Source organism: the organism of the source record quoted next, unplaced genomic scaffold, assembly GCF_019419815.1.
Source record: "Pyrus x bretschneideri cultivar Hongxiangsu unplaced genomic scaffold, Pyrus_bretschneideri_v1 Contig17, whole genome shotgun sequence".
Classification (NCBI taxonomy): Eukaryota; Viridiplantae; Streptophyta; class Magnoliopsida; order Rosales; family Rosaceae; genus Pyrus; species Pyrus x bretschneideri.
In genome coordinates this window covers 2423150-2495238 of record NW_025999468.1, presented here as the reverse complement: position 1 = coordinate 2495238, position 72089 = coordinate 2423150, and the positions used below count along the sequence as shown (strand labels likewise).

General features: G+C 36.8%; 7 protein-coding genes and 1 long non-coding RNA gene across 11 annotated transcripts; 2 read left to right on the top strand and 6 right to left on the bottom strand.

The window, feature by feature from the left end:
• Positions 1–6755: 6755 nt before the first annotated feature.
• Positions 6756–9238, bottom strand: LOC103933806 (F-box protein FBW2). Of its 4 annotated transcripts, none has more exons than XM_009343488.3 (3): positions 9081–9238; positions 7948–8264; positions 6756–7587 (listed from the first exon to the last, which is right to left on the bottom strand). In XM_009343488.3, the coding sequence occupies exons 2-3, from the start codon at positions 8253–8255 to the stop codon at positions 6912–6914; spliced, it is 984 nt and encodes a 327-aa protein (XP_009341763.2). In that variant the 5' UTR covers positions 8256–8264; positions 9081–9238; the 3' UTR covers positions 6756–6911. The 4 variants fall into 4 exon arrangements, with proteins under 4 accessions (XP_009341763.2, XP_048437290.1, XP_048437292.1 ...); XM_048581333.1 differs by having other exon boundaries at positions 7948–8260; XM_048581335.1 differs by lacking the exon at positions 9081–9238 and adding an exon at positions 8690–9046.
• Positions 9239–27638: 18400 nt separating this feature from the next.
• On the bottom strand, positions 27639–28799 carry LOC103933804 (protein EXORDIUM-like 2). The gene has a single exon (XM_009343486.3). It carries the CDS (start codon positions 28755–28757, stop codon positions 27825–27827), a length of 933 nt encoding a protein of 310 aa, XP_009341761.2. The 5' UTR covers positions 28758–28799; the 3' UTR covers positions 27639–27824.
• A 4669-nt stretch (positions 28800–33468) lies between these two features.
• Positions 33469–34638, bottom strand: LOC103933805 (protein PHOSPHATE-INDUCED 1). Its single transcript, XM_009343487.3, has one exon. It carries the CDS (start codon positions 34553–34555, stop codon positions 33617–33619), a length of 939 nt encoding a protein of 312 aa, XP_009341762.3. The 5' UTR covers positions 34556–34638; the 3' UTR covers positions 33469–33616.
• A 434-nt stretch (positions 34639–35072) lies between these two features.
• Positions 35073–36806, top strand: LOC125476055. The gene is made up of 2 exons (XR_007257422.1): positions 35073–35631; positions 36525–36806. It is a non-coding gene; the product is annotated as an uncharacterized LOC125476055 (long non-coding RNA).
• Positions 36807–43275: 6469 nt separating this feature from the next.
• Positions 43276–44431, bottom strand: LOC103933801 (protein PHOSPHATE-INDUCED 1). Its single transcript, XM_009343484.3, has one exon. The coding sequence runs from the start codon at positions 44333–44335 to the stop codon at positions 43400–43402; it is 936 nt and encodes a 311-aa protein (XP_009341759.3). The 5' UTR covers positions 44336–44431; the 3' UTR covers positions 43276–43399.
• A 1830-nt stretch (positions 44432–46261) lies between these two features.
• Positions 46262–47413, top strand: LOC103933802 (protein PHOSPHATE-INDUCED 1). The gene has a single exon (XM_009343485.3). It carries the CDS (start codon positions 46277–46279, stop codon positions 47276–47278), a length of 1002 nt encoding a protein of 333 aa, XP_009341760.2. The 5' UTR covers positions 46262–46276; the 3' UTR covers positions 47279–47413.
• Positions 47414–58857: 11444 nt separating this feature from the next.
• Positions 58858–60114, bottom strand: LOC103933800 (protein PHOSPHATE-INDUCED 1). Its single transcript, XM_009343483.3, has one exon. It carries the CDS (start codon positions 60007–60009, stop codon positions 59008–59010), a length of 1002 nt encoding a protein of 333 aa, XP_009341758.2. The 5' UTR covers positions 60010–60114; the 3' UTR covers positions 58858–59007.
• An 8181-nt stretch (positions 60115–68295) lies between these two features.
• On the bottom strand, positions 68296–70125 carry LOC103933799 ((R)-mandelonitrile beta-glucosyltransferase-like). Its single transcript, XM_009343482.3, has 2 exons — positions 69547–70125; positions 68296–69386 (listed from the first exon to the last, which is right to left on the bottom strand). Exons 1-2 carry the CDS (start codon positions 70055–70057, stop codon positions 68446–68448), a joined length of 1452 nt encoding a protein of 483 aa, XP_009341757.1. The 5' UTR covers positions 70058–70125; the 3' UTR covers positions 68296–68445.
• Between the last annotated feature and the right edge of the window lie 1964 nt (positions 70126–72089).

Genomic DNA, 72089 nt, shown 5'->3' with positions numbered 1-72089 from the left:
AATTAATATAAATATATAATTGATTAAGTCCAAAACAAAAATAAATATGTCATTGATATATGGCTTAATAGTAAAGTTTTATTGACTTTTGGCTAAATTACCTAAAAAAAATGCGTCAATAATTCAAGTCAAGGATGGAGTTAAAAATTTTCATCAAAGCAGAGTATAAGTTCTCTTTTTTGGTTACCATGTGTGACCAAGTCACTAATTTTGTCTTAGATCGTCTCCAATGGAAGGCCAAATGGCACAATATAGCCCGTTTTTGACGAAAACTCATCTCCAATAGTAGGCTAAATGGAACCTTTAAAACGATTCTCAAGTTGTTCGGCGAGCTAAATGTAGCCCACTTGAGAGCAAGTCCAACCCGGCACCAAGTGACTGGCACCAAGTGAAGAAAATGGCCCGGCACGCAGTGAATGAGCTCCAGCTCGCAAAAGTGACTGGCACCCAGCCCGTGCCAGTCAAGAGCCCAGCCCAAAATGGACAGACCCAGAGGCCGGTCCGTTTCTTGGCGCGTGCACAACACGCGCTCCGCCTCGCGAGTATCCGACAGCGTCTGCAGGCAGTGGGGCCCGCGTGCAGGGCAAGTGGACTCAGTCTGTCAAAGGGCTACGTGGCCCTCCTCAGAGCCGTTGGATTTCCAACGGCTAGTTTTTGTAGGCCGTTGGATTTCCAACGGTAAAAAAAATTTAAATTTCACTTTTAAATTGGACCGTCCGATCACAGATCAACGGTCCACGTGTTTTTCACCAAAAATTAAAAAAAAAAAAAAAAAAAAAAAAAAAAAAAGGCCCAACGGTCAGAAATTTGACCGTTGGCCACGTGGCAGCGTGTTGGCTGTTGGATTTAATTATTTTTCAAATCCAACGGTCCAGATTAATTTTTTTTCTATAAATACCTAACCCTCATCTTCCACCTTACACCACATTTCAATATTTTCTACACTTTCGCATTTATTTGTACTACTTTATTTAATTTCTTATGTAATTTCTCATCTCCACCTCCACCTTGGTCAAGATTGACCAATTCTTCTTGTTGTGCCAACAACCTTTTCTGCTGCTCTTGCAACTGTTTATACGCTCTTCTTGAAGAAGACATTGTAAGAACTCAAGATTTGAAAACGATAAAGAAGAATTCTGAGCTAAAAAAAAGGATTGAGTTTAGTGTGAGGATGGATGTAGGGATGTAGGGATGTAGGGTTTATATGGACAAAAAAAAAGAAGATGAGGTTCTGGACAATGCCACGTGGCACTACGTGATTGGTTGAAAATCTTAGCGGAAATCTATTCAAAAAATAGTACGTTCGGATAATGACACGTGGCGTGACGAGATTGATTAAAAATCTTATCGAAATCTTGCCTAAATTATTGTAAACAGGAAGTGACACGTGGGTTATCGGGATTGGTTGAAAATCTTAGCGGAAATCTATTCAAAAAATAGTACGTTCGGATAATAACACGTGGCGTGACGAGATTGGTTAAAAATCCTATCCGAAATTAAAACTATTTTTTTTTATTATTTTATAAAAAAATTATTTAATATTTTAAATGGACTGGGTGCCAGCGCATTTTGTAGGGGTGGAGATCGTTTGTGCCAGCGCATTTTTAGACTAGGTGTCAGCACATTTTTTTTGGGGTGGAGATGCTTTGGCCTATTACTGTTCATTGGGTCTATTACTGTTTAATTAAGTGGATAAATGGGCTGGGTGCTGGCGCAAAGTGGATAGGGGTGGAGTTGCTCTGAAGGCATGGCTACCACTGTTCATGGAGGCTGCCATCTGTTGCTACCGAAGACTGGGTTGCAATGATTCGGTGTGGCGCAACCCACCATAAAATCATGCAATTCAATAAAAATCTTAAAAGTTGCAGTTTTATTTTTTAGACAATTCAATCTTATGTGAAATCTCGCTAATTGGTTTTCAATATTAGACGTCATGTCTGAAATATTGGTTTTCAATCTTCATGATATAGCACACATCGTGCCATTCTTTCTTAGAATTACATTAGTAATTTAATTCTACACTTTGAAGATATGTAGACAGTTTGATTTAAATTCAATCGCACTTCTCAATCAACCTCATTCTTCCCTTCACCGAAGATCATGGGTCATTCAAACTGAGTCACGTCCCAACAACGAAGATGCGCAATTTTAATTCCAACAAGTATTACTTATGCTCAAAACTCAAATACGAATTTTCAGTCTCAATATTGAAGATGTTTTGCCTAATATTTGAACTCACACATAAAAGTTGAGTATTTGTATTGAGATGCTCTAAGTGCGGCTCCGTCCTTGATTCAAATTAACAATTAAGAAAAACATTGTGTCCATGCATTTTTCATTCACAATCTAGACATATAACTTATTCAATTCAATTCAATTCAATTCCTCTCTCATCATATGTACATATTTAAAATCTAGAGTACTTGTTGATATGTATAATAACCAACATGCATGGATGCATGCCCCGTGGGAATTTCTTGGGAGTATAAAGTTTAAGATCAAACTTTTGTACTTTTAAGATTTTGAAAGATTTGGTCCAACACACAACTCAAAAGTAAAGCAAACGTGTCTTGATATTGAGAGACATTTCTTGGAGGCAAAGTTGATGAGACATACACAACATGTAAATGTTTCAGTGTGACATTTTGTCGAAAATTCGAAAATGGGAAAGGACTGCTTGAGTTGCGGAGAAAGGATCTGGCTCTAGGAGAACCCCGATTTCAAGGGAGTCCTCAGTGTAGTTGCTCAAGATTTTCAAAAAAAAAAAAAAGTTTAAAGTGAATCAACTCAATACAATTATGAGTTTATCTTATTACGTAACATAATACATTGCTAAGGAAAGAGATAACGATTCACATCGAATTTAAATGGTGAGGGGTCCAATAGACAACCCAAGTGATAAATTCACCTAAATTATGCAATGAAAAATTATTGAGTGACTGTGACAGGCTTGCGTCATTTGACTGGTTGTTTACCCACAAGCTAAAATTAAGAGAGTTTTAACGAAAAGCACACGATACTGTTCATTTTAAAGAAAAATCATATTTTTACACTAAAAAGTCAATCCTTGTACTATTCACTTTACCTTTTATTTTGTTCTTATCATTAAAACTCAAAATTTTCAAATCATTTTTATTAGTTTCTCCTAAAATTAAAGGACAACACAAGAGGGAATTATCAATCCCTGTATTATCTCTAATGACTAATCTTACAACCAAGAAGCCAACTTCCAAAAGTCCAAAACCACATACTTTTGTGAGGTTCAAAATTTGCGTGGGCCTATGAGCCACGTTGATTTCCAAGTAGTTGGTATTGGATATCTACCATCGGTTTGGTATTTAATACAAAATTGATTCATGTATAATTTAGCAATATATATACACACACACAAGAATATGTTATAAGTCAATCCTAGTATTATTCACTTTACTTTTTATTTTATCCTTATCATTAAAACTGAAAGTTTTTAAATTATTTTTATTAGTTTTCCTTAAAATTAAAGAACAACACAAGAGGGAGCTATCTATCTCTGTATTATCTCTAATGACTAATCTTACAACCAAGAAGCCAACTTCCAAAAGTCCAAAATCACATACTTTTGTGATGTTCAAAATTTGGGTGGGCCTATGAGCTATGTTGATTTCCAAGTAGTTGGTATTGGATGTCTACCATCGGTCTGGTATTTAGCAATATATATATATATATATACAAACACACACGCACACAAGAATATGTTATAAGTTATATTCATGTGTGATTTCAATGCTACATAGTTCTTATTGTCACGACTGTTTTAGTTGTTAGATTTGATTTTTAGAATGGTTAAACATTCTATTTTTCAGTTTTAATTATTCATTTTTCATGCCATTTGATATTATGTATTGTTTGAAGAAAAATTGTGCTTTTTAAAATGTATTTTTTAACAAATTAAATTTCGTTGAAGGACCGATATATGAAGTACCCTTGTCCTTTATCTTAAGTTTCGTTGAAAAAATCTTCTACCGGTATAGAGTTTCTTAAACTGTCACAGTAGTAGTAGGTAAGAGTGAGACCTAATATCACCTTAAATATGTTATGAAGTGTTGATGAAATGTTGGTATAACAAATATTAGCCCATCATGACCAACGATCTAATTATCGTCACTGGGTTGGAGAAAGTCTCATATTCAACTTACTTAAGTGGAGGGGTGATATGTATATATATATATATATATATATATATATATATATATTTGTGATAAGATGATATTTAATTGCGGTTAGTCCATTGCGATGACGCATTTTTAATGTATGTATGTTGCTTGTTGTAAAAATATTTTATTAAATATCATATATTTTGAGAACTATTATTAGTACTTTAAAATTTATAGTACACTCCAATAAAGTATTGTTTTTTTTTTAAATAAAATTTAGAGTTCACAATTAAAATTTTAAAATGTCAATAATAATTCTCTACTTTTATTGAAAATAAATAAAAAATAATAATAACACATCATGTTTTATGGAAGGGCCAAACTGAAAAACTGAAAAATCCACCAAACTAAACCATTTGCCTTGGTGGGGTTTTTTTTTTTTTTTTCTTTTTTTCCCAATCGGTTTATAAAACCAAACGGAAATAACGGTTTAGTATGTGATTTCAATTTTGACAAACCGCTGGTTAACTGAACAAACCGATTATAATAAAATACGTAATTAATAAAATTTAAATATTATATAATTTTAGTATTTGACAAATATATAGTGTGTGCTACAAAACTCATTTACTGTAGCATACAAAATCTTTTGACTAAATATCATATAATTTTTGTTGTTGTTCTTTTCAAGGTACTTTATAATTTAAAGTTATGAGATTGAAAGTTTGAGATTTTGAGTTATGAGATTAAGTATTTAGAAGTTATGAATTTGTAGTTTGATGATAAATTATTATAAATTAAAAGGTTTATAACTTTTTCTTATAATTATTTCAAATAACTCAAAAAAAATTGTTTGGAAATACGTGCATGTTAAATCGCAAACCTAGCGAAACTGCAACACAACATTAGTGAACCGATCACATCTTCTAAGCCATTACTTAGTTGTGGTTTGGTCATGACTTGAACTTAAAACCGAACCAACCCATCCCATGTCAACGCCACACATAAGATGTTATAATTTGAAGTTTTGGTGGCCTTCAATAATCATTATAAGAAATGCTACAATCAACCGCACAGAATTAACTAAATCATATCATTATAATATTTATTTATTATAAACTGTATGATATTACTAACTTTAGAAGATTAAATTATATAAAAAGCAAAGAGACAGTTGTCCTGTCACTACAACTTTCACAATCATATTGTTTAAGAATCATTATTCATTTGCAAATATCCGAAATATCCTCTCCATTTTTTGGGGTTTTTTTATTTATTTTAATAAATGATATTATTTACAAAGAAGAAAAGGTGTGCTTAGCCTCATAATAGGTTAGCAATAATTAGGTTTGAATCTCGCCTTAATAAACGATATTATTTACATTAAGGGGAGGGGTGGGTTTAGCCTTACAATAGACTAGCAAGTAGCAATAATATAGTTCAAATTCGTCTTTGACGATAATCGAATATAAGGCCTCTCAATTATAAGTAAAGAAAAATATTATTAGACCGTAGTACTAAATGACATGAATGATGAGTCGACGTCCATATGTACGGTGTACCATATACCTCTCCTTGTAGCAGTAGGGTGTAAGAAACTTACATATAACATGTTGCATACATTCTCTCTGTCTTTCTTATCACATAACTAATCATGTAAACAAAATAATTTTGGGAACTTTAACGAAAAGGTTCTGATACTGTTCACTTTAACGAAAAACTACTGTTTTACACTAAAAAGTCAATCCTGATACTATTCACTTTACCCTTTATTTTGTCTTTATCGTTAAAACTCAAAGTTTTCAAACCATTTTCATTAGTTTTCCTAATAATTTTTGCACACTTATTTTTTTAGAAAGTTTTAACGAAAAGCTAGAGGTACTGTTTACTTTAACAAAAAACCATATTTTTACACTAAAAAGTCAATCCTGATACTATTCACTTTACCCTTTATTTTGTCCTTATCGTTAAAACTCAAAATTTTCAAATATTTTTCATTGGTTTCTTATTTTTTTATCCTACACCTCAAGTAATTAATTTATTAAATCACAAAACGATGTGATGTGCAAACGGAAAAAAGGTGTACAAAAATCACTTTATGTGTTGCAAGTGAATATAAAAATAGAAAGAGGAGTGTACAACATAAAAAAAAGTAATTATTCTACAATAGGCCCCATCAAGTACTTTAGCCTCACCACAATGAGTGAGTGAGAGAAAGAGAGATCCTTTGAAATTCATACGGGGGTAACTTATTTTATCCAAAATAGGTTTGAACTTTATGCAGACATCCATCTCATTCAGTAAAGTAAAATTCGAACTTGGAAAATGCAGGCCAGGCAGTAAATTTAACCTTTTTTTTTCCTGTCAAAGATGAATTTTGTTAAGTTAGTCATTGATGAAATTTGAACACATACTATCATGTAAAGATTCAACTTCTTTCCACCGTTATGATAAAAGATCATTTGCAAATCTACCCTTTTGTTTAGGTGAAGAAGAAATATCTACTTTTTCTACTCTTTCTTTTTCAACTGAACCAAGTCCAAATTGGTTGCCATTTTATGCAATTATTGGCAACACAGATTCTCACAAAGTCATCAACTAACAAGGCAATGGCCAAACAAATGAGACTCAACAAACCATGCTTTTCATTTTCCATTGAAAGATATACATATCCATAAAAGATATAATAAGTTCCAAACAGAAGCATCAAGGAAGTGCTTGAAAAAAGAGAAGCAAACAGTTTGACAAATAAAGAAAAAAACACAAACTTTAATTTTACTAAGGAGATGGAGGCCAACCAACTCCTCCTGCATCTTCATGGTGATCAATTCCTTCATAGAACCTCAGCTCAAGCTGCTCCAGCCTGCCTTCATCATCCCACATCTCGGCATAACTCTCGTCGTCGTCGTCGTCGTCATAGTAATCCTCCAATTCACCAGCGACAAATTCCCACGCCAAATACTCAGAAGCATCGGAGAAATCCGAGCAATCTTCCCACTCATTCCTCTCAAAGTAGTCCAGAACAAGAGGCCCCAAAACCTTCAATTTTGGGTACTTCTCTTTCAGGAACTTGTCCTCAAGTTTAACATCCCAGCACCCTCTCAAATCCAGGAACTCGAGCTCGCGGCAGCTCGAGAGTATTTGGAGAGCACTGCCTGTGCTGATAAGATGGTATGCCATCTCAAGGTGCTTGAGCCTTGGCATTGTGGTGGCAATGGCATGAGCCTCGTCATCCAGCAAAGGCTTGCCTGCTGTATCCAATGGGTGCATGTTCCGACACAATGCTACGAGCATTTTACAGTTCTTTCCGATGGCCTCTAAAGCACGAAAACCAATTTTGCCACAGTAGCTAAGATCCAGGAAAGTGATATTAGAGAGCCTTCCAGCAGTCTTTTCTACTATAGAATCACTAATTTCACTTCTTGGCAGTCTCAAGGTCTGAAGGGAACCAGTACTTGCAAAACCAAGAAAAACAGGACTCAAATCACAAGACATTAATTCGTCAACTGTATCATAAAAAAACTACTATTCCTTCATTCACAAAAAAAAAAAAAAAAAAAAAAACAACCCTTCATTAACAGAAGACATTGAATATACGGCTGATAATTAACAGTGATTTGCAAGTATATAAGAAGATAATCATGATTGAAGGTTCCAATTGTACTAAATCCAGTCTATTGGGTTTACAGTTTGCACAAAATGTTCAATTATCTGAAACAAAATGACAGAGCATCCGCATATACACTAATGTGTGATCATAAAATCTTAATGAAAACAAAATTTTGTGGTGATAAAAATTTGCTAGTATGCTTACTGCTCAGCAATATGGGAGAAGATCCTGTCATTTTGGAGGCTGGAAACTGTGAGCTTTCGGAGCGATCCACAGCTTCTAGCAATCAGCATTTCAAGCATTCGATCGAGGTGGTGAGGCTGGCATCTGTTACTCCAGTCCTCAATGTCAATCTCTTGCCAGCAGTAAGGCCCCAACACTGCCTTGTTCCAGGATTGGCAAACCCTCGGGATCACGGTCAGTATCTCCTGGAGAGTGAGATTGCTAAAAATCAGACCCAATGCATCTGGAATCAAATCGTCCCAATGCCGAAAATCGCTTCCCCCTTCCATCTAGTCTGCCTTCAGAAAAATGATAATAAAAAAAATCAATAAGTTTTCCGAGTCAATCCATACCATTAAAGTTGAAAAAAAAAAAAAAAAAAAAACGATCTTTGCACATAAATCTCATGTAAAAGTAAAAAATTTCTTGAATTTCATGACAAAATCAAGATTCATACACAATGCGTGGGTAGATGTAAATTCATGATATTTTTCCACTAATAAATACTGCTGGAAATCAAAATGTTCATCTATGCCGATAAACAAGAAAATTCGGAACAAGAATTACAAAAACAAAAAAATAAGACAGAAAAAGAACAAACATCAAAATTTACGGACCGCAGTAGTTGTATGAGAACATAAACAGAAAAACAGCAGCGAGAAATGACATATTAGTTCTCATCAAAATTAAGAACAAAATGTTGTGGTAGATCCGGCAACATTACCATGTAAACAAAACGAGGATTCTGTCAAAATCCAGAGGTTAGAACTTAGAAGACAGAACATCAACAGATCTAGAGGAGGGACGAAACCCAAATGAGAATTGAAGAAATGAGGTAAAAATTCGAAATTTAAGTTCTGAATTTTGCATTTTTTAATGATTTTGTAACCGCGGAAGCAAAGAAACAACAACTGCTGCTTTAAGATGTAGTGTGAACTCCCTGCTTTTGCAAACGAGTTCGACAGAATGTGAAAAGATTAAATCTTTGATCTTTTTGCTGGATTTTGTTCTTGTCGAAGAAAATTGGACATAAATTATATGGGAAAACATAACAACAACTGATTAAACGCCCTGAAGAGGTGGGATTTGTTATTTGGATCATCCAAACCACTCACCGGTTTATCCGCAGAGACTCAGCAAAGAAGAGAGAGGCTACAAGATGAAACCCATCTGCCACCAACCAGCAGAATCCAGAACAAAAGAGGTAAAAACAAAAACAAAGGTGAAAAAGTCATCAAATACGTATGAAATGAGATAAAAAAAACTAAAGGGTTTAATTTAAATTAATTAATGGATATATACACTCCAACTCTCTCTCCTCCACTTGGAAACCAGAAATTAATAAATAACTGAAAAATAGATACAGAAAACTATCAAAATTAAATAAATACGAGGAGTTTTTAATGGCAGATACCCTTTCTGATTTTTTAGTCATTTAGCCATCTAACGCATCCTCTAAAAAAGTTTGAAAATTTAATTACATCCATGTGTATGGATATTTGCCCATTAAAAACTGATCGTATTTATTTAACTTCAGTATCTATTTTTCAATTTTTATTTAATTTTTGCTTTTCGAGTGGGAGAGAGGTTTTTTTTCTTTTATACGAGTTGAAATCTCCGACAATATATTTATCAAGTTCATAAAATACCTTATTTTGAATTTATACGTGTTCTATTTTGTTAATAAATTTAGTAGATTTTCTCGAAGAAGTAAAAAAAAAGAGAGTTGGAGTTGGATAATGCATTAATTGGTAATTTAAATTAAATGCTTTAGTTTTCATACCTCATACGTATTTGTTTACTTTTTCACTCTTTTCTTTTGTTTTTGTTATTTTGGATTTTGCTTGTTGGGGACATATCGGTTTTCATTTTGTAGCCGTCTATATCTCTCTTCCTTGCTGAGGCTCTGGAAATAAACCGGTGAATAGTTTGCATGATCCAAATCCTTGAATTTAACAAATCCCACCTCTCCAGTGCATTTAATCAGTCCAATGTTGTTGTTATGTTTTACCATACAATTTCTGTCTAATTGTTATGTTTTTTTTTTTAAAGTCGAAATTTATAAATTGACATTTACCAATTCTCTTGTTTGAATTCATCAATATAGAAATTTAGAATTTCGGCGTGGAAAAAAATTGGAAGTGGGGACCTCCAATTCCTAAATTTGAATTTCATGTAAGGAGATGTTATTCTAAATTTCTATGAGTAGAGTCTCCATATTCAAATTCTATTGTTCTTTTAGGTTAACCAAATAAGAGACTTTACAAATTCAAAAATATAAAATTATATCATTTAAATTTCCGTCATTTTAAAATTTCTTAGTAATTTTAAATTTCTATCATCTTAACACTATGAAGTTACCATTTTGCACCGTGTCCAACTTGCTTGCAAAAGCGGGGAAGCTTACACTACATCACAAAGTTGCAAACTTTTTTTTTTTTTTGGTAAATAAAATATATTGATGAGAAAAAAAAAAAGAATACAAGCAGCAAAGAGTAGCTGAAAAAACAAACACGCAATAAAGAGCTACAACTAAAAGAAAAATAGACAGCAAAGCTAACAACGCTACATCAAAGCAGCAAAAAAACACTAACTATTCATAGTTATATTCCATTCCCGTAAAGTAGAGTTATTAGCAGTGGAATGGGTGATTTTCAAAGAACTCAATCGAAGTCTAATGGTGGATTTAATTGAGTTGAGAACCACCGCAACGGGTTGACATGAGTTCTTGAATCTACGGTTGTTCCGCTCCCTCCAAACATAATACATTGTAACAGCAAAACTTAACTTCAAAACTATCGAAGATAGAGATTTTCCCTTGCAACGGCTAGTAGCCCACATGACAAAAAGAGGCCAAGGAAGCCTTAGCTAAGGGACACCGCACTTGAATAGCATCGAAGACCAAATACCATCGGTAAAAGGACACTTAAAGAAGAGGTGGCACTGGGACTCTGTAGCACTAGAGCAGATTACACAAGTGATAGGAACTAACGGAGCAAAAGTTAAAATTCCATCCATAGTAGAAAACTTGCATTTAATAGCCAACCAAAGAATGAAGCTCATCTTGGGAATATTTTGATTATATTTGTTTTGATATATTTGCAAGGGTTTGGTGAAGGGGACTGGGATTCGGTGACTATTTCTAGGTTTGGTGTTTTTGGTGACGAAATATGGCTCTGGTGTGCTTTTGGTTGCATATTTGTAATTTTTGTGCTATGATTTCTTGTTCGAATTGACCACTCACTCATTTTCTTTAGTGTTGCTGTCTTAGTGGCCGCTGGCAAGACGTTTGTGGCGGCAACAGGCGGGAGCTACTCCTATTGGAGGATTGAGATTATGTTTTATTTGTTTGTTTGTTTATTGCGTTGGATTTTTGTATTTTAACTTTTTTCAAGTAAGTTTTGGGTTGTTCTACCTTTCTTTAGATTAGCATGTAACTTTAATTTTCTATTTAATGAATGTTACTTTTTCGAAAAGAAAAAATACGTTTGGATTTGGATGCTGTGGAAATGTGAATCTATGAAACGGTTGTGTGCACTGCTTAGCCTGAGGGCAGTGCCAGTGGGCAGTACAGTGACAGCAAGCAAAAGAAGTAGTACAATGCGCACTTACAATGGTAAAAGGTCAAGTGGGTCTTTGTACTTTTTTTCTTCCTCAATGCTTTTTGGCGCAACTTTCGCGTGGGAGAAAGAGAATCCCCCAATTCCATTTCAAGACCAAATTATTATTATTCATACAAAAAATTGTAACAGAAAAGTTGTAATATTCCTTCTAATTATTTTAACCAAAGTTTCTATTGGATTAGGGAAGATCAAAACAAAAATGTATGATGTAAGAAGGCAACATTGTTTTTGGTACACGGGAACGATATTGGGATATTTCATACGAAGTAACCTTCTTTTGTATATGCAAAACAAAAAACTGTTTTACAAAACGTTTACGAAGAGATCTTAAATGTGTCAAGTTATATTTTGCCAGTAAAAATAGAAACGAATCTTTAAAGATAAAAAGCGAGGTGGTAAATAAGTGGCAGAAACACATGAATGTGAGCAGTGCTACTAATCCCAATCCCATTCACATGTCCTACTTTGAACTCATCTACTAATCAAAATGCTCATGGTATATACCTATGCAAAGTGGGTTTAAAAAATAAGATAAGTGAACGAGAATAGATACTTTATTATGGCATATTTCCCTATAAGAAATGAATTTACAAGATTTGTTAAAAAAAAAAAAATAATAATAATTTACAAGAAAATAGTAGTATTTGTATTAATGTGTTTATCAAAGAACTGAAAAATAAGTGGGTCTCATTAATTATGGACATAACACACCTAAAAAACAAAGATGACATAAATATAGGAGAGTGGTCTATCCCATACATATTCTTTCTAATTGTGAACATTGTAAAACTTAACCACTAGGTTTTTTGTTTTTTGTTTTTTTTTAACAAACGATATAATCTACTTAAGAGATGGGAGGGTGGGCTAAGCCTCACAATGGGCATCAATAATGTGATTCGAATTCGCCTTTGGCGAGAATCAAACTATGACCTCTCACTTACAAGTGAATAGGCTATCACTAGACCATAATACTAAGTTGTAAGATCCCACATCGTCTAGGAGAGTGGGATCCTGTAAGCTGTATATGTATATTTCTATCTCTACCTAGCACGAGGCCTTTTGGGAACTCACTAGTTTCGGGTTACATCAGAACTCCGAAGTTAAGCGAGTTCGGGCGAGAGCAATCCTAGGATGGGTGATCCATTGGGAAGTTCTCGTGTGAGTTCCCAGAAACAAAACCATGAGAACGTGGTCAAGGCCCAAAGCAGATAATATCGTGCTACAGTGGAATCGAACCTGAGATGTGATGGGAGCCCGGATCGGGATGTGACAAAGTGGCTCCACACTAGCGTTGTTGATTATTTAAGTCTAACTAAAAAGATTATGATAATTAAGGACATTGACCCACCAACCCAAGAAATTATAACTACATTGACCCTTGTGGGGACGTGAGTCTGGTAAAACGCATATCATGGCCGAAAGAAAAAGAGAAGTGCCGCGTGCTCCTTAGATTCACCAAAATGGTCAGCTTATAATTCGTCCCAGTTGCATTTGATGGAACCCATTTCGTTGTTAAAACGTTAGCTCGATTGTCTTTCACCGATTGAAAGTTTTCCGATGGTTTCTTCTCATGCATGCTACCATTCTTGCATGGACGAGAAGAGTAAGATTTTGTCTGGAGACTAGGTGTAGTGTTAGGTAAACCTAAATGTATGTTGTATATTTTTATTTTTATTTGTATCTTGTCTTTAATGGTAATTGTATAATAGGAGTGGACAAGTTAATTCAAGGTAAAATTTTAAAGGGGCTTTTCGATCTAGGTCCAAAAACAAAGGTAGTTTTTTAACTAAGTCCAGTTATCCAATTACATATTTTTATACTAATTTTGCCCCTTTAGATAAAAATATTTAAATTCTTTAATTTTTGTATCATTTATTCAGTTTTTAATTTTGAATATTTAAATACTAACTAAAATATTATCTAGTAACCACCTAATGATGTTTACCTACAAAACCGATATAATTTAGTAACTACCTATTGTATAGGAAGAAAAATACTTTATATCAACAAAACATATGTAATCTACCTACAAAACAAAAATAAACTACCTATTGTATAGGAAGAAAAATGCTTTATACCTACAAAACAGATATAATCTACCAACAAAATAAAAATAAACTACCTATTGTATAGGAAGAAAAATGCTGAACCTCCATGGCAGAACATTAGAATAGAAATATGATATAATATACCTCTATTAAAGGAACAAATACTAAACAAAAAAAAGGAACAAATACTAAGTTTCAGTTTACCTTTATGATACGCACAAAAATATAATAGAGCAAATATAAATGCATGATACTGTATTATTGCTTGCAATTGATACTGTATTGCCGAACGAATATGTAAAAAAATTGTGAAAGCTATGTAAAAACTGAAATTGTCATGAAAGAATTTGGAGGGAGGAATACAAAATATCACCCATGAAATATGATAGAAGAAAGAGGATGATTGATTCCATGATCTAACAAAGGAAATTGTTTAGAAGAAGGAAAAAAAAGGAGGGATGAAACGGACTGAGGGTTGAGATTTTATTGCTATAACTAATCCTACAATTAAGGGATTAGTTAAATCACAAATAAAGATATAATTAAGAAATTTTGAATATTTACGACAATTTATAAGTCTAAGGGATAAATATGGTACAAATTATAAATAAGCTTACGTGGAATATCAATTATTGGACCTATTTCAATGCAATGGACTAATTATAGTAATGGCTCACAAAATTATATCTATATCAAATTATCCCAATTTTAAATTAGGTGTAAAGACACGAAATATGGCGTCTGATCAATTTGGCAATCAAATTTAATTTTTTTTTTATTATTTTAGCCATTTGGAGAGTGATTTTTGTATTTTTATTTTACTTTTTTACACATTTTTTTTCTCTTGTTTACGTTATTGTATTTTACTGTTTTTAATTTGTTTTAATTATCTAAACTACATATTAATAGAACTTCCTTTGTCAACAAAGAACCAATGAACTTACAATTATAACATTTAATACATAACTGAAAAAATGTGATCATTAAAGTAATTTCGTACAAACAACTTTTTGTTTTTTTTTAACCTCACAGTTATGTCACTCTATCACTATCCTCTAAACTCATTTTTTTTTTCTTTCTCTTTCTCTCTCCTTAACGGCCAACACTTTTTTTTTTTGATGCCTGCCATAACTCCTACCATCAAAAAATAAAAGACAATATTTGAAAAAAATAAAATAAAAATTATATTTCTCACACTGACTTTTGCTAGCATATTTATAAGAAAGTGCAAAAAAAAATAAAAAAATAAAAAAATTTAGTCTGACAATCACTTTTTATTGTGGTTTCAACGTGTGACAAAAGTTTAAAAAATGCAGTCTTGATTTTCTTCCACGCCTGGAAATTGTGGGAATAAGGTTAAACAAGGCCCAGCCCACACAATTACGGAGCCCATCTACCAAGATAATCATTCACTGCATTTACTAATTCTGAAAAGTTAAGGGTTTCTTTTGGTAATTTTGCATCAAGTTTGCATCGAGTTCCAAAAATGGATGTTTTGTTTTCTAGTTGTAGATGCTAGAGATGGACTTTTTGGTGAGCCTACCGACAAACTAGACTAACCCACTCCGGGTTAGGTGTTGGGTTTTGACCACCGTTTTAAAGGGGTTGGGTTGAAATTCTAGATATCGACCTTTTTTTTTTTCTTTCTAAGAGACAATTAGTGGCAAATCAAGGTTATTCATTTATTCTGGACTTAGAGAGGCTATAAAAAATTCTAAACATACATGTATATTAGGTTGATGTAAATATACAAATATATATATATATATATATATGAACATTTTCATGGCATCATAAAAAAATATAAGTTATGACACAAATCTTAGACCATTAGATCTTACACTTTTAATAGTCGAAATGTAAGTAAAAGATCTTAGGTACGAATCTCGTGGATGACGAATTTGATACCAAATTAGGTTGTCCATTATGTGGCTTAGCCGAAGTCCCCTCTCCTCTTAGTGTAAAATATATCGTTGTACTAAAAAAAAAAGTTGAAATGTAATTTTTTTTTTTTTTTTTAACAAACAGTAGTATCTACCCTAATAGGTTGGAAGGGGGGGAGTGGGCTAAGTCTTACAATAGGCTTGCCATAATAATATTATTCAAATACTCATTTGGTGAGAATTGAATTTAAGATATTTTACTTACAAGTGAAGAAAAATACAACTAGACTAATAATAAGTGACAGGTGAAATGTAATCATAAAGCATCTCCAAAGAAAGTCAAAAAGTCTGCATCAACATAAAAATAAAAAAAGATAGCATTAATCGAAATGTCAATTCCTATATGGCATGATGTGGATTGAAAGTAAAGGTTGTTATTGTCAAATTCGGCAACAACTTCAAATATATTTTAAGTAACTAATAAATGTTTTAAATCATTTTTCTTATTATTTTTTGTTCTAAAATACATATTACAATTATGAAAAGTACGTATAATTTAAATTTTGTTGCAGTCCTATTAGATTAGGAACGTGATTGTGTAAATTCTAACATATCTAGGATATCCTTATGGGATTCTACCATATCTCTTAGATTAGATATTATCCTATTAGATTGTAATCCTAAAAGGGTAAGGAATTAACCTTCCCTACTACTATAAATAAAGGTACAATGGGATGAAATAGAACACACCTCAGAATTACATATCTAACTTCTCTTTCTATTGCCACCGGCCCCTCTCCCTCTCTATCCTCTATACAGTTCAGTCAAATAGCCCTACAATACATTATCAGCAAGCTTTTGACACTGCGCTAAAGAGAATTTATTCTTCAATCAGGGGAGTATTACATTTTAATCATTCTTTTTATGATTAATTTATTATTTTATTGAATTGATCTATATGCTATTTATTCAATTTAATTTTTCTTTATTGAACGTGATACAACACATTAGAGATGTAATTCCAGCTTTCAGAGAAGGATCTTCTACAAATTCAAGGGCTAAGTTATTTTCTGCTAATTAGGTTCTTTTAAAATAAATTAAGATATTTGAAACGACTATGAAGCATGAAAACATTCCCCATGATACATGAACCCCCTATATTTATATTTTCCTTTCAATTATATATATTGTATATATGTTCATATATTTTGTCAATATACGCAATATGCAATTATGCTATGTGAAATTTGTGAGTCAAAGAATTGAAATAAATTAGAAGCAATTAGGGTTTTCCAAACCCTAGAATTCGAAAAAAAAAAAAAAATCTGGGATTTTAAGCCAAAGTTGTGTGCCATGCTGCGCCTAGCTGACCTAAAGCCAAGCCAAGCTGTGCACCAAACTAAACCACAAACAACAGCCTTCTTTTGGGCTTTGCTATGTACGAAACCCAAAGCCCACACGTTGGGCTTCTGCCATCTGACAAGCCAACTGTCGAATGGACTCGGCCCTCGCTCAAACTGCAAGGCTTCAGCTTGCTGTTCTCATATTGGACTAGGTTGCCTGAGTCCTTGGTGTTGGGCTTCACACCCGCGGCCTTTGACCCAAAAGCCAGCGTATGCTAGGCTTTTGCTCACCCCACTTCCAGCAGCTTTTATGTTGTTGGGCTCTTCCTAACACAATGCCCGCGTCCCAAACTGCAAGCCTGCAGCTTGTTTTGCACGCTGGGCTGCACATTTACTTCTCCCATGCCCACTACCAGCCAATACGTGCTGGGCCTTGTTCTCTCTCGACCTGCTGCCACATGCAGCCATGACCCGAGCCCAAAGGCCTGCAATTTTTGCTGTAGGGCCGTGACTCTGCAGCGAGCCGAAACGTGCTGGGCTGCGTACTTTTTTTTGTCTCGATGCCATACTTTGGCATCCCCCACTTCTTAACCATACCCAAATATTTTTGGGACATTTTTGGTTAATGTTAATTAAGCTATAATTTACTTGTCACTTGGTCCGTTGCCAATTAAAGCTAATAAGACCCGCATGTCATTATTTTTGCTTCTTCGATCAACCCCTAGTGGTCCCGATCTATTGAATTAATTAAAAGGGACCAGCAGTCCATTAATTTGACAAGACTTTTCGACATTAACGATTGAATAAATTATCTTTTTTTTTTTTTTTTAAACCATTGACTCACTTAAGTAGTTCTGAAGCACTCACACTTGAGTTCCTGAAGCAACCCAAATCCACTACACTTAGTTGTATATTGTATTCTGTGTTCTTACAGGTACCTCCTTTTATGAACCGGAAGATCATAACTAAACTCGAACCTGTAGTTTCGAATTTAGTGCATTTGAAACCCGAAGTTTTCATAAAACAACACACCCATGAAAAATCGATTTTTTCATGTAAACCATGTCTTAGAACCCGAATGTTCTAACTTTGATGCTTATGGATATTTTATTTTCATAGTGCCAATCACAATCTTGCTCCCTCTATTCAGTGGATTGTCGAAGCGTAACAAGTTCGATTTCACTGATTTGGACGTTTCTTGACCAAAACCACTTTATATAGGGTACAAGACGTGAATCTCCGCTTGACTATCAAGAAGTTGAGAAATCATAGTAGCCAACAATGGCATGGAATAGTTGAATAAGCCTCTGTCATGATCTTTACTCAAAGACTTATGCCTGAAGAATTGCAAAGGGAAATACCTCCCAAACAAGGATTCTATGGCTTTTTGGCTCGCTTCTATGGACCATTTAATCATGAAAGACATTGCTTCACCATGATTGCGTCCATGAATGAGTACAATTCTGAAGTTTATAAATTCGATTGAATTTTGACTAGAACATATTTTTCTTGTCCTTCTATGTTTCTAACTTGCTCCTGAAGCAGCAATGTAGAAAGCAGAAGTTTACCAAATTCTTGGATCTGATTACTACCACAAATGTGAGAGAAAGGTTTAGACTCAGCTTTGGCTAAAGTCTACTGATTGGTATAAACCCAGTTTAGCTGGAGTTTGCTGAATGGTTCGACTCAGTTTGATCAAAGCCTACCGAATGATGATGCCCTGCTTCGATAGGGATGCACCGAAGAGCATACTCTGCTTCGACAGAGATGCACCGAACGGTATTTCTCTACTTCGGCAGAGGCCTACCGAACAGACCCCTCCGGCTTCGACTTGAGCCTATCGAACCCAATTTTGGGTCTGTCTCTCTTAGTGATTTAAATATCGATATTATCGGTGATATTTCGCCGATAATATCGTTTTTTTGAGAGGGCGATATTTTCACACTTATCCACTTAATTATCGTCAATATATCGATATTTTGTCGATATTATCGCGATAATATCGGAGACGATATTTTCAACATTTTAATGCATATATTTGGGCAATTTATCTCTATATTATCGATAATATCATGAGATAAAACCTAAAAATACTTGAAAATTGCTGAAAAGCCTTAATCTTGAGCATAAAGGGATTCGAACCCCTCCTTTTGTCAACCACGCACTTGAGCCTTATCCAACTCGTTACAGATGTGTTTGTGATTACATATTCAGCTTGTAATATTTATATGGTCGTTAAGATGTTTGCAAGGCTTGCAAGCTAATATTTATTATCTAGGATAAATTTCTATATTTAAAAAAACACCAAGGGGATTCGAACCCCTCCCATTTTACTCCTTCAACACCTTGACCATTATATCACTTATGTTTTTGTGAAAATATGCTAATATATATATATATATATATATATGGTTTTGTTTTGAATTCTTTTTGCAAAAAACAAATTTGCGGTTTTGTTTTGAATTCTTTTTGCAAAAAACAAATTTGCATATGACAATGAATCTTTGACAATTTCTTTTCAAGTATCTACTTTTGAACTACTCACCACGTTCACTCACCTAACGAATTAGTTGTAGTCATATTCCTATATATATGGTTAGGTAGTTCTATTTCTATATATACAAATAAAATCAAATGGTCTCATGCCGTCCCTTATTCTCAACATCTCTCCAAAACAAAACATAATGCTCATGTTATTCTCAACATCTATCAACCTCAATTTCCCCCCAAGTTAAAAAAAAACTGAACTATAGTAAGCTATTCTCATTCATTATTGTTATTTAATTTGCATGTTTGTTATTATCTATTCCAAATTTTTGGTGGTATTATATTTTAAATTGTGTCAATTAATTACTTAGTCAATGGCATGTGGTTTTTAACTTTTCTATTTTTTATTTTGGTCACTTACATTTTGTTACATTTGTGTAATTATTATTTTATTGTTGGTCCATGCAGATTCTATTTGGCCTTTACACAAAGGGTTCCATATTTAAGTTAAGTTTACAAACTTATATTTATATTATTGTAATTTATACAACAACAAAAAAATTTGTGTGGACCCGTGCATGTGATCTAAGAACCAAATAATACTTGCATGTTAATTTTTTGAAGTAATTAAGTAATGTTGTATAATTATTCCCTAGGATAATTTTAATATGTTTAATGTTATTTATTATTTTATTATCAAATTGGATTATTGTTCATTAATATTAGGTTTTATTATTCCATATTATTTTTATAATTACTTAAATTCTTACAATCATTTTCTTTACTTCCTATTTAATTCTTCTGTAGAATAACTTTATTATTTAGGTTCTCTTATATAACCGTCACTACTATATTTTTTGGCCAAAAAATAATTGCCTAATTTCCATGAAAAATAAATATAGGTACGTTTAAGATGTCTAGTGGAGTTACTAAACGTGATCCAGCTTGGGAACATGGAGACCCAATAGACGGAAACAAACATGGCACAATTTGCAAATATTGTGGTTGGATAATGAAGAGTGGCGGAGTGACACGACTTAAGTACCATCTTAGTGGATTAGATCCAGGAAATAATGTCCAACGATGCAATAATGTCCCCCCCCCCAGAAGTGAAGGCATTCATCACCACATTATTAAAAAATAAAAAACACCAGAAGGAAAAGAAAACACACGGAATGGAAAATATTCAAGCTGAGCTACGAGGAGAAGTCATTGGCCAAGTGGTTAACAGTGATGATGACGACGATGAGGACGAATGTGATGATGACATGAGACCTGAAGAACGACGCAATTTCAAACAAGCATTACGTGCCTCCAAATAGTCAGCATGGGCAAGAGAACACCTTCATAAAATTCCTAATAGAGCACAAGGTTCTGGGACAAGTGGTGGTGCATAAATGAGACGGGGAGCAAGTGTTAAAGAATCACAACTAACACCACTAATAGCCCCAAGTTTATATAAGTCATCCAAAGCACGTCAAAAGAGTGTTTGGAGTTATTTCACTAGAGGTAATATGAAAGAGGGAATGGGGTGTCTAATTAGCAAGTTCTTTATCTATGAAAATGTCCCTGCTAAGAAGGCATCATCACATCATTTCAAAAATATGGTATTGGGATATCAACAGGCCGGTGTTGGAGTACAACCTCCCACTCCCTATGAGGTAAGAAACAAATATTTGGAAATGGAGTATAAAGACATTGGCGAGTATGCTAACAAGTTGAGGTCAAAGTGGGAAACTAATGGTTGCAGAATCATGTGTGACGGATGGACTGGCCCGACCAGATTGTCTATCATAAACTTCATGGTATACTCCAAGGGAAAGACAATTTTTTGAAGTCCGTTGATGCTTCAGACCATATAAAGAACTACAAGTATATTTACAAATTATTGAGGGATGTAATCATGGAGGTGGGAGAGCATAATGTTGTCCAAGTCGTGACTAACAATGGTTTTGCATTTGTCAAAGCTAGAAAAAAGTTAATGAAGCATCATAATGTGTTTTGGACATCATGTGCAACACATTGTATTGATATCATGTTTGAGGCAATGGGGAAGAGAGAGAATATTGCTAATGTCGTAAAAGAGCTAGAACGATCACAAATTATATTTACAATCACGGTTGGTTGTTGGCAAAGATGCGTGAATTTTGCAAAGGAGAAATTATTCGTCCAACTACCACTTGATTCGCCACCAACTATATTTCATTAGACAGCCTACTTAAGAAGAAAGCAGGGTTGAAACAACTATTCACTAGTGACGATTGGGCCAACCACAATTTTAGCCACTCAAAAGTAGGTCGTATGGTGGAAAGTATAATGCTTAATCATGCTTTTTGGACTCAATCAGAACATGTGTGCCAAGTGTTTGAACCGCTTTACAAAGTTTTACGGATCGTTGACACAAAAGTTTATCCTACTATAGGGGCAATATATGAGTTGATGCGTGTAGGGAAGGAGGACTTGGAAAGAAAACATGGTGCAAGGTGGGTCATAAAGATAATTGATGACCGATGGTATAAAACATTATACCACGATTTGCATGCAGTAGGTATAAATTATGTCATAATTTGCAATTCATTTCTTTAGTTGCATAAGTATTATTTCTCTTATTAGAGTATGTGTTTCTTTGAATAGCATATTATTTGAATCCTCGATACCAATACAGACCTGGTGTTAAAGATGATGGTACCCTTATACGTGCTATACATAATGTATGCTCTAAATTAGACCTTGCATCACCAGCAGTGGGCCAATTTGGAAATGAGGTACACAATTACTTAAATTATAATAATTACATTGTTGGATTAAACTAACACGATTTATTGAATTTAGCTAACATGGTTTAAGGATGCAAGAACTTTTGGAGAACCAACATCAGTTGTTGCTCGAACAAAAATGCCTCCTAGTGAGTGTAAACATATTTCACTATCAGTTTATAATAGAATTTGTTGGAGTTATTAGGCTTATCAATATTGTTTTTCATTATAGCTGAATGGTGGATCATGTATGGGACTGATGCACTAACTATGAGAAAGTTAGCAATCAAAGTATTATCACAAACAGCTTCATCATCTGCTTGTGAAAGAAGTTGGAGTACATTTGCACTCATACACACAAAGCAAAGAAATAGGTTGGCTCATAGTAGGTTGGAAAAATTAGTTTATTGCTACAACAACATGAAGCTTCAAATTCGAGATAAGGAAGCAGAAATAGATCATGTTGACCGTGGTGACCCATTAGATGTATTTGATATTGTTGCTGAAGATGATGATACAGAGGGTAACCAACTTTATCAATGGATTAGACATCTTCATTTAGATGATGATGAAGGCAACCCAGCTCTAAGAGTTGCTGAAGAAGCACGTAATGAAGGGATAAATGTAGAAAGAGTATTAGAGGAGGAGGTGGGATCTAGCAGTGCTGACTCTTTGGAAGAACTTTTGCGCCCAAGACCAAGAAACACTAGAATTCCACCTTCTTCCAATCCTACACAACCACAAGATCCTGCTGATACTAATGATAACTCTAGTACAAGATCAGGAGACTCACCTACCATCAGAGGTGGGAATAATGAATGATATAGTGGAGCTGGAGGTAGTGGTGGATATGGAAACTATGTTGGACCACCTCTTGGATTTATGAGCCTCTTCACTGGTGAGGCAAACTTCACGCATGCAACACAGGATAAGGACCATGGCAGTAGGCGGGCAGGACCAGGAATTGGTGTCATAGGGAAGGACTATACTCGTAGAGAAAAAGGCAAGGGGACTTTGTCAAGTCAAGAAGATGACTCGTTATCTATAACTTCAGACTCTCTTGGAGTGGGAAGTAGTAACTATGGTTATACTCATAACTAACCATTTCCCTACCCTTCATATCCCATTCCTGTTGGGATGGAATCGAGCGACTCATGGAAAGAATTCGAGACTCAATCTTCAAATGATTTTGCTTATGGACAACATCAACCAATCTTGGATCCATATGGGTGGTATGTTAACAATTACATGCAAAACTATTTTAGGGATTATCATTTGATGACTACTCTTCACAATACACTTACTCTACACATAGAGATGATGAAGATATTGAAAATTTTGAACCTCAAAGTCACTCATGTATCTTACCAAGCAATGTATAAAGTGTAAAATATTGTACTAATTCATTATATATAAATGATTATGGTGTGTTTAAACTTCTTTCATTAATTATTACATATTTTCTACACTCACAATGTTTGCCAGCTCGCTATATAATCAACTTAAATCAGTTAAATCCATCATGCAATGCATTTCCTTCCAATTTTTTGTGATAAACTAATTGATAATTGACTAAATAAACATCCTGCAAAGTTTCAATAAAAATTTCCAAGGTTTTCTTACAATTTCCATGGGTTTTATTCAATTTTTATCGATATCGATAATATCCCGATATTTCCATTGAAATTTCTGTGTTTTTGGACTACCGATATTTCTGATATCATCGATATTTTAGACCTTGGTCTCTCTCACAATCCAATTTTAAGTTTGTTTTTACAACGCATGATAGAATCAGGGCCTGCCAAGGTGTGGCATCATGCCCGAAGCATGATCCTTGGCACCTAAGACCTAAAACTTCAAGAATAAATGATAGTATTCCTAAACCTTAACCCTGTAGAATTTACTTCCGTCTTGATGGAATAGATCATTGGTTATGCACCTGTTCGTGCCCTTATCGATGTTGTTAAGGAGTACCATTCTAGTAGTCACTATGTGAGACTAATTTTGCTTCATTGAACACCGTTGGAAGAGCATAATTTTGACATGAATGGCCTTGTTGGCTGAATCCACCCTAGTAACTTTGGTTTACTTTGTGAACATTTTTCCATGTTCTTGGATTTAAGTTTGGTGTATGTTTTAGCTATGGATAATCTTATTGATATTGTCCTTGAATACAAGTTAATTGAATCATGTTTCTTGTATACATGTGACCGAATTCAATTAAACATGTGATTACGTAGGAATGTGGGAAAGTTAGTTGTCTGGATGAATGTGATACTACGCACACTAACTTTATACCTAAATCACATCTCTAGCAACGACTTCAGGTCTATCCAACCTGATTAAGAGCATTGACATGCTCCTCGTTGTATGAATGGTACGGAATTACCATATCATATACCTTATATTCTCCCCGTTTCGGAAGAACGTCGTTGAGTTTTAAAGGATGTTCGAGATGACAATGATCACGAATGAAACCACTGAAGAAAATAGAGTGAAATATCTTTGCAAAATGAGCCTGAAGCTTTGATTTAAGGCCAATGGGGCTGTCTCCCAACTGGAAACACGCCACATGTGGCCGGCCTGGAGCTGGGTAATTGAACAGTTTACTTGCTTTAGCATGGTCATATGGGACATTTAGGTCGAACAATGATGCTATGATGCATCTCCTTACTTGAAGTAAGGATTTTGTGCCTACAAGCACAATTTGCCAAGCTTGCTTGTTGGAGAAATTGATTTTCTACATCATCCCTCGCAAAGATACAAAGTGACCCTCTTTTCATAGTGGATTCAAGGGAATATATGTGGATTAATCCAACCAAAATGCGGACCATATAAATACTTATGGTTTTGGTTGATGAATCGATAAACTGGTCACATGTTTATCCACACACACATTGCTGCTAAACCTTCTGGCCAATTTTAAGGGTTCACCACCCTATTTATTCCCTAAAGTCTGGGCGACTGGATAATGCCGGAGAGTTTATATCGACGGTTTTTGATAAAGTATTACATGTTTTTTGGGTTTATAATTGAACATCAAATTCATATGTTCACCCCCAAATAGCTTTGCTTAGTGATCATAAATTGCAATTTAAATGATCACCCGGACCTTGGTGAACGTACCAAGCTTTTTTCGGTTTCTGCCTAAGGCTATGCAATCTTGTACGCAGTTATGTTGGTCTGCCTTGATGCCCATTGCCACCCAACCTATTCGACGTTACAATTGGTTACTGGGTATGAACCTGACGCTTCATATTTACTCGATTTAGGTGTGCATTCCATGCAATATCTTGGAGGTCCACGATTTGACCTTAGTTGTGAAATCTTCGAAACATTCCAACATTCACCTCACTTCACTATGCCACAAGTGAGACATGGTTAGGAGTTCTTGTTGAGTATATTCGAAGTACTTGTTGTTTTCATCCATCGTTAAGTCCTAACAATGATCCATGAAGACTATGCCATATGTATCCACCTGACCAAGACATGATACATTAATGGAGTCAACGCCAAGACATATTGTATCTACATCTACATCAGCAAAGCATTAGGAGATTGAAGTCATGCAAGCCGATCCCAGACAACCTAACCGACTTCTACACGACGTCACTGCCCAAGTCAACCTTCCAAAAGCTTGTCCGAGGAATTGGTGTGCCTAAACATTCATATGCAATGCTTGTAGTTCCCATTTGGAAGTTTTGTCAAACTCAAGGGGAGTATCCAGAAGTATACTCACTTAATCTTAATGTACTTTTTTTTCCTATGATTAGGATCATTTTGCCCACTAGATTTTTGCTACCTAACTAGGTTTTAACGAGGCACCCATCCTGGGCTGATCATACCTTTGTGAGCTCTTCTACTTGCATCCAGAAGACGTATAGTTTTGACTTAGTGCCACTTCTCACTTTTCTCCTTAGCCTATGGGTTTCTCCTACCTTGGGGTTTTACCATATCGAGGTTTTGTGAGTTTTACCTTTTTATGCTTTCTTCCGTTGATTTGAGACTTGCATTCGCGCCGACAACTTCATCAACTGATCTACTTCATCGCTAAAGACCTGATACGCCATTTGTTTGAGTATTTACACACCCAAGGGGAAGTGTTGCAGTCCTATTAGATTAGGAATGTAATTTTGTAAATCCTAACATATCTACGATATCCTTATGGGATTCTACCATATCTCTTAGATTAGATATTATCCTAGTGGAGTAGAACACACCTCAGAATTACATATCTCTCTTCTCTCTTTGTTGCCGCCGGCCCCTCTCCCTCTATGTCCTTTATATAATTTAGTCAAATAGGCCTTCAAAAAATTTAACATGTTGGGTAGAGAACAAAATTTAAAAAAAAAAAAGAATCAAAGTGCCACGTAAGCTTTAAATATAAATTTTTATGTTTAAAATTTGACATCTCATCTAAAGATGTTCTTATGAGTGCAATTTATTGTATAATCCAAATAATTATGTATTGAAAAGAAAATCATCCACATCTAAACCATAAATAGTTGGAATAAGGGTTTAGGTTTTTTTTGTAGAACGGTATTCGTTCATTTTCTTCCTTACAAGTCAATGTGTTAATGGTTTTGGATTTATATATATATATATATATATATATATATATATTTTTTTTTTTTGTAAGAATAATTTATGAATGATATTCTGAAAAATTAGACTATCCAAATGTTAAAATACATTACAGAGGAAGCCTCACAAATACTTATGTAAAAAAATGTTGTCACGAATCTACTCTCATATATATTATATATATATAATCTACCCTCATATATATTTGTCACTCATACTTCCATTAAAAATAAGAAAGAAACCAACTAAGCCTAGTAAATTACAAAAAATCCACTTTAAAAATTGAATCTAACGGCTTCTATGTTTTCTCCTCTCACTGAATTGACATCTCTCTCTCCTTCGCTCTACTGCAATTTTCACCCATACTGGCTGGATTTCTCAAAAATAGAAGTCCAATAAATTGCAAATTTTAATCCAAAACGAAATTCACCATCTTCCACTAATGTGAGATTTTTTTTCTTCTTCTCTCTACTTCTCTCCACCTCTATTGTTCTCCGTTGATCACTCTTGGTGGTTCGATTGTGGTGGTCTCTGCCGATCTCTCTAGGAATCAAATTAAAGTGAAGAAAAAGTGTTGATCTGTCTAGGTTGCAAGGGATGATGTTAAGCCCAATTCCAATTGGATAGTCATCTTCACTTGCTTCTTGTTAAGTGACTTGAAGGCCAAACAATTTTGGAGCATTCACGTTGAGGCCCGAGACTTGTCCGGTCCGAAATCACTCCTACTACAAAGGTGGTTGGTCTAGATAAGATGGGTTCACATTTCGGATTAAAACTTCATTTTTGTTTGGTTATTTTCGACTGTTGATCCCAACTCATGTTCCAAAATGCTTTTGGAATGGTGATGGGTTAAAAGAAAACCCTTGTTACTAATTTATGGAAACGAACTTACCAATGCTTAACGCTTTTTAGACAAGTACTTACAAGTGCTTAGCGATTCTAACATATATACTTTTGAGATATTTCTTAATTTTACTCCAATTTTTCCAAATTACAATAAATTATTTGATATATACCAAACAACCTCCGAAATGTGCATACTATACAAATTTACATGATTTATTTTTTTCAACAAAATACTTTGTAGTGTAACTCTCACAACTTCATGAAAGTGTTCTAGCGACACGCACACGTCTCAAACGAGTGTTTTGCACGTGGAGGTCTGTGGGTCCCACATCGCCGGGAGCAAATATTTGCGTCCACGTACCCCAAACGCATTGTAGCTAACTCCCGTCGTTTTGTCCCGAATAACGTCTCCAGGATAACCCGGGTAAGCCCCCTTCCCAAATATACCCGTGCACGCGCTCACAGCCTCCAAAGGCGCGTCTTTTGATCCCTGAAAATATCCGTTTTCAAACGGGTTTGTCACGGCTCCCGCCAAAACCGTAGCCAAACTGATAACCATTCCGTCGATCCCCACATCGCCGTTTGGAGGAACTAACGGAGGCGTCTGCGGCCCGTAAATTGGCTGGTGAAATGGCCATGCGCACTGACCCGGACACTGGCTCGCCGGGTTGCCCACCCAAGCGTAAGCCAGCTTGCCCGTCTTTCTCCCCTCAATTCCCGATCCGTGGGAGCCGCAGCGGCTGCTACAGAACCCGTCAACTGTCACGTCGGCACCGGTCAAAACGACGTTAATCGCTGCGTTTTGGCCTTTTGATGCTTTGGCTGCCAGAGCTACGAGTTTTTGATCTGTGAGTACTTTTCCGAGAGAGTAAGTTTCGTCCAGGATTTGATTCCCTACGGTGGGGGTAGAGGGGCCTCCTTTGTATCCTCCAGTAGTCTGCCACCACGACGAGACGGAGGGCTGTGAGGTGCGCTGGCCGGAGCTCAGAGACTGAACAAAGTCGACTAGTATGGACCGTTGGCTGGGGGAGAACTTGCCGTACCATACGATATTGACGGCGAGGTTCCCCTTAAGGAGTGGACCTTTGTGGTAATTGAGCACAAGCGGCTGTTGCTGCACTAAAGCTGAGAGCTTGCGCATGGTGGCTGTACAGGGGCTGAGGAAGGAAGAAATGGTAAATAAAAATGGGACCCAGATGGCCAAATGGGAAGTAAAAGCCATTGACGAGGAGGGTTTGAGCAGTTGTATTTGTTAAGTGATGACTGTAAGGTGTCTGCGAATGCCTGAAAGAGATGGGGGAGTATTTATACAGAGGAAGGAGGGGACGTACGTGTGGTATGGGGGACAGTCAGGGACAGGTGGGTTGAGTGAGTGAGTGAGTGATGGGCGTGTTTTTAAATGCAGCCGCGTGGGTTTTGGGTTTTGGGTTTTGACTTTGGGATTGGGATGAATTAAAAGGAAGCACTGCAGCACCTAGGGTTTCAGTTTTCGATGACATATACAGATCATAAGGTTTTGGCTTTGACTTTTGAGAGAGACAACACTTCTTCCCTGCACCTTCCTCTTCATGTGTATCCTCACCATTTGATGAAGTTCAAAGACTTGTAACGTATATTTAATTTATAAGCTACTGCACTAGATAACCTAGCATGCAATAATACTTTATATTATGCACATCCCACTTGTGATTATCAACAAGTTAATTAGTTAAATAACAAACGCCAATAGATTAGGTCCTTTAATAAGGTTTAAGTTTTCCTGTGGTTTGGCTGGTGTGGAACATAGATGGTGGTGGTGGGTATAGTGGTGATCTAAGATTCCTTCGCATGCTAATTCTTAATCACACAATTAGGGCTTCCTTCCTAATTATCCATCTTTAATTTACAACTTGGTAATCTGTTTGTTTCAGTAAAACTACCCAACTTGATTATAAGGTCAATTGGTTCTAAACTATGGCTTATGCTCTTTTTGTGTTGATGTTGATGCGATGAGAAAATCTCATTTCTATTCAAATTTCTTCAATTTTAATCTCATTTATTGTCAAATATGATTACTTAAGGTATATAATGGTATTAAGAGCTTCAATGTACTCAAAACCTGCTACTGAAGCGATGAGCCAATCCAAGAATAAAACTTGCAGTCCAACAATAGATCGGATCAAACTTCAAAAAAATTGAGTAAAAGTGAGATTTTCTCAACACATTATGTCTTAAGAAAGGCTCAATGGACTTCCTTTATATAGTCTACACATACAATGAATAGGTTGTAGTTATACTACTGTTGACCCTATAAATTACAAAAACCTACGGGGCGCGCAGGCCGAGTAACTAATAAGCTAACTACGTCCTTCGGTTGAATGCGGGGCGTGCCAACTCGTCGGCCGAGCTCGGCCGAGGAGTAAAATTCGTTGATATCGCATTGAGCGCATTGTTGACTTCTTTATCTTGCGACTGCGACCGAGGAAGGAACACTCTCGGTCCTTTGGTTCTAGAGCCTGAAGACAAGGCTGCTAATTCTGCGAAGCTCACAAATCGTCGACGCCCGATTCAGTCACTATGATTATATTCGTAAGAGTATAAGCACGTCAAATCGACACCAGACTATACAGACACAAGTACTCAAAGGTGATGTATGTCTTGATAGTGAATGTAGTTCGGCCGTCAGAATGCCGAACTCTAAAACTCACTTGTGAGTATCCAATCATAAAATCACTCGGCGTCCAGTACGCCGAATAACGAACTCGTAACACCTTGCTACGCCAAGAGGGCTAACAAGGTGACCTTTGCCAACAAGGATTCGAAAACCCTTCTCAGCCGAGACTTGGATAGGTAACCAGTCGGCCTCGACGCAGTGCTGTTTATCCAAACTGAAAGTGCTCCTCGGTCAGCTGATTCTACGGCGACAGTGCTGTTTATCCAAACTGAAGGTGTTCACCGGGTGCCTCCACAGTGCTGTTTATCCAAACTGAAGGTTTGTTGGCCGAAAAAGAAAAGGAAGAGTCTCAAGATGTTTGAGAGGCTTTGTGCAGGGCAATTGTATGTTGAATCGAAGGTCCTGTATATTGCATGATTTCTTGTATTTATAGCCCCCCATACCTTGAGACCGCATTGCACCCTTATCTGGATTGGGAGTCCTTGTCCCGTTCCAACTTTACTTCGAACAAACCTACTCCCACTAGTACTTTGAACTTTCCCCTCTTCCGGGGCTTTATTCTTTGCCGGCCGGGAATCCTGGTTGCACCAGGACTTCCTCGACCCTTTTTGTTTATCTGGACTACTCCTTCTTAGGATAGGACTCGACCGACCCTGCTAACTGGCCTGGAATCTATCACTCGGCCCATAGCATTTGACACAGCCTTGGGCCGAGCACAACCTTCTGCTCGGCCCAACAATATTATTTCGGGCCCAAACAACTACTTAGAAGTTTCTTATTTGTGCTTACAACGTATGAAAACACCTTATGGACAAATAATAAAATATTGTTTTTATATGTTTATTAGTTTGTTGATTCTTTTAACCTTATCTCATTATCCGAAGTCCTCCTTTTATCATACGTGGTGTTGCTATAGTGAATAGCTCATTCGTCTTCAACCAATTGTGTCAGAGATTACCTTCCCCCCACCTTGTAGTGTAGATAAATTTAGAATAGATTCTATCGTTTGTCAAATAAACAAGTTGCCCTTTTAAAATGATTTTTGGCTCCGTCTTTGCTTGAGCAAGTTGGTGCTACATAAACCAGATTCATCAGATGTTAGTCTGTTCACCACTTTATGTGGCAATATTTATCAATCGTGGCAAGTTTAAGTCTGAATTTCACTAGTCTACTAATAAGTGATAAATCAGAAAGTAAATCTTGAAATTATAATTTCAAATATTTCTTATGTAGCAACACTTCGTATAAAAGATAACTAATTAAGCTGTTGAACTAATAGTAGCGTAGAGGTGAAGAACCTTGGGAACTAAAATGGGGTACTTATACAGTGTTTATATGAATAGCTATATCATGGGTCGGAAAGACGGAAAGTACTACACACCCGGCGATAGTGTTGAGTGGTGAGTGGTGAGAGGTGAGTGGTCGGTGCTAAATTGTGACAATCTGAGCATTGGAAGGCACTAAACTAGTTCAGTTGTATTAGTTAATTATTCCCGTGTGGATTCGAAGAACTTAAATAACATGGATATATTCTCACGTGATTTGTTCGTGCCAATAAAATATAGATATGTGGACAAAAATTGATAAATATTTTTATCTCATCAACACAAACGTTAATATAACTGTGTACTCATACAATGTAAGTTATTTTCGTTGATGAGAGACTAGAGGGTGCATGAATTGTGCATATATGTGTTGTCCGAGGCATATGTGTGTGTGTGGGTATGTATAGCTCTGGGCCCTTTGGTTTTGGGGAGTGTGTCGGCAAGTGGATGGTCGGCTAGCTCACCGCCAAATATGCGGCATGTGGAGGTCATCAGATTTATGGAATTGGAGTGCAAATGCTTCAAGTTTGTATGGTGCTGGCTCCTTGGACAGCGTTGAGTGTGCTCAAAGGAATAATGGTTGCAGGGACATAAACCTACCAGCACACTATCATTGAGTGTGCTCTGATACCATATAATTCTGAATATTTTCTGTTTCATTGAATACATCAATAATTACACAAAGTTTGCTATATATACACATGTGGACTTTCTAGCAAATTACACTAATGCCCTTAACTAAACTAACAGTATACAAAATTCTCTAACAAACTATAACTCACTCCTAGCAACAACTTTGATGACTAATCTTTAGTTTCTTTACACATTGTAGAAGAGGAACATGTTGATGTATATAGTATTTCTAGTTTCTCAATGGTGCGAAAATTATTGTATGTTGCGGTTTTATTACGCATTATGATATGTGCCAGTAATTAATATTATATGATATGATAACAATGATGTTACTAATCTAGTTGCACAAATTATGTATTAAAGTCAATGCCATAATGTTAGGGAGACCAAATTTTTTAAACCAAATGGTGTAGTTGTTAATGATTGGATTATAACTTAAACATTGATTAACGTGCTTATTTTCTATCGATGACACATCATCTAGTTTGCAAATTTGGTTTAAAATTTTGGTCTCCCTAGCATTACCCTAAAATCAATCCATACCCAAGGTTGTGTAGATATAATATAATGCATGCCCTTTAAGGAAAGAGTTCTCCATTTTTTTTTTCAAAAAAATGGAGAGTAGTTGTGGGACCTACTCTGCATCAAACTTCAACGATTCAAACCATCTATTTTGTAAGTCTCGATTCATAGATTATCCTTACAAAAAATCAATTCAATCCAAAACCATTTGCCTATTTATTTATCACAATGAAATTTCATTGTTTCTTATAGAACAAAGTGTTGGTTAATTTCTTTGAACTCAATTATTTTTGATTTGGTTAATATTTTGCAAAGATGATCGAAAAGGTGCAACTTAAAAAATAGATTGTTCGGATCGTTGAAATTCGATGTGGTGTGAGCAAACTAATCCCCATTTTTCTTTTAAATGGGGATCTCTTGCTTTAAAAACCTCATAACGTAATGCATTGTTCTTTCAAAAATTATTTTTCTTTGAACTAATAAATTCGGTAGTAAAAGTGGAAATTATGTCTAAGTTTGGTAATTTTGGACAATACTTGCCTTCGCATAACTCGTAACCCTTGTAAAGGAATCAAAATTTGGCATGCGTAGAGAAACTATCCTTTTATGGTTTTAATCAAATATTTTCATACATAATATCATACTGTAATCTGCAGCTTATTTTCATGAAGAAATTACTGTCCACCTCTCTTGAGGGTGTAGATTAATTCTATATGTATTTTGCCATGTGTACCATTAGGATTGATTTTTGTAACGTACCCCGCATAAGATAAGATAACAAAATAAAACCATGACAAGGATTAAAAGAAGAACAAAATAATGTAGCTTTATTATTTTCCAATGTGATACAAAAGAATAAAAAAATATTTAAACACCAAAATACAGCTCCCTAATGTATATATTCCCTCCAGTATTGTACATATACCCTAAAATTAATTCGTATTTCCTCTAAACCAAAGTAGAACAAGTGGAAGTCGAAGGGTCGTACAAAGCAGGAAGCAAGTACTTCTTCCCGTTAGATCCATGAGCATTGTAGCTAGCTCCAGTGGTGGGGTCCACCAGTAGGTCCCCAGCGTACCCAGGATAGGACCCTTTACCGTAGACCCCAGGGCAAGCAGAAGCAGCTTCCAAAGGAGCGTCCTTCGGACCCTGGAAGTAGCCGTTTCCGAAAGGGTTGGTCACGGTCCCCGCCAAAAGACTAGCCAGGTTGATCACCATGCCGTCCAGGCCCACGTCGTTGTTTGGGGTCACGAGGGGTGGGTTCTGGGGTCCATAGATGGGCTGGTGGAACGGCCACGCGCATTGCCCTGGGCATTGGGTCTCTGAGTTTCCAACCCAAATGTAAGCAAACTTGTTGGTTTTTGATCCTCTGATTTGACTACCGCCGTTGGATGATCCATGGGTCCCGCACGAGTTCGTGCAAAACCCATCGACAAGGACATCAGACGATGTTAAAACGACATTGATCCCGTAGTTTTGGGCGCCCTTTGAGGCCAGCTGTTGGATCTGGCGGGAAGTGAGGGATTTTCCTAGAGAGTAATTCTCATCAAGAACTTGGGTTCCCAGAGACAGGGCGAGAGATGCAGTGGGCTTTTTCGAGAGGTGGTAGTATTTCTCTATGGACTTCCACCATGTGGCGATGGACGGTTGGTCGGAGGTGGGTTTGGATAGGGAGGTGAGGAAATCGGAAACGATTGCACGCTGGGAGGGGGTGAAGCGGCCGTACCAGATCAAGTTGACAGAGAGTTTTCCGGTGAGGAGAGGGCCGTTGTGGTACTGGAATTGCATTTGGTTTTGGTCGGAAGTTTCAGCAAGGTTCCTAGCTGCTGAGCTGAAATGAAACAGAGAAATAACAAGGACTAGTTTCAAAATTGCAAAAGCTGCCATGGTTTTTTTTTTTTTTTTTCCTTCTAAAAAAGGGTGATCAAATTTGGGATCTTAATGGAGCTGAAGATCTTGTGGAGTGGGATGGAAATGAAGTGAGGAGGTGGGCGTGAATATATAGGGCTGAAAAGTTGGGGAGGAAGAAAGTGCATGGAAGGAGGTGAAGGGTATTGACTGAAAACTTAAAGAAAGAAGGTAAAAGGGGAGAGAGCGAGAGGCCAGTAGGACAATGCGATGCGTATTTTAAAATTTTGGGTTCGTGGAAGGACAGGATCTGAAGACTTTTGATCAAGGACAGTGCTGAGCCAGCTATTAAATTAAGGACAAAAAAAAAAGGTAGCACAATAATGTAGATGAAGAGGACAAGGTTTAGAGCTCACGGCTCTCACTGTCAGGGAGGAAGAGGAAAATGCGCGTCCATTTTTGTTTGCTTTTTATTATTATTATTATTATTTTTTTATGTACACCCTTATTTCAAAGGTAAGGTGGACTTGATGTGGAGGAGGGTGTCACTAAGGTCGCGTTTGGTACGCGGGACGGGACGGAACAGAGTGGGACGAGGCGTTCCGTCCCGCGTTTGGTGCGCCTAAAATGAGTGGAACGCGCTGTTCCACGGAACAGATTTTGGATGATTTTTTGTTCCACACCCCCACCCTGGAACGGGTTGTTCCACGTCTGTGGGACAGAAATTTCCAATATTTTTAGACAAAAATGCCCTTGGTCTTTTTCAAAATTTACAACTTCAAAATCAGTTTACAAACCCTAAAAACAAAATCTCTTCTTCTCAGCCGTTTCTCTTCGCCTCTACAGCCCTTTCCCCTTCGCAACACCTTCCTGCTCATCTTCTTCTGTACAGCCTCACAACCTTCCTCCTCGTCCCCTTCGCAACCTTCCTCCTCGTCCTCTTCCGTGTAGCAGCTCTGCGAACTTGGTGGTCCTCAGGTATCTCTCTCTCTCTCTCTCTCTCTCTCTCTCTCTCTCTTTCCTCTGTACGGAGGATTTGCATTTTGGGTTGCAGACCCGGTGCCTCGGGGCAGACGGTGGTAACTCCCTCCCCTCTCAAAAATCTCTGATCGAAGGTACGATTTTCATTTTAATTTCGAATTATTGAACCCGTTTGCTTTCCAGAAGTCGGAGGTTAGATTCTCAATTTCTCGTTGTTGAATCTCGATTCTGGTGTGCCTCTTAATTTCCTAGGGTTTCTTTCTGCGAATTTATTATTTATTTGTACTGCGATTTTATGGTTTTTTATGCTTGTATCGTTCTTATCTCGTGTTGTTTGGGGATTAGAAAAAAAATTGATTTTGATGGAAGTCGGAAATTTTAGCCCTGGGTCGGCAATTTTTGAGCCGTTAGGTGCTCAAAAATTGGGACTTTTAAGTGGAAATTGAAAATTTCAGTTGCAAATGATCAATTTTCTTGATGGATTATGATTTGATTTCTGCATTAGTAGAAGGCCCTTTGTTTGTTGTGAAAATGTGATCACTTTTTGGTCACAGAGTTGGATGAAATGTGTGATTGCAATTAGGATTTCCAATTCATTCAGGTTACGGTCAATTTCCATACTGTGTTTTGCCACTAGGGTTTTCGATTCTAGATTCTTTGCCCGAGGTCTTTTAGAACTGAATACATTGTAGTGAGAGTTTGGTTAGTCGTGCTGGTTTGAGGCATGGAACTGAAGCACTAGTCTTTTTGGTAGGTTAACGAAGTTAAACAATGAATCATAATCAAACTTTTGTTTTATCATTCGTTGGCATGGTTCAGCACAGTTTATTGTCGGCTTGTTTGATATGAAAATTGTAGGAAAGGAAATGGGCTGATAGAGCATAGTGTCATGTCCTTTATTGCTTTGGTTTGAAAATACTAAAGTATGTTATTATTGTTTCTTCTGTTTTATAATTCTTCATTTGATTTCCGACAAAGTGAATCATGTATTTGAATAAGATTACTTCATTTCTTAAAAAAACTGTAGGTTTTAAAATCTTCAACTTGGATACAAGATTTAATATAACATGAGCACTCGGGGGGCCAGGGCGCCACATGCAAGAGGGCGGCGAAGAAAGAATGAGTTGAACTTGGACCTCAATAGTGCCCCACCTGGTGACAGTCGGGAACAGGAGGGAACTTCAACTCAGTCAGTGCCTCAGAATAATCAAGCGACTTTGCAAGTTCAGCCCATACCACCTAATACGATTGATGTTGAGGCTATTGATGATGATGTTATTGAATCCAGCCCCACGGCTTTTGCTGAGGCATGCTTATATTAATTTTACACATTCTTTTATTGCGAATTTCTCCATCCACTTAAGTGTATTGAAGAAAATGTTGTGATATTTTATGTTTTGCAATTTTTCAACTGTATTAAATCATCTATTCTATATGGTGGTCTAGTGAAAGAACTTTGAGTTAGAATCCCAACCTGCATCCATTTGATTCGAGACCTAGTTAAAACTTCTTTTCTCTTTCTTTCAATTTGTTAATACACTCTATCAAGGCCTTAATTTGCTCACCATGTTCCTCCCAATTATCATGGAGGCAACCCAAATACAAATTCGAATGGAGGTGTAGAAAACGGGAAAAATTACAAATTTTAAAGGGGTTTGCATGTGAAACACAACATATACCTATTAAAATTTGGACCAAGAAAAACAAATAATGGATAATAGTGTTCAAATTTGAACAACTTATTAAAATTAAAAAAAAAAAAAAAAAAAAGAGTCATGTCCCGTTCCGCCCATAAAATTGTACCAAACAACAGCGGAACATGGGTATTTTAGTCATTTTAATCTTTTGGTTCCGTTCCGTCCATGTGCTACCAAACGCAGGACGGAACAACCGTCTTGTTCCGTCCTGCGCGTACCAAACATAACACAGAACATATGTTCCGTCCCGTCCCGTCCCGTTCCGTCCCGTCCCGTCCCATCCCGTTCCGTCCCGTCTGCGTACCAAACGCTACCTAAATGCAAAAGTTGACTTCTATTAACGGGTGCAGCTGGTCAAAAATAGATCCGAAACCCCACCTTTTAAAATGATTAAAAAAAAATGGAGAAATAAATAAAAAATTATTTTTATATGCGTATTAGTTTGTTGATTCTTTAACATTATCTCATTATTCGAAGTCATCCATTTATCGAAAGTGGTGGGTTATTTTGATGAATAGGTCATTTGTTTTTTAACTCACTGCGTTTGGGTCCATCCTTTCCCTCCCCCTACTTTGTAGTTTAAATAAATTTAGTGTAGATTTTATCATTTGTCAAAATAAACTAGTCGCCCCTTTAAATTGATTTCTAGCTTCGTCATTGCTTGAACAGGTTGGTGAATGATACATAAACCAGATTTATCAGATGTTAATATATTCCCCACTTTATGTGGCAATATTTATCAATCTTAGTATAGTCCGAGTTTGAATTTCATTTTTTTTCTTCTTCTAATGTATTAAGACCTACTTCAATCCTTAGGTAAAACTCAAATTTGAGTTTCTAAACTTACTTCAACTTGCTTCAACCTTTAGGAAAAATATGAGTTTTAACCCAAAACTCATTTCTGGGGCAAATTTAGGCCAGGATTCCCCAGGTTGGTGGGGCTGGCCCATTATATATGTGTCACATCCCGGCCCGGGAGGGGACCACTTCCCAGGCCCGACTCCACCGTATCACGATATTATCCGCTTTGAGCCCCCAACACACCTTCACGGTTTTGTTTCTGGGAACTCACACGAGAACTTCCCAGTGGGTCACCCATCATGGGAGTGCTCTCGTGCGCTACTCGCTTAACTTCGGAGTTCCTATGGAACCCGAAGTCAGTGAGCTCCCAAAAGGCCCTCGTGCTAGGTAGGGATGAGAATATACATATAAGGATCACTCCCCTGGGCGATGTGGGATGTCACACTACTCGTTTAACTTCGGAGTTCCCATGGAACTCGAAGCCAGTGAGCTCCCAAAATGCCTCGTGCTAGGTAGGGATAAGAATATACACATAAGGATCACTCCCCTGGACGGTGTGGGATGTCACATATGAGTATTTTTTTAATTATATTTTTAAATTCATTGAATCCAATGGCTACAATTTAATATGATTAAATTCAACAGTAAAAAAAAGAATCTAGCTATCCAAATTTAAATACAACGGCTAAAGTAAATAAAAAAAATATATTATGTGTTTCATATTCTCTCAGTGTTTCACGAGTTTCATGAGGTCAGTTTAGTGATTTTTTTAATATTTATCAAAATCTAAATATTTTTAGGTTAAAATGTTCATAAAATTAAATTATGATAGTCTACATAATTTTTTTTTTAATGTTACTTTAAGGAAAAAAATTATTCAAATTCATTCTTTAATAATACTGAGCTAAAAATGTAACCCATAAGGGTTGGAGGAGAAAAATTATTTTTGAGTTAAAAATTCTAATTTTTAACTCAATAATTGGAGACGGTTTAATAAGTGATGAATCAGAAAGTAAATTTTGAAATTATAATTTCAAATATTTCTTATATAGCAACACTTTGTTGTATAAAAGATGACTAATAAGCTGTTAAACTAATAGTAGCGTAGATGTAAGCAACCTTGGGAACTAAAATGGGCTACGTATACAGTGTTTATATCAACAGCTATATCATGGGTCGGAATGATGGAAAGTTCCTCACACCCAGCGATAGTGCTGAGTTGTGAGAGGTGAGTTGTTGGGGATAAATTGCGACAATCTGAGCTTTGTCAGGCACTAAACTAGGTCAGTTGAATTAGTTAATTATGCACGTGTGGATTCGAAGAAGAACTTAAATAACATAAGTATACGAGATTTTTCTTCCCAATAAAATAAGGATATATGTACAAACATTTATACATACCTTTATCTCATCAACACAAAACATCAATATAACAGTATACTTATGCAATGTAAGTCATTTTCGTTGATTAGAGACTAGAGGGTGCATGAGTTGCACATATGTGTGCTGCCCAAGGGTGTATATGTAGATAAGAGACCTTTAGAGCATCCACCGGGGCTTGATAGCTCGGCACCCAATCCCCTAAACTGCTTAGCACCCAGCTAAAACTGTTAGATCCCACATCGCCTAGGGGAGAAGATCATCTATGCCTTATATGTACATGCCTACCACCATTTAGCATGAGGTATTTTGGGAGCTCACTGGCTTCAGGTTCCATTGGAACTCCGAAGTTAAGTGAGTTTACGCGAGAGCAATCCCATGATGGGTGACCCACTGAGAAGTTCTCGTGTGAGTTCCCAAAAACAAAACCATGAGGGTGTGGTCGAGGCCTAAAGTAGACAATATCGTGCTATGTCGGAGTCGAGCCCGGGATGTGGTGGAGCGCAGGTCAGGATGTGACAATTTGGTATCAGAGCCAATCCCTGGGCGGATGTATGCCAACGTGGATGTTGGGCCCCTAAGGGGGTGGATTGTTAGATCCCACATCGCCCAGGGGAAATGCTCATTTATGCCTTATATGTACATGCCCACCTCTATTTAGCACGAGACCTTTTGGGAGCTCACTAGCTTCGGGTTCCATCGGAACTCCAAAGTTAAGCGAGTTCGCGCGAGAGCAATCCTATGATGGGTAACCCACTAGGAAATTCTCATGTGAGTTCCCATAAACAAAATCGTGAAGGCGTGGTCGAGGCCCAAAGCGGACAATATCGTGCTATAGCAAAGTCAAGCCCACGATGTGGTAGAGCCCAGGTCGATGCCACGTGTCGATCCTGGACGTATGTCGGGATTAAGGCGTGACAAAAACCCTCCAGCCCAACCTAATAAGCTTGCACCCAACCCAAGCTAGGTAAGAGACTGGCCTAGAATCGACAGACCCATAGGACGGCCTACATGACGCCGGTTGATGTCAACCACTTGTTTTATTTTTTTGCGCCAGAAAGGGAGTTGTTGTGGAGGCTGAGGAGCAGAGCTGGTCAAGGCGGGAGAGGGTGTCGGGAGGGAAGGAGCCACAGAAAGAGAAGGACGAGAGGACGAAGCAGACGATGAAGAGGTGTGGAGATGCAAAAATTAAAAATATTTGAAGGACAGGAGGTGTGGAGATGCAGTAGTTGAAGCTCGTTGAGGGTGTATAGGAGCTTGTTATTGAGGTCGGCTTGGGATTTAAAGGACAGGAGGGTGACATTGTCGGAGGATGGGAGGAGGAGGTTTGGAGGCGGTAGTGGGAATGGAAAGGAAGTGCAGGGCTGGACGGCAGTGGGGACGAGGAAGAGGTGTGGAAGATGAGAAAATAAAAATATTTTAATATTAATATTATTATTTTATTTTTTCATAAAGTCAGAAATTAAAAATAAAATTATTTTTTATTATTATTTTAATAAAATTGACTAGGCTATTTTTTTTTAGGGGTGGAGATGCATTTGGCCTATTACTGTTCATTGGAGTCTATCATTGTTCACTGAGTGGATTAAATTGGCTGAGTGCTGGTGCATTTTTTTTAGGGGCTAAGTTGCTTTTAAGGGAATGAACTCTCTTTTTAGCCAAAATGGTTTCTAAGATTTGTATAACTTCTCACTTTGGTCCCTAATATTTGAAATCAATATAAGTGATCCCTGAGATTGTTCACCATCAATCATTTTGAACATTAGGTGAAAAATTATATTAAATAAGGATCAAAAAGACAAAATTACCCTCAATTTTATAAACAATAGGCCAAAATGATTTGACTAAAATTGAAGGTATTGTTGTCATTTTATTCTTATTTTATGGAGATTTTTCACGGAATAACCAAACTGCTTGAATATGGACAAACTCAGGAACCAATTCTATCTATTTCAAATCTCAGGGACCAAAGTGAAGAATTATGCAAATCTCAGAGATTATTTTGGCTAAAAAGCCTCCTTTTTTTTAATTTTTAAGTTTATTTTTAAATGGAGACTAGTTGTGGGGCTCACACCATATCGAATTTCAACGATTTGAACCATTCTTTGATCATCCTTACAAAATCTGAGCCAAATCGAAATCTTTGAGATATCTAATAGAGTTCAAAAAAATTGATGAACAATTTGTTTTATAAGAAACATTGAAATATCATTGTGATAACATAAATATAATAGGCAAATGGTTTTGGATTGAATTAAATTTTTGCAGGATAATCTACTAATCGAGACTTACAAAATAGACAGTTTGGATCATTGAAGTGTGATGTAAAGTGTGTCCCATGTTGAAATTTAACTATATACTTAATTTAGAGATCAAGATCAACCCTGCATGATGAACTACAAACTAATATACACGCATGCATTTATACTAGTCATAATATTCATTAAATCATCATTTTGCAGAAACTAGAGATGCACTTACTTGCTGTCGTAGACGATATGATTGAGATGAGATTTGGACCTTCCTTTCTCTTGGAAACGGAATGGAACTCGTACTCTCGATAGGGCGAGTATTCACATTACGAGAACCCTGTAACTTACCCGAGAAAGGGGATCAAAACCTAACTTATAGGACGCAACTACTCCACCTATCATGGTAGCAGTTGCTGTCAGTTTTCTTCAAGTTTTGTAACTGTCTTCCATCCATAATTTGTACAAGTAATATGGTTTTCTCACTTTATATTAAATGTGTACTCAATATATATAATTATACTATAACCATATTTCCTTTATTGAGTGGTTTGGACCATTTCTCACACAAAAGTTCTTACATCCCACTCCTAGTCCATATTTTATGAAAAATAAAAATAGAGATCCCTTGTCTTAGAGGGGAGTGTCTGTCGATAATTGGATGGTCGGCTAGTTCACAGCCACATATGCGGCATGTGGAAGTCATCGGATTTATGGAATTGGGTTTGTATGGTCGGCTAGCTCCTTGGACAATGTCGACTGTGCTCAGAGGAATAATGGTTTGCAAGCACATAAACCTACCAGCACACTGTCATGATAATAATTTTGATAAACAATAAAAGAGAAGAGTAGGGACATGCATACATTGTATAAGAGGAACATGTTGATGTATACATTATTTCTAACTTCTCAACCGTGCGAGAATTATTGTATGTGACAGTTATATTACGTGTTATTATATATATGGCTAGTAATTAATATTATGTGACATGATAACTATAATGTTACTAATTCAGTTGCACAAATTATGTATTAAAGTCAATCTACACCCCTCATTTACTTTGAATTTTAACATAAAACTCAAACTATATAATGTATAGTTTGTTCAAAAATTGTTTTTCTTTGAACTAGTAAATTAGGTAGTAAAAGTGGGAATTATGTCTAAGTTTGGTAATTTTGGACAATACTTGCCTTTATACGTATAACTCGTAACCCTTTTAAAACAAATCAAAATTTGGCATGCTTAGAGAAACTATCCTTTTATGGTTTTAATGAAATAATTTTGTACATAATATCATACTGTAATTTGTAGTTTATTTTCATGAAGAAATTATTGTCCACCTCTTTTGAGGTGTAGATTAACTTTATATGTATTTTGCCACGTTTGCCATTAGAATTGATTTTTGTGGTAGACTTTGGGACATACCCCAAGATAACTAAACATAACAAAACAATACCATGCATATAAGGATTAAAGGGAAAAAAAAAAAAAAAACTAATAAAAAAGGCTTGAAAATTTTGAGTTTTAATGATAAGGACAAAATAAAAGGTAAAGTGAATAGTATCATGATTAACTTTTTAATGTAAAAATGTGATTTTTCATGAAAATGAACAGTACCAATAACTTTTTGTTAAAGTTCTCTTAAAAAAATTAACAAAATAATGTAGTTTTATTATTTTTTAATGTGATACAAAAGAATAAAAAAATACCAAAATACAGCTCCCTAATATTTATACTCCCTCTAGTATTGCCCTAATATTAATTCGTATTTCCTCTAAACCAAAGTAGAACATGTTGAAGTCGAAGGGTCGTACAAAGCAGGAAGCAAGTACTTCTTCCCATTAGATCCATGAGCATTGTAGCTAGCTCCGGTTGTGGGGTCCACCAGTAGGTCCCCAGCGTAACCAGGATAGGACCCTTTGCCGTAGACCCCGGGGCAAGCGGAAGCAGCTTCCAAAGGAGCCTCCTTCGGACCCTGGAAGTAGCCATTTCCGAAGGGGTTGGTCACGGTCCCCGCCAAAAGACTAGCCAGGTTGATCACCATGCCGTCCAGGCCCACGTCGTTGTTGGGGGCCACGAGAGGTGGGCTCTGGGGTCCATAGATGGGCTGGTGGAACGGCCACGCGCATTGCCCTGGGCATTGGGTCTCAGAGTTTCCGACCCAAATGTAAGTAAACTTGGTTTTTGATCCTCTGATTTGACTACCGCCGTTGGATGAACTGTGGGTCCCGCACTGGTTCATGCAAAACCCATCGACAAGAACATCGGACGATGTCAAAACGACATTGATCCCGTAGTTTTGGGCGCCCTTCGAGGCCAGCTGTTGGATCTGGCGCGAAGTGAGGGATTTTCCAAGAGAGTAATTTTCATCAAGAATTTGGGTTCCCAGGGAGAGGGAGAGAGATGAAGAGGGTTTTTTCGAGAGGTGGTAGTATTTCTCTATGGACTTCCACCATGTGGCGACGGACGGTTGGTCGGAGGTGGGTTTGGATAGGGAGGTGAGAAAATCGGAAACGATTGCACGCTGGGAGGGGGTGAAGCGGCCGTACCAGATCAAGTTGACGGAGAATGTTCCGGTGAGAAGAGGGCCGTTGTGGTAATGGAATTGCATTTGGTTTTGGTCGGAAGTTTCAGCAAGGTTCCTAGCTGCTGAGCTGAAATGAAACAAAGAAAATACAAGGGCTAGTTTCAAAATTGCAAAAGTTGCCATGGTTTTTTTTTTTTTCCTAAAAGAATGTGATTAAATTTGGTTCTTGGGATCTTAATGGAGCTGAAGATCTTGTGGAGTTGGATGGAAATGGAGTGAGGAGGGGGGAGTTAATATATGGGGCTGAAGAGTTGGGTAGGAAGAAAGTGCATGGAAGGAGGCGAAGGATATTGACTGAAAAGTTAAAGACAGATAGTAAAAGGGGGCAGAGTGAGAGGCCAGCAGGACAACGCGTTGCGTATTTTAAAATTTTGGGTTCGTGGAAGGAAAGGATCTGGAGACTTATGATTAAGGACAGTGTCAAGCCAACTAAGGGATTAAGGTCAGTGTTGAGCCAACTAAGGGATTAAGGACAAATAAAAAGACAGCACAATAATGTAGATGAAGAAGACAAAGTTTTGGGCTCACTCCCCTCGCTGTCAGGGTGGACGAGGACAAAAACGCGTCCGTTTTGTTTGCTTTTTATGTGTATACCCTTATTTCAAGGGTATGGTGGACTTTATGTGGCGGAGGGTGTGACTAAATTGTTAATGTTTTTTGTCCTGCAACTAAATGCAAAAAGTCGCGACAGCTATTAAACGGGGGCAGCTGGTCAAAAATGGATCCAAAACGATGTTAAGTCCCCACCTTTTAAAATTAAAAAAATGGAGGGACAAAGAAACCGAATAAAGGAATATTATACGGTAATGTTTAGGGAGGAAATATGAATTTAGGAATACTATGGATACATTTTGTATTAAATAAGATTTTTCTTTTTTGTACAGAGATGAATATTCTTCCTACAATACTTTCCATCAAGTGAATGCAAGAATATCCCGATGGGATGGGAAATTTACTTCACAAGATATATACGTCAAACATATATACTTCTTAGGGCTTATCTCTCTTCTCATGCTAGAGAAGATTCATTACGAAGCCAAAATAGTTCTGAGACCTTCCGAAGGATAGAAAAAAACATTTGAGATGGTCATTAGGGGATGCTTTGATTGTCTTGTACTGAACCTAAGATTGTCCACCAAAAATGTTCGATGGAATGTCTATTCAATATATCTCGACATCGTGCGTCGATATAACTCGACAAGACTTATAAGCAAATGTACATATGTTTGCTCAACATTTGTTGACACAGGCTCTTTATTCAGGGGTTCTCATTTTGGGTAAAAATAGGGACTAGTTGCATGGCTCACTCCACGTTGAATTTCAATGATCCGAATTATTTAATTTGCAAGTCTCGATTCATAGCTAATCTTTGCAAAAATTTAATTTTGTTGGAAACTATTTGCCTATTTAACTATCACGATGAAATTTCTTTGTTTTTTTATGAAACATAGTGTTAGTCAATTTCTTTGAACTCAATTAAATGTTTCAAATATTTTCGATTGGCTAATATTTTGCAAAGATCTATGAAATCCAACTTAAAAAAATAGACAAATCAAATTGTTGAAGTTCGATATAATATGAGCTCTACAAGTAATTTCGAATTTGAAAAAAAAATAATAATAAAATTTTAAAAGCCTCCTTTTGTAGACATACGTAAAAATGATTATACATTCATCCTATTTTCAACATGACAGCTTTCCCATTGGACCATTTAAATCTAATCTATCATATTAAAAGAGTGGAAAAAGAAAACTAGACAGTTGACAGTAAGAGCTCTCTTTTGTCGCACTCAATTCTCATCCTCATTGGCTGTCTTATTTGTCCTAATTCACTTAGCTGGCTCAACACTGTCATCTCGTAAATCTAGATGCGGTCATAAGCCACTGCACCACCACTCCTTCCCCAACCCAATCTCAACTTTCTTGTCAACCTCCTCCTTCCAGTCCTCACATCTATATAAACACCCTCCCCACCCCACTCTCATTCCACACCCCAACATCTCATTCCCTCCCAACTTTTAACATAAAAAACCTCCCAAATCTGAATTTTTTTTTTCAGAAAAAAATGGGTTTGAATTCTAGTCAATGGCTTATGAAGCTGTTTGTTGTGGCAACCTTGTTCCAAGTTTCATTTGGTTCCAGCAGGTTGTTCCAAGTCTCATTGGCAACAAGGAAGCTGAGCGAGCTTGTCAAAGACCAAACCCAGCTCCTCAAATACCACAACGGCCCTCTCCTCTCCGGCAAAATTACCATCAACCTCATCTGGTACGGTAACTTCAAGCCCTCCCAGAAAGCCATTGTTTCCGATTTCATCTCCTCCTTGTCCTCCTCCTCCCCTTCCAAAACCCCCCAACCCTCCGTCGCCGCCTGGTGGAAGACCACCGAGAAATACTACCACCTCACCTCCAACAAAAAGTCCTCCAACTCCCTCTCCCTCTCTCTGGGGAGACAGATTCTAGACCAAGGCTACTCCCTCGGCAAATCCCTCACCACCAAACAGATTGTCGCATTGGCCGCAAAGGGCGACCAGAAAAACGCCATCAACGTTGTCCTGACATCCGCCGACGTGGTTGTCGATGGCTTCTGTATGAACCGGTGCGGGACCCACGGATCTGCCTCCGGCTCTTCCAAAACCGGACACACCAAGGGCAGCAAGAACTCCAAGTTCGCTTACATTTGGGTCGGAAACTCGGAAACCCAATGCCCGGGGCAGTGCGCGTGGCCATTCCACCAGCCCATCTATGGACCCCAGAGCCCACCCCTTGTAGCCCCCAACAACGACGTGGGCCTCGACGGCATGGTCATCAACCTCGCTAGCCTCCTGGCCGGGACAGCCACCAATCCATTCGGAAATGGATACTTCCAGGGCCCGGCCGAGGCACCACTAGAAGCTTCCTCGGCCTGCCCTGGGGTTTACGGGAAGGGAGCTTATCCTGGTTATGCCGGGGACTTGCTGCAGGACCCCACCACCGGTGCCAGCTACAATGCCAATGGTTCTAACGGAAGGAAGTACTTGCTTCCTGCACTATATAATCCTGCAACTTCATCTTGTTCCACTTTGGTTTAGTGGCTGGATTAATTAGTACTAATTAATGTATACGCAGCCTATGTAGGTGTCAGTTAAATTCATTGATTAATTTGTTCAATTTATTTTTGGTTATGAGGGTTATAAATTAAAGACAGCAAATTATTTCGATTTGCATTCATAATTTCAATGAGCATTTTTTCAGACTTTTGAGTAAAATGATGTACCTCTCTTTATTCTTGTTCGAGCTTGTGGCTTTCCAAACTTGAAAGCCCCAACGGGATTATTACTGGAATTAGGCGAAGTCAGAATTCTTGAGTGAAGGGAGTCCTTCCATAAATCTATATACATTTGTAAAATTGAACTCGTAAAATGTCAACATATGGCTGAGAGAATAGAAACAGTAGGGTGGTTGCTTTTTTTAACTCAAAATTGCACCTTTTTTTTTTTTTTTTTAAATCCCTCACCACCAAACTCACCGATTCATTAAACAACCGCATAAATTTAAAATCAAAAAAGTCTAACCACGTTGTTTGGGGTCGCTAGTGGATTTCATACACCTTTCACAGAAGTCAGGACAAGCTTGGACTACCCTAGCCCCTTGTAGCTTCCCCCTTGACTTTGTTAGTTGAATTAAAAAATAAGATAAATTACATTTTATCTTTTAATGTTTGAAGTCGATTTCAATTTCTTAAAATATTTTTAAAATATTTTAATTTTATACATTTACTTATCATTTTATTTCAATTTCATACATTTACTTATCATTTTATTTCAATTTCATACATCTGTTAGAAAATCTGTTAAGTAAAACGTTAAGTGATGACGTGGCAAATATGCTGACATGGTTGTTACATTTGTGTCACGTGGCTAAAAACTTAATAAAATATTTAAAATATTAAAATAATTATTTAAAAGTTATAAAAATAAAAAAATAAAAAAAAACAAATCCGCTTCTTCCCCAGATCACCCACCCCTTCCCCCATTCCCCATCCCCTATCACTCGCAAAGGCGTCTAACTGACATGAAGGGAAGGCAATGGCATCAGATTCAGCAGCTCGAACCCCGCAATTGAGGAAAGACTCGGTGACGAAGCGGTGGGTGATATTCTCACCTGCCAGAGCCAAGCGACCTTTCGACTTCAAATCCAAGTCCCCCATCAGCCCCAACTCCGACCAACAACAACAGTGCCCCTTCTGCATCGGCCACGAGCACGAGTGCGCTCCCGAAGTCTTCCGGCTCCCACCAGATAACCCCGACTGGACAATGAGGGTCATCCAGAACCTCTACCCTGCCCTTAGCAGAGACATGGACGTCGTCTCTGCTCAAGACCTGTTACACCAGAACTCCGATTGGGTAATATGGGATGGGGGATGGGGGATGGGGGGTGGGAGGGCGGGCGGGGGTGGGGATTTGGGGAAGAAGGGGATCTTGTTTTTGTTTTTTTGTGCAACTTTTTTTTGTGAACTTTTTTTTAAATAATTATTTTAATATTTTAAATATTTTATCAAGTTTTTAACCACATAGCACAGATGTGGCAGCCACTTCGGGATAAATGGGATCCTATATTTTCCACGTTCTCATTTAACGGTTTACTTAACAGATTTTCTAACGGAGGTTTGAAATTGAAATAAAATGATAAGTAAATATATGAAATTGAAATGTTTTAAAGATGTTGTAATGAATTGAAATCAACTTTAAACCTGAAAGGGTAAAATGTAATTTACCCTAAAAAATAATGGGTTGTTTGCTTACACCATAGGGTTTGGGAGTCATTTACAAAATGAGCAAAGAGGTTTTAATTTTGTTGTATTTTACACTATGTGATTTCTAAATTGCACAAATTTAAATTCTCCATTAATTTCACAATTTAATTAGACGTGAACTGTTAATGTGATATTCACTTAACCTACAATTAGCACTCATTGCCTATGAATTTCAATGATGGATACCGTACTCTTTTACTATTTTACTCTTTTAATCATTTTATGAAATCGAGAGTCTTAACACACTTACAAGTTTTTCAAGAATGGCATAACAAAGTGGGTGAAGTGCAATAATATAGCATACACTTTCCAGTTTCCATCCAGCCAGATAAAATGAGTGTGACCAGATAAAAGGAGCTTTATCCCCAATCTATAAAGTGAAAGAAAATCTGCTTTAACATTTAACTTTTGTTCTTGTGCAGAGATCCCATGTTTTATATGTGCCGACTGCTAACAGCAACTCCACCCCTAAGATTTTGCGTCATCACCTAACCTATTTATTCACTTCAGTAACAGTAATAGACCCTAATGAACAGTAATATGTCAAAGCATCTCTATCCCAAAAAAAATATGCTGACACCCAGTCTAAAAATGCGCTGACACAAACGATATCCACCCCTACAAAATGCGCTGGCATCCAGTCCATTTAAAATATTAAATAATTTTTTTATAAAATAATAAATAAAAAAATAGTTTTAATTTCGGATAGAATTTTTAACCAATCTCATCACGCCACGTGTCATTATCCGAACGTACTATTTTTTGAATAGATTTCCGTTAAGATTTTCAACCAATCCCGACAACCCACGTGTCACTTCCTGTTTACAATAATTTAGGCAAGATTTTGATAAGATTTTTTACCAATCTTGTCACGCCACGTGTCATTATCCGAACGTACTATTTTGTAGATAGATTTTTGATATGATTTTCAACCAATCCCGACACACCACGTGTCACTTCCTATTTACAATAATTTAGCCAAGATTTGGATAAGATTTTCAACCAATCACGTAGTGCCACGTGGCATTGTTCAGAACCTCATCTTCTTTTTTTTTGTCCATATAAACCCTACATTCCTACATCCATCCTCACACTAAACTCAATCATTTTTCTTAGCTCAGAATTCTTCTTTATCGTTTTCAAATCTTGAGTTCATACAATGTCTTCTTCAAGAAGAGCGTATAAACAGTTGCAAGAGCAGCAGAAAAGGTTGTTGGCACAACATGAAGAAATGGTCAATCTTGACCAAGGTGGAGGTGGAGATGAGGCATTCGCAATGGAGGAGGATGAGGATGATCACCATAGAAGGCGGAGGGCCTTACATTCCAGCCGTATCATGGAAGCTATGGGTCAGATAGCCAAACCCAGACGTGCGGCAAACATCGATAGAAGAAGGGAAAGACGAGGTAAAGATCTCTTGGAAGATTATTTTATTCCCAATAGCGTTTTCCCTGATCATGTTTTTAGACGTCGTTTTAGAATGCAACGAAGTTTGTTCGATAAAATCATGAGTGATGTTTGCAACCATGATCCATATTTTGTGCAAAAAGATGATGCTTTTCATGTTCTAGGTCTTCTTCCTGAGCAAAAAATTACGGTTGCCTTGCGAATGCTTGCATATGGAGCATCTGCAGATCAAGTGGATGAGATCACAAGGATGGGAAAAACAACAGTTCTGGAGTCCCTGATGCGGTTTTGCTCTGCAATTGAAGCCTTCTACACCAATGAGTACTTTCGGCAACCCACGCCAAGGGACATGCGAAGGCTTCTGAGGAAGGGTGAGATGCGAGGCTTCCCTGGCATGATTGGAAGCATCGACCGCATGCACTGGACATGGAAAAACTGTCCAAGTGCGTGGCAAGGAGCTTATGGCGACAGAAAAGGAGCCAAAAGCATCATTTTGGAAGCGGTGGCTTCTTTTGATACATGGATTTGTCATGCTTTTTTTGGTGTTCCAGAGCTTAGAATGACCTAAATGTCCTTGCCCAATCTCCAGTGTTTGATGAACTGCTACAAGGAAATGGGCCGAGATGCACATATTGGGTTAATGGTAATAAATACGAGGGACCATACTACCTTGCAAATGGTATTTACCCAAGGTGGTCAACATTTGTCAAAACAGTGCCACACCCGCAGAGTGAAAAAGAGAAACATTTCGCAAAGTGTCAAGAAGGGTGTAGGAAGGATGTCGAGCGTTGTTTTGGTATCCTGCAAGCTCGTTGGGCCATTGGCAGAGCTGCAACTAGAATGTTTAATGTCGAGGCTCTTCGATCCATCATAATGACGTGTATTATTCTCCACAACATGATTGTTGAAGACGAGTATGATTATGATGTCGTCGATGAATACGAGCCGGATCCGATGAACAACTCAAGAACACAAATCTACTATGCTCATGACTGGACCGAAGATCCCGTGCAACACGAGCCGTTGGAACGGGATGGACGTTACAATGAATTGATCGTTCAGCGGTACACTTCATTGCAAGAACCATACTAGCACATAACCCGCCAGAATGACTTGATTGACCATTAGTGGAGATTGCATGAAGGCGAAGATAATTAAAATAAAGTTCTAAAAATGGTGAGGTTATGTAATTTTATTTGGTGTTTTTTTAAGTTTAAATGGTGAGGTTATGTAATTTTATTTGGTGTTTTTTTTTTAATGTTTATTTGGTGAGTTTATGTAATCTTATTCAAATATTTAAATAAAGTACAAAAATTACATAAGAAATGAAAGAAAGTTCTAAAAATAAATAAGAAATTACATAAGAAATTAAATAAAGTTCTAAAAATAAATAAGAAATTACATAAGAATTTAAATAAAGTTCTAAAAGTAAATAAGAAATTACATAAGAAATTAAATAAAGTTCTAAAAATAAATAAGAAATTACATAAGAAATTAAATAAAGTAGTACAAATAAATGCGAAATTATACAAAGTCTGTGGAGTTAGGATATGCGGTGCTAGGATCTTGGTTGCTAGGATTTTTGTAGCTGGAACCCCTTTGACTTGTTTCAGCATCTCTTGCACGCCTCATTCGCACGACATCCCTTTTTTCTGATGTCCAAAAATATTTTGAATTCGGAGACAGTCCTACTAGAGACTTGTTCATAGTGTCACGATCTGTTTGAGTCATCCCTTCTTCTCTAAGCATCTCATTCTCTCGATGAAGTGCTTCTCTAATCATCTCGTTCTCTCAATTAACTATTTCTCTTTGTCTCTCAACCGCCGCATCACGAGCCTCAGTAGCTGCTATTATTACTGCCATAGCAGTAGCTTTTTCCTCATCTCTAGCCTTTTCCCATGCCATGTTCAGTTCACCTTGACGAGTAAGTTCCTCCATATATTTAGTGTAGTCATTTTTGGAAGAACTACCTTTTTTCTTTGATGCCTTTTTACCTTAAGGCCTGAGGGACTGACGAGTCGGTTGGGTCTCTGGCACTTCTTCAGGCATCCCTTCCGTGTCTTCAAATGTGTTGGCTTCTTGTTCGTCTGTGTTTGCTTCTGGCGAACTGTGTAGACCTATACCGTGCATGACAACTTCTGGACCGGTTGCCACAATTTTGTATCTAGGGCAATCTTTGACAATTTGCCAACATTCCCATTTGTTGAATGATTTGTTATGGTTCTTTGCATTGTAGAATGCTTGTGCTTGTAGTGTCTATATAAATGTGGGATAAGATAGTATTAAAAAATACGGGTGTAACACAAATAAATAAATTAAAATATTGATGGACGTGGAATGCATATAAATTACATAAGAAATTACATAGAAATTACATAAGAAATTAAATAAATTAAAATATTGATGTGGGTGTAACACAAATAAATAAATTAAAATATTGATGGACGTGGAATGCATATAAATTACATAAGAAATTAAATAAATTAAAATATTGATGTGGGTGTAACACAAATAAATAAATTAAAATATTGATGGGCGTGGAATGCATATTACATAGAAATTACATAAGAAATTAAATAAATTAAAATATTGATGTGGGTGGAATGCATATAAATAAATAAAAATATTGTTACCTCATCCGCTAAACTTGTCCCACTACGCAGATTACCAGAAGCATGAGAGATGGCGTTTTTCCAACAAGTAAAGGATGCGTTGAGTTTTTCCAACGATCTTGAAGACCTTGACTAGATCTGGCATCTTTTCCATGTACATCTTTTCCATGTACATCGCAAAACGATTTTGTAATTTTACTCCACATTTCTCGCTTATCCATCTCATTACCAGTAATCGGGTCATGAGTAGTGCGAACCCAACATTCACACAACGTAACATCTTCACTGAGCTTCCACGAAGTCATTTTTTTCTCTCAAAGTGTACAAAATATTCAAATGTAGAAAGTGTGGAAAGTGTAGAAAATATTGAAATGTGGTGTAAGGTGGAAGATGAGGGTTAGGTATTTATAGGAAAAAAAAAATTAATTTTTTTAAATTTTTCTATATTTTTTAAAAAAATTTCACAATTTTTAATAATTTTTAATGTTGTAATTAATCTGGACCGTTGGATTTGAAAAATAATCAAATCCAACAGCCAACCAGTTGCCACGTGGCCAAAGGTCAAATTTCTGACCGTTGGGCCTTTTTTTTTTTAATTTTATTTTTGGTGAAAAAAAACGTGGACCGTTGATCTGTGATAGGACGGTCCAATTTAAAAGTCAAATTTAAATTTTTTTTACCGTTGGAAATCCAACGGCCTACAAAAACTAGTCGTTGGAAATCCAACGACTTTGAGGAGGCCACGTAGCCCTCAGCTGGTTAAAGGCAAGTTGGCCTGAACGCGGGCCCCACCGCCTGCAACACTGTCGGCTACTCGCGCCCAGTCGCGAGTGTTGTGCACGCGCCAGCCTGTTGGACAGGCTTTTGGGTCTGTCCGAAATGGGCTGGCCTGCTGCCTGGCTTAGGCTGGGTGCCAGGCTGTTTTGCGGGCTGGAGGCAATGGACAGGGTGCCTGGCTGTTTTTTGGACTTAGTGCTGGGTAAGTCCACCTCCGGTGGAGTTGCTCTAATGTAGGTAAATATTTTTAGATAAGGAGACCAAGAGCATCTTTAAAAAGAAACGTAAGATTTAAAACATCAAATTTTAATTTAATAGCTAATTTAGTAATTTGACATATTGTCCTTTCTTCTGATATGTCAAAATTTATAGTTTTATTTATGTTTTTTTAAACAAAAATAATAAAAGTTGGTTGTTAATTTAAAAATAATAAAATAATACTTAAATATACTAGCATTTAAGGTAAGGCAAGTGGGATGTCTTTGGAAATAGTAAAAATCATATTTGACGGCAGCTTCAAATTTGACATCTCTTTGTCCATGTCAACTTAGCCTTATTTTCCATGTCATATTTGACATTTCGATTGGAGTAAATGATACGTCATTTATTACTGTTATATGCCTATCTGGCATTTTTTACATCTTCTTTGGTGATGGTCTAAATCCATTAGCAAGTTTTTTTACATCGTAACTGTTCGAGTGCTAAATTAGAGTCATACTGCAAAGAACAATGCTCTGGGAACTCTCTTAAATGTGAGATTTTCCATACTTTCTGACAAAAAATGCTATGGGAACTCTCTTAAAGTTAAAGGTGAGATTTTCCATACTTTCTGACACCTCTTGTTTTTGGCACAATATTTATCATATTAGCACAATAATTAACGTTAAACTGTTAAATGCGAGGGAGTCCATGGAGAGTCTCACTCCCCTTAGTATTTCTCTTACACAAAAATCATTTTATTTATAATAAATGTTAAGACCATCTCCAAAGGAGATGCCAAATATAAACATAAAATTTAATTTTGACAGCTCATGTGACACTTTGACATATTTTAAAGTTTTGCCTCCACCCAATATGTCAAATATTAAAAAAATTTGAAAGTGCTATCAACTTTGGCAGCAAAAGGGAAAGATATCATTCCATGTCATGCTACATCAGATTTGGCTTCTCAGTTGGAAAACATTACTGCTGTCTTTTCTTACTGTTATTGTTGATTTGGGACATTTTGACATCTTCTTTAGAGATACTCTAAGGAGACTTTCTCAAAAGTGAAACTCTTCATGGACTCTGTACTGCCTCATATTTTGGCATAATGTTTTATAATGTTAGCATGATAATTGACGTTAAACTGTAAGGTAAAATATAGTCTATGGAGTGTTGCACTTTTGAGAGAGTTTTCGTAACATTTTTCTTATTTTATTCCACGTATTAATACACACAAAAAATGCAATTGCAATAATTTGACATTCAATAATTAGCCATTTAGTATTACAGTTTAGTGGTATTCCTCTTCACTTGTAAATGAGAGGACTTGGGTTCAATTCAAACCAAAAGTGAATTTGAATCACATTGCTACTAGCCTATTGTGATGTTAAACCAATCTCATTTTCTTAGTGTAGATAATATTGTTTGTTTAGGAAAAAAAAAAAAAAAAAAACCTTTCCAAAATCATGCTTTATCAACATGTAAAATGAATTGGTTGATTTGAATGAGAAATTTTCAATTTGACAGAGGCCAATATACTAAATATCTGAATACAATTAGTTAGAAGATATTTTTAAATTTTTTCAACCAATTGTATTATTACAATTAGTAAACTGAGCCTTGTGTTTTTCGCATAGAAAAATCTCTAGATGTGAACAAGTGGTATGCCACAAAGATTGTGGAACACAATTGCCTTAGCTATAAATTATTAGACACACATGGTAAAGCTCGATTCTTTATTTTATTTATCTTTTCCATGAATGGTAATGCTCGCTCGAGGTTTTCAGCTTTTCAAAAGCTCACCTAACATTAATCCAACTTTTTTCTTTTGCCAGAAATCATCAAATTCCCAATACAGTTCGTTATTTTTATTTAAATTAATGATGAAAAAATTATCAAAAACCAGTGTTAAAAAAAAAAAATGTAAAAATCAGCTTGCTTTAGAAAATGGCAAAGCTCAAGCAGGCACAACATTTTCTGATTCAAATGGGAACAATTTGCATTTAATCCAATGGTGCTATTCAGACATTTCATTTATATTTTACACACATCTCTTAAATTTTGATGCCGAATCAAATGAATTGAAGAAAATCAAGCGATTAAAATTACCAACAAATATGTGGAAGGTTAAAAAAAAATGTGGATAGCACAATCCTTATTATCCTCACAACCAAAAGAAAATTGAACAAATCAATGAATATATTTAACTCCTGATTAGGCTTATACATTAGTCCCACTGATGTTTCAAATCGAAGTCGAACAAATCAATGAATATATCTAACTCCTAATTTGGCTTTGGATTTAGATCAGTCCTTGGTTTCGCTAATATGTTTAATTAAAGATTAAGCACCTAAAACCTCTCAACTTTCTTGTGTCATTCTAAATTGACCTCAATCATTTTAAACATTCCAAATAAATACACAATTTAATGAAAATGTAACAACAGTTAAGCTCCAGTTAATTTTCAGTTAAATAATACATACATGAATATATTAAAAATATATAACTAAACAAATTCACAAATAAATTGAAGCTTAATGGACGTGACATTTTTAATAGATTGGGTACTTGTTTGAAAATTTAAAAAGGTTGAGACTAATTTGGAATGACACTAAAAAATTGTGGGGGTTTTAAGTATTCAAAATTTTTAAAAATATTTGTTTTTTTCCACTTAGTATTATTACTATCTAGTAATAATCTTTTTTACTTATAAATTAAAGGTTTTATATTCGAATATCGTGAATGATAAGTTTGATATCAATTATTCTTCATATTTTAGTATGAATACATCCTTATTAAAAATAAAACTCTTCTTTTTGGGCGCATATCTAATGATTATTAAAGAGTAGATGTATAACATACAATGATAAAATATGTGGGGATAAGATCACCTAAAATACTCATGTTCATCATTACATGTCCTTGAAAATTAGACTTACCTCTTTGCTTCATTTTTCACACCTCACATGATGTGTTGGAAGGAAGATAAGGGGGCGTTTGTTTGCCCTTACTAAGTTGGACTGGACTGGACTGGACTAGCTATTAGTCCAATACTGTGTTTGTTCCATGCTGAGACTAACATTAATGAGACTAAAGGGGACTAGCATGGACAAAACCCTTCACTAAGAGGTCTTAGCGAGACCCCCCAATAACCATGGGACTAGCTAAGACTATCCTCTCTTTCTTGTCCTCGTCATGCTCAATGACCACTCCCGACAAACTCCTCATCATCTCCGGTCACCTAGATCAATCATTAACTTTCTGACTCTCTTTCAAATCCATTTCACAACCAACTTTCATATAAAATATACCAAATTGAAGCTGGGAGTGACAAGATTACAATTTTACCTGAATCGAGGCCAAAATGTGGTCGAATGTGGCCGAAAAATGGCCTGGAAGTCTCGGCCTGTTTGGGCTTCTTCAAATCCATGACAGATTTGAGCATTCAAAGCTAAGATCTCGGTCTAGGGATGGTGATGAATTTTTTGGCGGTGCTAACTTCATCCAATTTAACAAGGGTTGGCCGGAAAACACATCCAAATGTCGAGCATACGACAATGCCGCCCGTTTTCATTTCGTGGAAGCCCCCGGCAGAGGAAAGGGCTGTAGGTGATGGCGCGTTCCGCTTCTTATCTAGAGAGAGGCGCTGAAATCGTTCCTGTCGGGTCGTGTGTGGCAGCTGGTATAGATGAATAAAGGCGGGGCGCACCGACCGGCTGAGACTTCCGCGCAGTAGGAGCGGACTGAGTCGGTATTCGTCTACGAGAGGCGCACTCGTATGCCTTTCGGGGCGGGAAACCTGCAACTCGTCGGGAAAATTGGAGCCGTGAGGTTCCATTCGAACAACGCATTGCTAGAGAGGGAGGGAGGACAGAGAAATAGAGATTGGAATCAATAAGGAGTTTGACCAGGAATGAGAAAGAGACATGAATTGAGAGGTCTAAGAGGAAAAAAAAAAAAGGGAGAGGGTGGGACAATGAGAGAAGAGGAAAAGAGTGGGACGGAAATGGTAGGAAAGATGAAAAAAAAGATAAGATCATAATAAAATATTAATAATTTATATATTAAATAATATAATATTAGAATTTGTTATTATCCAGCTTCTTAGTCCAATACTGCACCAAACGCTTCACTAAGTTAGTCCAATTTAGTCTAGTCTAAGCCAATCCAGCTTAGTCCTTGAAGCTAATCCAGTCCGAGATAGTCCGGCGCAACAAACGCCCCCTAAGAGTATTAACGCCGTTGTAAATTATCGATAATGTCACTATAAGACACACTCAAACCGATGGACTTTGGCATGTTTTTTAATTCTTACATGTTCAAATAGTTCATTATAATTATAGGATGATGCTGTACACACGATCTTTTTTACCTCACTTTCTTTTCAATTTTTAGTCATTAAATTAAATGAAATGAAAAAAATCAAATAACAAATTATCAAACTAGCCATAAAATGTGGAACTCGCTCATTATTTTATCCCATGTGCTAGTTAGTTGACACAAAAAAAGAAAAAAAGAAACATTGTTAAAGATTTTTCATTTTAGCATTCAAGTTTTATCATGCAAAACGAAACGGTTGGTATGAAAATTGGTATGGCAAAAGATGTGGAAGGGCAAACACACATCCATTCTAGCTCTACACTCAGACACAACTAGTAAGCTCGTTCGAGGTTTTCAGCTTTTCAAAAGCTCACCTACCATTACTTCAACTTTTTCCTCTGCCAGAAACCATCAATCTAATTAGATTAATTTAGATAAGTAAAAGACAAGCACACGTTCTTCTTAATTTCTCACAAATTTAATACACGTTAAAAAGAGCATGTTAAAATATTAAAAAAAGTGCGTAAAAATCAGCTAGAACTGAAGGCAGAATAATTTCTTATGCAAATCGAAGCAATTTGCTATTTTTATATCATTACAATCCGCATAACCAAAAGAAAATTTGAACAAATCAATGAATATATCTAACACCTAATTAGGCTTATACATTAGCCCTTCTAATGTTTCAAACCAAAGTAAAGCAAGATGAAGTTGCAGGATTATATAGTGCAGGAAGCAAGTACTTCCTTCCATTAGCACCATTGGCATTGTAGCTGGCACCGGTGGTGGGGTCCTGCAGCAAGTCCCCGGCATAACCAGGATAAGCTCCCTTCCCGTAAACCCCAGGGCAGGCCGAGGAAGCTTCTAGTGGTGCCTCGGCCGGGCCCTGGAAGTATCCATTTCCGAATGGGTTGGTGGCTGTCCCGGCCAGAAGGCTAGCGAGGTTGATGACCATGCCGTCGAGGCCCACGTCGTTGTTGGGGGCCACAAGGGGTGGGCTTTGGGGTCCATAGATGGGCTGGTGGAATGGCCACGCGCACTGCCCCGGGCATTGGGTCTCCGAGTTTCCAACCCAAATGAAAGCGAACTTATAGTTCTTGGCGCCCTTGATGTGTCTGGTTTTGGAAGAGGCGGAGGCAGACCCGTGGGTACCGCACCGGTTCATACAGAAGCCATCGACAGCCACGTCGGCGGATGTCAGGACAACGTTGATGGCGTTCTTTTGGTCACCCTTTGCGGCCAATGCGACAATCTGTTTGGTGGTGAGGGATTTGCCGAGGGAGTAGCCTTGGTCGAGAATCTGTCTCCCCAGAGAGAGGGAGAGGGAGTTGGAGGACTTTTTGTTGGAGGTGAGGTGGTAGTATTTCTCGGTGGTCTTCCACCAGGCGGCCACGGAGGGTTGGGGGGTGTTGGAAGGGGAGGAGGAGGACAAGGAGGAGATGAAATCGGAAACAATGGCTTTCTGGGAGGGCTTAAAGTTACCGTACCAGATGAGGTTGATGGTAATTTTACCGGAGAGGAGAGGGCCGTTGTGGTATTTGAGGAGCTGGGTTTGGTCTTGGACAAGCTCGCTTAGCTTCCTTGTCGCCAACGAGACTTGGAACAACCTGCTGGAACCGAATGAAACTTGGAACAAGGTGGCCACAACAAACAGCTTCATAAGCCACTGACGAGAATTCAAACCCATGTTTTCTTTTCCTTTTTTTCTTTTCTCTAAAAAAAGACTAGATTTTAGAGAGGTTTTTCAGATAATTGCTGGGAGGGGTTGAGATATAGGTGTGGAATAAGAGGGGTGGGCAGGCTGTTTATATAGAGGTGAGGAGGAGGTTCAAATTTTTGGATTAAAAATTGAAAAAGTGCGGGGTCGTGGGGGTGGGGTATATTGAATGTGGGAAGGTGTTGAGAAATAGAGACAGTAAATACAAATACAGAGTACTATTTAGAGAGAGAGAGAGAGAGAGAGAGAGAGATGGCTTCTCATTCACGACTTGAGGGGTTTGGGCAGGCGGTAGGGATGGAAAAGTGACCGAATGCTAATAATCGCTAGCGCGTTTCTTTATTATCTCAAACCTGCTCACCTCACGCTTTCACCATGCATTTGTTTCCACGCTCCAACAACGAATCGTACCCCTTTATTTGGGACAAATTTTAAAAACTTACTATTTGGTATTTTATTTGAAATTTTTTTATCATTTTTCAAAATATTTCTTAAAAATAATTTTTTTTAAGATTCAAAAATTTAATTGGATTGGAGCAGACGAAAAAGGTAAAAAAAAAAGAAAAAAAAAAGGAGAAAGAAAGAAGAAAAGAGAGAGATATATTTGGAGTGAGAGGGGAGGAATGAGAGAAAAGAAATGATTGATTTTAAGTTTAAAAACTCTAAAAACTCACTTTTTATCTTTTTAAAGAATAAACTATATTTTTAAGTTAGTCTTAAATTCAGATTTTAAAAATTATCATACCAAACAAGTTTTTAAAGCCTAAAACATGAAAATTGTTTTTGAATTTAAAAAGTTGAATTCAAGTACACTACCAAACATGCCCTTACTTATTGTTCTCTCATTTTTTTCCCTTAATCGATGAAAAATACAAGTATATAATGAAAAAAAAACCAATCCTCCTTTTTCAGTATATACTATATTGGTAGATGTTACTTCATTTGATATTGTCTTAATTATTTTGACATACTAAACAATTATATTGGTAGATGTTAGTTCATTTCAGAGAATTGCAAAATAATGCACGATAACTTAACTATAGTAAATTAATATTTGGACTTTCTATTTATAAGAAGCGAATTTAAAATTTTATATTTATATTTAGAATAAACCATTATTTTAATGTAGTAATAGAAAGCTCACTACAACTATTTTTTTTGAAAAATGAATATTATTTAAATTACTGGGTGAGAAAGTGAGATAGGCTATACAATCAACTAATAATAATGTAGTTTAAATTCGCTTTTGATAAGAATCAAACTTATTACCTCCTATTTGCAAATAAAAAAAATACTATTAAATTAAGAGAAATATTATTAGCACTTTAAAAATTTTATTATACATTATATTTTTGCTTCTAAATATAAAAAAGTTTGAAATATAAAATGAAAATTTTGAAATACTAATAATAATTCTTTAAATTAAAATCATAATAGTAAGTGGCAATCGCAATAATTAAAAAAACTAATAATAATCTAGCATTGGATTTCTGGCCGTGTATGGGGAGGCAGGGAGTGACACAGTGAGAGTGGAGATCTGTCATTACCCTTGGGGTAAAAAGGAAACGTGTCTTTACAGCCAACGCCTAAACCGGAAGAAACGTTAGTATGGGGGTAGGGCCCATCCCTTATGAAAGTAATTATAATCCTCTTTCCTACTACAAGACAAAAAACATTTACAGCCTAGCTACAGATTGCACTACCACCTAATTGACCATCACACCCTTGGTCAAACGGACTGACCCCGAATATTCGGTGGGTAGAATTGTAAACTCACTTTGAAGATAAACGTTGGGATTCCAGGCTGGACGCATACTTGAATGTCTATCGGGAAGCGTGGAGTCTGACCCAACTAGCAGTCAGCTGGAATCCGATGTGGGGCGAAACGTGACAACACGCGCCCTCCCAGTCTTACACGAAGCTCGTGAGGTGACCTGGGCGAAGGCTTATCTCGTCTTAGTAATAAGCATTTAAGTTGGTAATTAAGATGCGGTGTGAATTTAAAGCAGTGCCTTCGGGTTCCAGCTGGATCAAGCTAATTACACGTACTGGCCAATGACTGTCTAGAACCTGCTCGGGCTGATTCATAGAAGATAGTTTTTAATGTGACGTGAACACGGTTTGGTACATCAAATTTCATAACAGTTTAAATTTATTTTTCAAGATTTTTAATAAATTGTATTATTATACTTAGTGTACGGGATCGCATAGTGAAAAATCTCTCGGTTTATAGGTGTACACAAAGAATTAAGTATCTCTTATATATTGAAATATTTGTAAGTGACTTGTACCTCAGCTGGTTAAAGAATTTGTTTTGCACCTAATTTTCTTTGTTTGATTCTTCCTCTATGTAGGTTAGATGAATTTATTGTATATTATTCCATCGTTTGTAAAAATACATATTAATAAAATATCTATTGATATATATGTAAAATGGAATGTTGATAAACGAAATGAAAAGTGTGTATTATCCACACACCATTTTTTACTTTATACATAATCTCTTAATTTGCGATCGTTAGATTGACTGAATTAAAGAAGATCAAATGATAGAAATTAACAACGAATGTGTAAGAAGTAAAATGGGTTTTTGGATAGCACACCCCTAAGCAAATATCTTTCTAGGATATTTCTGAAAGGGTAATGATAGCCAAACTAATAGGAAATAAGTACGTTGATTAACGCATAAGTAATAATTCAATTATCAACAACATCAGTTGGTCTACAATATTTTGTTTAAAAATTTGAATACCTTTCTAAAATTTCAGAGATATTTTAATATATGGACAAGTTCGTTAAAATTTTGATACTTTTGTCTAACGTCTAACACATTTGAGATTTCTAGAGATAATTTCAATAAAGTCAATGCAATCTTTACCATAAGATTTTTTATAGTTGCTAGTCAATTTCTTAGTAGTGTAATTTTGAAATTAAAAGGCAGCAAAAGCAATTCTCTCAACCACAATGTTTTTGCATTTTTTCTTTTAAAAAAACTTATGTCATATTGTCAATGTTTCATGCATTGTTATAAAGTACAAACAACGAGGAGTATAACAGGGAAAATATAATTCAAATTCTCAGTACTGTCGTATCTAAGGTCAACTTTTCACACCTTGCAAGAAAATTTTCATTAGGGTTTAGCGCTCCCTAAAAACATTTCATTAGATTTTAGGGGCTCCCAATTTTCCAGTGAAATTTGGTCGTTAGCTTCACAAGTAAGTCAATTTATTCTGATACCATGGAAAAAATTGAAGTTCCACCATTATCAACCAATTGGTAGTATTGAGATACGAGCCTTCGTAAAGTTTCTTATTAATTAACAAACCTAGCTCTAATAACCTTGTTTTATTTATTAAAAACTGGCGTAAAAAATGGTTTAAGCTAGCATATCAAAGTTTAAACAAATCTGAATCACGTTAAACTAGAATAAGCAGCTGGCTATCGTCATACTCCATAAGCTACAACCTAAATTCACGAGCTGCGAGTAATATATACCAAAAGAAAACATTACTTATCCAAAACCCTAATTGGTTTCACCTGTAAGGATCATGAAATGCAATGTTCTGAGATTTGACAGTGCGTCCACCTACAATGCCCTAACATCCCGATTGACGCAAAAGCATAAAAATAAAAATAAATAAATCGTGTTCGATAGCGACGGGAAGAGATCTTCAGCACGAAATATAGTTGCTTTGTTTCTCCCCTGCAACAGACAGATATATAACTGTATATTTATATAACCCATTAAAATGATTAATTAATTAATTTATAACACAGAAGGGTTCCATGAATGTAAACTGCAATGTTTATACATGGAGAGCTATTTTATATATATTGTTCACTACATATCTTTTTTCTGGATCCTCTTTGTCTGTCTTCTGAAGGACTCCATGTTGTAGTTGTCTACATGTTTAGCAAATTTTCTTTTCTGTAGAATAAAAGAGCTGTAATTACAATAAATTTGTTCTTTGACTGAACCATGAAGGAGTAAACAATTGTAATTATGCCGGGTACTTGTTTTCTCAGTTTGAATGTGGTAACAGATCATATGAGCTATTCTTGGTTACATTATTGTGCATAACAGTTTTAGATTTATTTGTTCTCAAGATTATCATGGGGATGGTATTCTGATTAAGTCTAAAGCATTAACGAGGAGTTTTGGTCTCTTACTCTAGGTATTTCATGTTAAAAAATATTAATTTTTAGAGTAATGCTACATTTACCGCATAGGTAAATAAACAAAACCTGTTTATGCATGTACCAGCCAGGTCTAAAAAACATATGGTTATAACTTATAAATGTTGGACACTTTATGAAGCTCCATTTGGATGGTGAAGTATGAAGGAAAGATTTGGATTTGATCAAATGTAGTATAGCACTTTTGACATTCGTTTGTAATACAATTTAGACAACTGCTTAATTTAACTTCAACCTTGAAATCTATCTATACTTCTCGATTTAGAATAATGCCTTTAACCATGTGGGCACTATTTTAATAGGCGAACAACCTAATTCTTGAATCATACTGCAGCTTCAGGAGGCGAAAGAGTCGACATTAAGGGACCCAAACCTTGAACTCTTGAGGAAGATCAACATAACTTTGAGTAACTTTTATTCATCGAGCAACGATCCTTTCACTAGGTATGGCCGAATCATAAGGGTGGACTTTCGTCCAAATATCAATAGCGAAGACATCGTTACAACTTGTACAATAAGCAAATCAAGAGGTTGGAACTGGAGTCGTATTAATGTCGTAGATTCGATTAGCAAGGTGCTTAGTCTCCTCGGATGCCACCAGCTAGCCTGTCTAATGACTGATCACTTCACGTTTGTAGCTATACTTGCAAACATGGTTACCACTACGTCTTATATATATATAACATGGTCCCCTTAATAAATGAAAATTTTATAACAGTGTGCACGAGTGGTGCTTTGGAAATCCAATTTAAATCGCACAGCCATCCCATTTTATATATTAGTGTATTCGACCAAGACTTGATTATTGTTAGCATGTGCTTGATGATACCATCGTTGCATATAGACCATATGGTCAAATTTCAATTATCGCATGATATAGTTTACAGAGAATAATACTTGCGTCTTGCTCTGGTGTAACCTCTTAGTTCCACCCTATTTATTTAACGAATTTTTTTCTTTACATATGATATATGCAATTGAAATCATTTTCTAGATTATATTTCAAGATCATTTCTACAAAAGATAAACTACATAAAAAATTGGTTATTCATTCATAACTATAAACTAAATGGGTGACCATGATAATCTTAATTATGATCAAAATCGTCTATTAGTATTATATATATGGATGACTAAATTGTCATTATGACATATATATGTATAAGAAACATTCGTTGAATAAAATGGTGGAACAAGAAGAGTCGATCGGGAGTGGGACGCAAGTTTTGTTCAGTACTGACATGGTGTGAGAAGCAAGATCACGTAGCTGGCCATTGATCGAATATTGTTGTGTATTGGCTTTCATTGAAGAGATTTGCACACTAATAGAAAAAACAACTTGTGCGACGAACAATATTTCGTTGCGCAAGATGTACTTGAGCGACGAAAAATAAACTTCGTCGCTCAAAATAGAGCAACGAATAGTTTTGTCGCGCAAGAACACTTCGCGTAACGAATAATCTCAAAAAATTGTGCGACGAATAATCTCTGGTGTTGCGTAAAATGAGCAAAAACTTGCGTGACAAAATGGAGAATTTGCGCGACCAATAATTCGTTGCGCAAGTTCCTGTCAGCTTTGACTATTTGTGTCACATCCCGGCCCGGGTGGGACGACTTCCCGGGCCCGCTCCACCACCGTAGCACAATATTGTCCACTTTGGGCCCCCACCACGCCCTCACGGTTTTGTTTTTGGGAACTCACACGAGAACTTCCCGATGGGTCACCCATCCTGGAAATGCTCTCGCGCGCTACTCGCTTAACTTCGGAGTTCCTATGGAACCCAAAGCCAGTGAGCTCCCAAAAGGCCTCGTGCTAGGTAGGGATGGGAATATACATATAAGGATCACTCCCCTGGGCGATGTGGGATGTCACAATCCACCCCCCTTAGGGGCCCGACGTCCTCGTCGGCACACACGCGGCCAGGGTTAGGCTCTGATACCAAATTGTCACATCCGGGCCCGGGTGGGACGACTTCCCGGGCCCGCTCCACCACCGTAGCACGATATTGTCCGCTTTGGGCCCCCACCACGCCCTCACGGTTTTGTTTTTGGGAACTCACACGAGAACTTCCCCAATGGGTCACCCATCCTGGAAATGCTCTCGCGCGCTACTCGCTTAACTTCGGAGTTCCTATGGAACCCAAAGCCAGTGAGCTCCCAAAAGGCCTCGTGCTAGGTAGGGATGGAAATATACATATAAGGATCACTCCCCTGGGCGATGTGGGATGTCACAATTTGCTGCAAGTGAATTTGAGGAATTAATACCGCATTTAATACAGGTGTTTGCGCGACAAAGGATTCGTCACGCAAAGGTCCTAATCCACCTATAAATATTCGTTTCTGCTGTCTTGATTCTTCACAATTGGATTATCCTTATTCTTCAAAATTATGTTCGTGCTAGGATGGCGAATAAGAACAAGGGTGAGACTGTACGTGATGCCAACCCGAATGATTTAAGAGATCATTTTGAGTTTGCGCATGCGATCGCTGTAGGCATAGGGAATAATTGTCCCACTGTTGAGTGGCATTCTTGGGAAGATGTGCATGAAAATGTGAAAAAGGCTGTGATGGATGAAGTATTAGTGAGTATATTATTCTTGATGGATTAATAATTAAGCTTGTGAAATTTTTAGTTATAAATTAATTATTTGCATATATGTGTAACAGTGTAAGTACACTCTTGATGATGATACGAACGAATAGTTGATGAAGTTGATGGATAATGCGTTGGAGGGAGGTTACAACCGATGACGTTATGAAGTCTTGCGGAATGGACCAGGATCATCCAAATAGTAGTTTTAAATTTATGTTTTGTATGACAATATTTAAATTTAAGGTGTTTTTTAATGTTATGTATTCGGACTTAATTATGTTTCAATTATGTATTTGGACTTAATTAGTTTCAATTCACACATCCAATCGTTCTTCAAGATTAAGCTCAAAAGCCCTTGAAGAAATCCACGCAACCATTATTCAAGATCAAGCCCCGACGGCCCTTGAAGAAAGTGTTCATCATTCATCATCCGTTCATCCTAAGATCAAGCCCCAACGGCCCTTTGGATCAACAACCTCAACAAATCCACACATCCAATCGTTCTTAAAGATTAAGCCCAAAAGCCCTTGAAAATCCGCCATCCATCAACCTTCAAGGTCAAGCCCAAAAGCCATTTGAAGAAATCCGCACAACCATTATTCAAGATCAAGCCCAAAAGCCCCCTTGAAAACCCGTTCATCAACCTTCACAGATCAAGCCCTGAAGGCCCCTTGAAGAAACTTCCCTCAACCTTCAAGATCAAGCCCCAATGGCCTTTGAAGAAACTTCAAACTGTTCATCGAAGATCAAGCCTCGACGACCCTTAGATCAATCGCACATCCACAAATCAACACCTTACAGAGATTGAATCAGAGGATCAAATTACAAAGAGATTGTAACTCCAAAATCATTAATTAATACAATATATATTTTGTACACGTATTCTTGTTTCAGGAATTTTTCGTGTTTACAGTCATGTCTTGAATGAGTGCCAGGAATGGACTAACATGATTCACGCAATTTTTTTTTTTACGGATTTTTCATAGTACACAATGGGTTTTTGTTTTTTAATGCTTGGAAGAGAATGAGTTTTTAATGAGGAATTCTTTTGGTTGAGACTGGAAATGGATAACAAATAATTTAGGGAAAATCAATTGTCAACATGAGTAATAATTAGGGTTAATATACTGTAGATTTCGGGTTGGATTGGTTTAGTGAAATCGGTTCTTACTGTTAAACCACTTTTGCTTTGCTTTCAATTGATTGTTACCTTTATTTGCATTTAGTTTCTTTGCATATCTAATGTCATCAAAACTTTTGTTTTATTTATTTTAAATATGCAGTTATCGCAATTGGTAAGTTAGATTAATCCACAATCCTTATAGACTTAGAGTTGCAAGCGGATTTTCTTTGCAACGTTTGTTTAAAAAGAAAATAAAACTGTTTCAAGACCCGTATCACAAAAGTACAAACTGTAATTAATTCTTCATGCCACACACTAAAACGATAAGAAAAATGTGAAAGAATAATTTAAACATACCTGAATGTGAATAAAATAATTATAACGATGAAATTTGAAATGGTACAAATTCATGGCAATTAACAACTAAATTCAAACTCATAAGACAATTAAGCAAACAACAAACAGCAAATAGCCATCGATTAATCATTTCACTCTACTTTTTTTGTGATAGAAGCACCTGGTTGACCATTTTGTCGAAATCCACAAAAGATAATCCATTAGGACCACCACTGGCCTCCTTTGCCAACTTCTTCCACTCCAAGGCTTTCTTTCTCATCTCTTTGCCCTCCTCCCCGTCCATTAACTTTCTCACAAGCCCCTCCACGTATTTTCTTTTTACATCACCCTCAATCTCCAACCCAATGCCCCACTCTTTGCAACTGAACCTGCAATTGGTTTGTTGTTCCGCAAAGAAGGGCCAACAAATTATTGGCACTCCACCGCACACGCTTTCAAGAGTAGAGTTCCATCCGCTGTGCGTCAAAAACCCTCCGATAGCTGGGTTATTCAGAACTTGTTCCTGAGGACACCAACTTGCCAATAGGCTCCTATCTTTGGTCTCTTCCAAAAACTCCGGAGGAATCACAGCTGAATCCCCACCAACTAGGTCGGGCCTAATAACCCACAAAAAGGTCTTCTTACAATTTGCAAGTCCCCATGCAAACTCAATTAGCTGCTCACTTGTCATAACCGTGATGCTGCCAAAGTTGACATAAACCACAGAGTTGGGTTCTTTAGAGTCAAGCCACTCAAGGCACTCTGGTTCCTCAGTCCATAAGTTCGATCCGATCGAATTCAACTCGTTATCCGCCGGAATCTGACCGATTTGTAGATTTAGAGGTCCGATAGAGTAAACAGGCGGAAACAGAGTTGAAAGTGCATCTAAAACTTCACGTTCGAAGTCATGGAATGTGTTCACAATAATAGCTGAAGCCCTTTTTGCTCGTTCTGTCTCGACCAGGATAAAATCCAGCATTTGGTCATCGGGTTCTGTAGTTCTCATGAAACTTGGGATGTCCTTCAATCGGATGTCTTTCATGCCTGGTATCCAATCTATCACGGTATCCAAATACCCGTTTGTCAAATAGCTAGCATCTGCAAATTCAATGAAGAAAGTGTGTTAACATTATATTATTCCATGTAAAACATTTAGTGCAAGTTAAAGTTAAAATTAAAGTTATCAGAAAGAAACACAAACTAAACAGATCAAGAGAAACAAGTAGTTGGGATTTTGTTTTGATTGATCAAAATATACCTTTAAGAGGAGTGAGACCATTTTCAATGAGATGGTGAAACTGCACATAGGCCAAGAAGCCACAAGCACTTGTTGTCCAGAGAAGTACTTCGGGAATCCCTAGTTTCTGTGCTGCATCAAGAGTGAAGCTCATGATACCATCGGAAACTATGCAACTCACAGGAGGCGAATCGGGCGAAGAGTTGAGCTTGGACAGAAGCTCACTGAAGTGAGGCAAGCATGTTTTCGTAGTGGAATGACACAAGGATGGTATGTCTTGCGTAACATTGGCATTTGTTGGAGGGAGCCCATCGGGAATGGTCTCGAACTGGAAAGAGGGAAGGCCGTCAAGGGAGTTGGAACCTCGGGATTTAAGGAGGCGTTTGTGGTTGAACTCTGTGTTGACAAAGGTTATGTGAAAGCCTTTTAAGTAGAGGAGTTTGGCTACGTTGAGCATAGGGTTTATGTGACCTTGAGCTGGGAACGGTATGCAAACTGCATGCGGCTTTTCTGCCAAACTAAACGAACCCATTTTCTTGAAATCAAAACACAAAAGCAAATAGAAATGAAAGAAATTGTGTGGTGGTGGTGGGAAGAGACGTGTGAATTAGGAAATTTTTATAAAGGGTCGGTTTATAAATCACATGACTAATTTTTAATTAATTTAAAAGTCCATAAATCCGGTTGGTTATAGCTTTTATGGTTGATGACAGAATGTAAAATTACAGCTGACTAATTTTTAATTAATTTAAAGTCAATAAGTCAGTAAGGGGTCTGTGTAAAAATCAGCTGACTAATTTTTAAGTACTTTAAAAGTCAATAAATCCGACTTGAAATCGTGGATGACAATTGACAATTTGCAATTTGCAACTCTCTTGAACCGATTTGGAGCAGACGCCCCGTAACCGATTTCGGCTGTGAGTTGGGCTCTTCTGGGTTTGATTGGGAGGTCCAATTTTTTTTTGTTGTTTATAATTGTATATATGTGGGTCTTTGTTACATAAATTAGTTGTTATGGAATAAAAAATTTTCCATTCTACGGAAAGGATTTACCAAAAATAAAAAACAAAAAACTCAGTATTCAATTAGGGTAATCTTAGAGGACTAAATTTATAGACAAAATTTTCTAAGCTAAATGACATGTAAGTTAATGATTGGATTATTATTTAAACCTTGATAAACGTGCTTATTTTTATTGGTGACATATAATTTGTTTGCAAATTTTGTCTACAAATTTAATCTCCTTAGATTACTCATCCAATTATTAGCACGGAACCATTTCTATGTAAATATACTGATTTGGTCCAATGTATTTTAATATTTGTTATTATTATTTTTAAATATTTTTTTTAACATTTAAAAACAAATAACACGTCATTTTTTGAATGGATCAGATCACAAAATTAATATATTGGAGAATGAATAATTACTAATTAGTATCCAAGTATTATTCATTTATCATGCACTCAACATATTATTTCTTCATACCCTAAAAAAAACATATTATTTCTTTATTTAAATGGTTGATTGCCCTTATAGTTACGATTTTCTCCTTGAACTTATAAATATATCGCATTTAGTAGAAGAAAAAGAAACATATTATTTTTTATTTAATTCCTTCAAAATCAATGAATGCAAAAAAAAAAAAAAAATGATACTACAATACTTATCAAGAAAAACTTGTGTTGGATTTGATTTATCATGAGATTATGCTAAGTAACACTACCAACCGCTCAAATCTCGCCACGTGATAAGATTTTAGTATAAATTTTTATAATTTGTTTATATTTAAAGTTCTAAGGGGGCGTTTCCTCTCAATTAATAAACACTTAGGGGGCGTTTGTTACACCTCCTTAGGAGGGACTGGTTTGGACTAACTTAAATAAGACTATAATCCTGCGTTTGGTAGGTTCTTGGACTAAAATAAATGGGACTCGCCCCGACTAAGAGTCCTTCTGCGCTTCGCTAACCCTCACTATCTAATCCCAAGCTTTCCCTTGGTGTTAAGGCGGACTAGAAAGGAAACGAGGCCAACATCCCCAATCCCCAACTTTCACTCAATTCCCTCCGCGCTCCGCTTCTTCTTCTACGGCACCGTCACCATGGCCAAGCCGTGGGTCGTTGCATCACCCAAGTACCCAACCCAACCTTCAAAGAAACCCAACAATAGCATTCAACCATCCAGAAGGCAAGCAAACAATTTCCATAGAATTTTATAGAATATTTGTGAAAGAAGAACAAAAGTTGAGGAAAGAAAAAGGCCCAGTACTCCGCCTTCTTCTTCCGTGCGCTGATAGGAGCATATTTAGGCGACTTACTTAGCTTGTTTTCGTGCATCTATGTTGTTAATTCATAGTTGTTTTAGTAGTTTAAGCCATTTTCGTGTGTTTTTAGGTTCATATGGCTAAGGAAGCAAAAAGATGCATTTTGGAGCAAAATTGGGCTTGGAATGGATAGCATATGATTGGAGCCAAAGTGTTGGACGAATTTGAAGGCCTTGTATTCATTTTGGACATAAAACAAAGGGCCTAGCCCATTCTCTCTTAAACCAACCCCAAGGCCAT

What these genes read in the sequence shown, in the direction of transcription:
- LOC103933799 (XM_009343482.3), bottom strand. Translation starts at nt 70,057, where the DNA reads ATGGGTTCGTTTAGTTTGGCAGAAAAGCCGCATGCAGTTTGCATACCG. An exon ending in TGGTCTCACTCCTCTTAAAG is followed by an intron (nt 69,387 to 69,546) that starts GTATATTTTGAT and finishes TTGAATTTGCAG; the next exon opens with ATGCTAGCTATTTGACAAAC.
- LOC103933804 (XM_009343486.3), bottom strand. Translation starts at nt 28,757, where the DNA reads ATGGCTTTTACTTCCCATTTGGCCATCTGGGTCCCATTTTTATTTACC.
- LOC103933806 (XM_009343488.3), bottom strand. Translation starts at nt 8,255, where the DNA reads ATGGAAGGGGGAAGCGATTTTCGGCATTGGGACGATTTGATTCCAGAT. An exon ending in TTCTCCCATATTGCTGAGCA is followed by an intron (nt 7,588 to 7,947) that starts GTAAGCATACTA and finishes TGGTTTTGCAAG; the next exon opens with TACTGGTTCCCTTCAGACCT.
- LOC103933801 (XM_009343484.3), bottom strand. Translation starts at nt 44,335, where the DNA reads ATGGCAACTTTTGCAATTTTGAAACTAGCCCTTGTATTTTCTTTGTTT.
- LOC103933802 (XM_009343485.3), top strand. Translation starts at nt 46,277, where the DNA reads ATGGGTTTGAATTCTAGTCAATGGCTTATGAAGCTGTTTGTTGTGGCA.
- LOC103933800 (XM_009343483.3), bottom strand. Translation starts at nt 60,009, where the DNA reads ATGGGTTTGAATTCTCGTCAGTGGCTTATGAAGCTGTTTGTTGTGGCC.
- LOC103933805 (XM_009343487.3), bottom strand. Translation starts at nt 34,555, where the DNA reads ATGGCAGCTTTTGCAATTTTGAAACTAGTCCTTGTTATTTCTCTGTTT.